The sequence below is a fragment of the Lissotriton helveticus genome, chromosome 8 (assembly GCF_964261635.1).
Source record: "Lissotriton helveticus chromosome 8, aLisHel1.1, whole genome shotgun sequence".
NCBI classification, from domain to species: Eukaryota; Metazoa; Chordata; class Amphibia; order Caudata; family Salamandridae; genus Lissotriton; species Lissotriton helveticus.
The window spans coordinates 656,177,874-656,249,962 of NC_136069.1; positions in this window are offsets into that span (position 1 = coordinate 656,177,874).

Below are 72,089 nucleotides of genomic sequence, written 5' to 3' on the forward strand. Positions count from 1 at the left end.
GCAGGGGCTCCCTTTGACTTAGTCATGAACGGGTTCACACTGTTGATAGTAGCAATTTGACTTCACCACCAGCCGTCCCCTTCCTTAAGGTCTCCAAAAATTCAGTCACAGGCTATATATCCATTCGTAGGAACACTCTCATAAGAGACCCAAGTACCTCCAACCTGCGGCGTGTAACGGGGATGGCTGGATCTACACCACCGCTATGGCCTGCTGATAACTCAAAAGGAATGCAGGAACTCAACAAGACCAATGTAGCTCCCCGCCTCGAGCATCAATGAGTGCTGCAGCCCCCTGTTATCCAGTTCTCATGGGTGCCACAAGGAAGGAATCCCTCTAATTAGTACTCAGAGCATCTGTTGTTTAAACTCCCAGTCACTGCTCGCTCTAGACCCACCTGGACAACAGGTCAGTCCACTGTCAGGATGTTAAACAGCAGAGGGGTGTGCACGATGCAGCACCAAACAGCATGTCCAGGTGTACCACATTGCTCAGGTACAGCGCCCCCTCCGCTTGCTATTAATGATGTAGGCCCCACTGTAGCAGCACTTCATCCCTCTGCTAATATTGCAGGCAAATCTTTGGTGGGCCGGGGCCCTGGGCCAGCGCTGTCGTAGGTTACAGTCTGTAGATTCTCCTGCACACACCTTGAGGCCGACTAGGGAGACCTCTTCTGCCGAAACCTTTGCTCTCGGACTCTCCTCCCAAGGCCGCACTGGCCTGCCTCTCTGATCGCATACAGGCTCATTTACTTGTTGTCAAAGCAGCCTCCACAGGCTCCTGGGAGCGCTCCGATGACGGCCCCCGGTAGGCACGGCCCTTTCGGACCAGCAACCCAGGATCATTGTCGAGCGCCGACTACCAGCCTAGTGCTGTGGATCTCAATTTCTGTGATCCTGAGCCATGCGATCCTCGTACAGGCCTTGTGGTTGCTTATCTCCACCCCACGTCACCTTCGCTCTTGTCACCATTCAGGAAGCAGGCCTTCCCCGTCACACATAAATTGCTGCTTTGTCGATGGATGAAAACACACCCCCAGCCCCGGGACATTGCCACAGGAACAAAGCAGGTAATTTCAGACCTCCAGCTGCTAGAGCATGTACAGATATTTCAGTCTTTGTTCAGGGCCCGTGAGGAGCACACAGACTATGCCCCCATCTTGGCTGATGCCAAGCCACACCCCCTTTTCTTTAGATTTTAGGAAACTGTTGATGTAGACAGGGAGAAAAATGAGGCAGTAGGTGCTCTAGTTAATGGTGTACCAACAAAGGGTTTGAGAGTGTTAATAAACTTCAAAAGGCTACATTATATCTGGTACATAATAATATTTATTATAAGAATGTAAATGTTGATGAACAGGTAATATGCTACACGATGAAACAGAAAGTTCAAGTGGCCAAATAGAAAAAGAGGATAAGTCCAGGAGTGAAGAGATTTATGAACATTACACTAAACATCCTCTACATTTAAAAGAAGTGATAGGAAACCGTATTGAATTATTTCAAATGAAGAAAGCAAAGGAAACTCCCATGAGTGTATGGGAAAAAAGTTTAGAAGCTCGTTGTTTTCCGCAGGTACTCCCCACTGGAGAAGGTGGGCAATATGATGAGCGAGCTGTACAGATTCCAGCTTCAGAATATTGCTTGACAAGATTGTACTCTGAAGATCCAAGATTTTGACAGGAGCTCATTTTCCACATGTTTCTGCAAAGGAATTCATGGACAAAGTTCAACAAAGACATGAACATTTGGAATCTCAGGGGCACAAACATCAAGCTAGGCTTTTGCGATTCCTGAATTGCGATTATTAAGGAATCAAAATTAAGGATTCGTAAATGCGACTTATACAAAGTCGCATTTAAGAATCGCCTCCGTGCACTGGACTTGATTCCCAAAAATATGTTTAACAATAATATACAATTATTCCACTTACAAATATAGTAAATTTGCAAATTTCAATGTAAATCTCTTTGTATATTATATATTATTAAGGTATATATATATATTTTTTTAGAACTAAATATTTTGCACTGAATGTGCGCACCTATCGTGTACCTAGAAATACATGCGTGAGGGTACACAAGATCGACATGGCTCCCATAACTTCATTCTAAGAACTCAAATATTCAAAATATTTATGTTAATATCATTTGTATAACTCTTTCAATAAAGCATATATGATTGATTTAAAAAATATATAGTTAACACGAATCCTGCGCACACATATATAGTCATTAATCCAATGAGTACATTTCTGGGGAAAAATAGGACAATCCAGGCGGTAAAATTTTTGTTCTTATCTTGTCTCTTTTTTAATCGTGTATCAGGTATAGTTGTACAAACAGCCAGCCGACACGTGTTTCGTTGCGGAAAACAGTGTTCAACAACTCTTCAGGGCTGGGAAACAGAGAAAGATAATCTCAAAAAAGGACAATGACACTCCAAGTCCTCCAAAAATCATAAAAGCAGATTTCAGAAAGTGTAAAAAGTAATCCCCGCATTTAGGGGCTCATTAGGATGGCGGACGGAAGGCCGTCCGCCGTCCTGGAGTAGGCGGAAAAAGCCCTTTTCCGACCGCCTGCCGCGGACAGTCCGACCGCCATATTAGGATGGGAAAAACTGTGAAAACTCCGTACGCGGCGGAAGAGAACGCACCGCCGCGGAACTACACCCGACCCCGCGGCGGACGTAACCAATCCAGAGACACCGCCGTACGGAATTACGTCTCCGACCGTGCCCCAAATCACGATGGCGGAAAACACACATAAAACCGCTGCGGAAAAACAACCTGCCTGAACACGGCGGATTCCCCACAGCGAAGATACAACACATTGCAGAGATACCCACCACAAGCGGCTCGCCTACATATACCCAGCGCTACACGCTTTTCCGATACTCTTCGCGATCCTCCACCAGCAAGTCATGGACCATCATCGACGACGACGCAGGTACGCTACACACCATTTACTTCCGGAAGGGGAGAACCTGGCAGGGCTGTGACGTTGGGAGGGGGAGTGTCATGTCACAGGAAATACATTGACGAACGCACCAAAATATACACAATTGAAGTACACAACCAGGAATGACAGCGACAAACCACAAAACATGATTCATTAGCTTTATTCAACATAATAGGTGCATAATATCAGAAAATCCAACAGCATGGGCATTGTGCCCAACAGAGCAGGTACATCATTGGCAGCACGTGAGAGGGCAGAATGCAGTATCAGAACAGCAACAGGGCATTGTGGACAACAGAGCAGGTACATCATTGGCAACACGTCAGAGGGCACAATGCAGTATCAGAACAGCAACAGGGCATTGTGGACAACAGAGCAGGTACATCATTGGCAGCACGTCAGAGGGCACAATGCAGTATCAGAACAGCAACAGGGCATTGTGCCAAACAGAGCAGGTACATCATTGGCAGCACGTCAGAGGGCACAATGCAGTATCAGAACAGCAACAGGGCATTGTGGACAACAGAGCAGGTACATCAGAGGCAGCACGTCAGAGGGCAGAATGCAGTATCAGAACAGCAACAGGGCATTGTGGACAACAGAGCAGGTACATCATTGGCAGCACGTGAGAGGGAAGAATGCAGTATCAGAACAGTAACAGGGCATTGTGGAAAACAGAGCAGGTACATCATTGGCAGCACGTGAGAGGGGCTAAGTGCATCAACAGTCCATTGCACTGGACAGGTCCATCAGAGGCAGCACGTGAGAGGGGCTAAGTGCATCAACAGTCCATTGCACTGGACAGGTCCATCAGAGGCAGCACGTGAGAGGGGCTAAGTGCATCAACAGTCCATTGCACTGGACAGGTCCAGAGGCAGCACGTGAGAGGGCAGAATGCAGTATCAGAACAGCAACAGGGCATTGTGGACAACAGAGCAGGTACATCATTGGCAGCACGTGAGAGGGGCTACGTGCATCAACAGTCCATTGCACTGGACAGGTCCATCAGAGGCAGCACGTGAGAGAGGCTAAGTGCATCAACAGTCCATTGTACTGGACAGGTCCATCAGAGGCAGCACGTGAGAGGGGCTAAGTGCATCAACAGTCCATTGCACTGGACAGGTCCATCAGAGGCAGCACGTGAGAGGGCAGAATGCAGTATCAGAACAGCAACAGGGCATTGTGCCCAACAGAGCAGGTACATCATTGGCAGCACGTGAGAGGGCAGAATGCAGTATCAGAACAGCAACAGGGCATTGTGGACAACAGAGCAGGTACATCATTGGCAGCAAGTCAGAGGGCAGAATGCAGTATCAGAACAGCAACAGGGCATTGTGGACAACAGAGCAGGTACATCATTGGCAGCACGTCAGAGGGCACAATGCAGTATCAAAACAGCAACAGGGCATTGTGCCAAACAGAGCAGGTACATCAGAGCCAGTAAACGAGAGGGCAGAATGCAGTATCAAAACAGCAACAGGGCATTGTGCCCAACAGAGCAGGTACATCATTGGCAGCACGTGAGAGGGCAGAATGCAGTATCAGAACAGCAACAGGGCATTGTGGACAACAGAGCAGGTACATCATTGGCAGCACGTGAGAGGGCAGAATGCAGTATCAGAACAGCAACAGGGCATTGTGCCCAACAGAGCAGGTACATCATTGGCAGCACGTGAGAGGGCAGAATGCAGTATCAGAACAGCAACAGGGCATTGTGCCAAACAGAGCAGGTACATCATTGGCAGCACGTGAGAGGGCAGAATGCAGTATCAGAACAGCAACAGGGCATTGTGCCCAACAGAGCAGGTACATCATTGGCAGCACTTCAGAGGGCAGAATGCAGTATCAGAACAGCAACAGGGCATTGTGGACAACAGAGCAGGTACATCATTGGCAGGACGTCAGAGGGCAGAATGCAGTATCAGAACAGCAACAGGGCATTGTCGACAACAGAGCAGGTACATCATTGGCAGCACGTCAGAGGGCACAATGCAGTATCAGAACAGCAATAGGGCATTGTGCCAAACAGAGCAGGTACATCAGAGCCAGTAAACGAGAGGGCAGAATGCAGTATCAGAACAGCAACAGGGCATTGTGCCCAACAGAGCAGGTACATCATTGGCAGCACGTGAGAGGGCAGAATGCAGTATCAGAACAGCAACAGGGCATTGTGGACAACAGAGCAGGTACATCATTGGCAGCACGTGAGAGGGCAGAATGCAGTATCAGAACAGCAACAGGGCATTGTGCCCAACAGAGCAGGTACATCATTGGCAGCACGTGAGAGGGCAGAATGCAGTATCAGAACAGCAACAGGGCATTGTGGACAACAGAGCAGGTACATCATTGGCAGCACGTGAGAGGGCAGAATGCAGTATCAGAACAGCAACAGGGCATTGTAGACAACAGAGCAGGTACATCATTGGCAGCACGTCAGAGGGCAGAATGCAGTATCAGAACAGCAACAGGGCATTGTGGACAACAGAGCAGGTACATCATTGGCAGCACGTGAGAGGGCAGAATGCAGTATCAGAACAGCAACAGGGCATTGTAGACAACAGAGCAGGTACATCATTGGCAGCACGTCAGAGGGCAGAATGCAGTATCAGAACAGCAACAGGGCATTGTGGACAAAAAAGCAGGTACATCATTGGCAGCACGTCAGAGGGCACAATGCAGTATCAGAACAGCAACAGGGCATTGTGGACAACAGAGCAGGTACATCATTGGCAGCACGTCAGAGGGCACAATGCAGTATCAGAACAGCAACAGGGCATTGTGCCAAATAGAGCAGGTACATCAGAGCCAGTAAACGAGAGTGCAGAATGCAGTATCAGAACAGCAACAGGGCATTGTGCCCAACAGAGCAGGTACATCATTGGCAGCACGTGATAGGGCAGAATGCAGTATCAGAACAGCAACAGGGCATTGTGGACAACAGAGCAGGTACATCATTGGCAGCACGTGAGAGGGCAGAATGCAGTATCAGAACAGCAACAGGGCATTGTGCCCAACAGAGCAGGTACATCATTGGCAGCACGTGAGAGGGCAGAATGCAGTATCAGAACAGCAACAGGGCATTGTGCCAAACAGAGCAGGTACATCATTGGCAGCACGTGAGAGGGCAGAATGCAGTATCAGAACAGCAACAGGGCATTGTGCCCAACAGAGCAGGTACATCATTGGCAGCACTTCAGAGGGCAGAATGCAGTATCAGAACAGCAACAGGGCATTGTGGACAACAGAGCAGGTACATCATTGGCAGGACGTCAGAGGGCAGAATGCAGTATCAGAACAGCAACAGGGCATTGTCGACAACAGAGCAGGTACATCATTGGCAGCACGTCAGAGGGCACAATGCAGTATCAGAACAGCAATAGGGCATTGTGCCAAACAGAGCAGGTACATCAGAGCCAGTAAACGAGAGGGCAGAATGCAGTATCAGAACAGCAACAGGGCATTGTGCCCAACAGAGCAGGTACATCATTGGCAGCACGTGAGAGGGCAGAATGCAGTATCAGAACAGCAACAGGGCATTGTGGACAACAGAGCAGGTACATCATTGGCAGCACGTGAGAGGGCAGAATGCAGTATCAGAACAGCAACAGGGCATTGTGCCCAACAGAGCAGGTACATCATTGGCAGCACGTGAGAGGGCAGAATGCAGTATCAGAACAGCAACAGGGCATTGTGGACAACAGAGCAGGTACATCATTGGCAGCACGTGAGAGGGCAGAATGCAGTATCAGAACAGCAACAGGGCATTGTAGACAACAGAGCAGGTACATCATTGGCAGCACGTCAGAGGGCAGAATGCAGTATCAGAACAGCAACAGGGCATTGTGGACAAAAAAGCAGGTACATCATTGGCAGCACGTCAGAGGGCACAATGCAGTATCAGAACAGCAACAGGGCATTGTGGACAACAGAGCAGGTACATCATTGGCAGCACGTCAGAGGGCACAATGCAGTATCAGAACAGCAACAGGGCATTGTGCCAAATAGAGCAGGTACATCAGAGCCAGTAAACGAGAGTGCAGAATGCAGTATCAGAACAGCAACAGGGCATTGTGCCCAACAGAGCAGGTACATCATTGGCAGCACGTGATAGGGCAGAATGCAGTATCAGAACAGCAACAGGGCATTGTGGACAACAGAGCAGGTACATCATTGGCAGCACGTGAGAGGGCAGAATGCAGTATCAGAACAGCAACAGGGCATTGTGGACAACAGAGCAGGTACATCATTGGCAGCACGTGAGAGGGGCTTAGTGCATCAACAGTCCATTGCACTGGACAGGTCCATCAGAGGCAGCACGTGAGAGGGGCTAAGTGCATCAACAGTCCATTGCACTGGACAGGTCCATCAGAGGCAGCACGTGAGAGGGCAGAATGCAGTATCAGAACAGCAACAGGGCATTGTGCCCAACAGAGCAGGTACATCATTGGCAGCACGTGAGAGGGGCTAAGTGCATCAACAGTCCATTGCACTGGACAGGTCCATCAGAGGCAGCACATGAGAGGGGCTAAGTGCATCAACAGTCCATTGCACTGGACAGGTCCATCAGAGGCAGCACGTGAGAGGGGCTAAGTGCATCAACAGTCCATTGCACTGGACAGGTCCATCAGAGGCAGCACGTGAGAGGGCAGAATGCAGTATCAGAACAGCAACAGGGCATTGTGCCCAACAGAGCAGGTACATCATTGGCAGCACGTGAGAGGGCAGAATGCAGTATCAGAACAGCAGCAGGGCATTGTGGACAACAGAGCAGGTACATCATTGGCAGCATGTCAGAGGGCACAATGCAGTATCAGAACAGCAACAGGGCATTGTGGACAACAGAGCAGGTACATCATTGGCAGCACGTCAGAGGGCACAATGCAGTATCAGAACAGCAACAGGGCATTGTGGACAACAGAGCAGGTACATCATTGGCTAGCCAAGAACGTGTGTCAAGCGACCCGTCACAAGGAGATTAACAAAACATAGGTGGGTACATTCGTCAATCTACACACAAACTTAAATGACATGTGACTGATGGCAACTAGACCTCACACCACAGAATCTGGTGGACTGCTTGAACAACTCGCCTCGGACACACCGCCAGCAGCAGCAGTGTGAGACACAGCCACAGATCTACTGACTGACACATGTGCCATTGACTCAGACACACCGCCAGCACCAGAAACAGGAGTGTGAGACACAGCCACCGATCTACTCACTGACACATGTACCATAGACCCAGACACACCGCCAGCACCAGCACCAGGAGTGTGAGACACAGCCACCGATCTACTGACTGACACATGTGCCATAGACCCAGACACACCGCCAGCACTAGAAACATGAGTGTGAGACACAGCCACAGCTGTGGTGACTGATACATGTGCCATAGACCCAGACACACCGCCAGCACCAGAAACAGGAGTGTGAGACACAGCCACCGATCTACTCACTGACACATGTGCCATAGACCCAGACACACCGCCAGCACCAGAAACAGGAGTGTGAGACACAGCCACCGATCTACTCACTGACACATGTGTCATAGACCCAGACACACCGCCAGCACCAGCACCAGGAGTGTGAGACACAGCCACCGATCTACTGACTGACACATGTGGCATAGACCCAGACACACCGCCAGCACCAGCACCAGGAGTGTGAGACACAGCCACCGATCTACTCACTGACACATGAGCCCTAGACCCAGACACACTTGCCGGACATGTCCCTGTACACTGACCAACAAATACCATACCTGCACCTGACACATGTGAGTGAACGTTATAAAAAAAGGGGTGGTCGATTACAAAACAGTTAAACATATCATTACTTAAACATAAAGGTACATCCACCAAGTAAGTGTCATTTAAATTGCATTTAATCCAACTATTCGCAATAATTTGCTGCAGTTACGCATATACTATATTTCATATTCATACAATACATGGTAAATTACGTATAATTCTTCAATTAGTGCTCGGTGATTGTCAGATAAGAAAGGGATTTTAAAGGAGGGTAGGGTGTGTTTGGAAAAGAATGAGGGACAAAGAAAAGGAATTGTGTCCTATAAACAATTCTGTCTTATTCACAGAACATTTCCAGTCATGTTACAGATCACAGTTGTTCCCAAGAGATACACTATACACAGGAGCTGAGTTTAGCAAGTTTTCGGTAGGGCGTGTATGTGTTGATGATGTTGTCGACGTTTCGACCCCCAAGTTAAGGGCGGGTGAGTCCTCAGTTTGGGGTCTTCCTCAGGACAATTAAAAACAGTGACATTGAGCACCTAGGAAAACAGAAATGTGTATCACTAGATGGAATCAATTAAAATCTAAAAAACAGGGCAAAATTCAAGGTGTACCTACATGTGCAGGCGTTCGAGTGGTATCCCTTCTGAGTTGGGACTCGCGCCTGTGGAGTTGTTCTCTGGAGGAAATAGATTACGATTAGGAAGGATAATGTGGGCAGGTCATGGTAAGTTAGACCAAGCAAGAAAAACATGACTTACTGAGTTCGCCCGTTCTTTGAAAAGCAATTGGTCTCTTGCAAACGTCGTGGATGACGATACTGGGACCGGTCTATCCGTGGGTGAGGCAAGCGTCCTACATCCAACGGGCGGTAGAGTTCAACGTGTAGATAAGTTACACCATCTGGAAGAACACAGAGATACTGTATTCCTTCGCATATCAACTCTTCGTTGTAGACAAAATTCAATAGGGGTGTGATGGAGGTTCTCGGTCCGTCCATAATATGGGGGGACCAGAAACCCTACCGGTCGATCTCATGACCACATCAGACTATGGAGGACAAAGGAAGAACCGCTAACCCTTGTGATTTCTAACAAAACAATTCGGAGCTTATGGCAAACAATCATCCATAATTAAAACGGTGGTGGTCGACATCCGACTATGGAGGACAAACGGGGAGCCCAATCTCTAAAAGGCGTGCTGTCCCATGCTTATTGAAAGAAACGGCGATTTGGGAGGTTATGGCAACATTTCTTACATAACTAGAAGAGTCGCGCTGCCTGAGTTAGCCAGGACCGTAAGCGCTTCTCCTCGGTATCTGGTTAATCTGACCTAGTAATTTCGCAAAACAGCGCGGAGCGAGCATACCTGCGTGACTGCTGCCGAATCGTTCACAGTGACAGCTCGCAGGCGCACGTCAACCCATACAAGTAACAGGCGTGTTTAGGCGTCTCTAAGGGGCGTGTCCCGGCACCTCGCGGTGCTGCCGCTGGCTGCTGCGCGGCTGGAGGACTGCGTGGGGCGCATGCGCCGGGCTTGAGACACTGTTACCCCTCCGGACTCGGGAGGTCTATCTGAAATACTATATTATACCAAAGACTATCTAAAGACCAAGATCGTTACGAGCGTTATTAATCTACTCTTTTCACATCGGTGTCTTGGCCAACAGATGGCAGAAACGGAAATGCTGACAAAATGCTCCTATGGTGAGAGACAAAGTTATGGTTCCGGACGGAATACCTCTTGCCACATCTGTGTGTGTACAAACGGAACCACGGACATTGGCTAAACGCAGTCAATGGGCCGGTGGTAGAGATTAATGTGTCGGTATCATCGCATGCAACGGGGCTCAATGGGCATGGGTACTGAGGAGCAAGATGGCATTTGCACATGTATTTAGGGACCCATGATGATGTTATACCATATAGTAGTGTTAGTGCACATGTCCATGTCAAACCTCAACAAGGGAGATATTAATTGGAAGATCTAACACAATATTCTCTAAGTATAGATCGCTCATATATTTACACATCCAGCATCGCTTTAACGTCAACATATTGATACAAATGTGCAGTTCAAAACAGAGTCCCTGTCCTGGATATTACACACATTATGTTTTAACATCTTACTGGTCGGGTACAAGTCCAGCTAATTGCGAGTAAGTCGCATCAAGTTCATTCAGGCCATTGTCAACAGTGTCCAAAGTGTACATCCATTTACACTCCCTAACGTTTAGTAGTGAATTCAAATTGCCGCCCCTGGGTCCCACCGTGATTTTTTCAATCACCAGCCATTTGAAGGATTCAGGGGTGTGTGATTTAGACATGAAGTGTTCAACCAAAGGGGAGCCCGGTGTTTGGCACCTTATCCTGCTGCAATGTTGTAAGATCCGCTTTTTGACATGTTGTTTGGTTTGTCCGATGTATACCAGATCACAAGGACATATGATGGCGTAGATAACGTCACTTGTGTTGCAGTTAGTCATTGTTTTTAAAGTAACTGTATTGTTACGATAGTTCCAAACCTTGGTTTCCATTGCCTGTGGGCACGCTTTGCACTTCGTACATTTGAAATGTCCGACCACTTGGGGAAGGTTCCATATGCTTTGCAGAGTGGGGGGGGCCGGGGTTCCTAGGTAGGAAGAGACCACTTTGTCCCTGATGTTTTTAGCTTTCTTGAACGCATGCATCGGCAGTTGTTCATGGTTGATCACATCCGATACCATAGTCCAGTGTTTGTTTACCGTCTTCTTAATCAGGTTACTCTTCGTGCAGAAAGTGGTAACGCAGATAATCCTTTCGGGGTCCACGAGACGCTCTCTGGGCTTCAGCAGGTCCTCCCTCGGGCTGTACCAAGCTCTCTTTCTTGCTCTTGTAACCAGTCGTCTTGGGTAACCTCTTTCCATTAGTCTCCTGATCAAGAGATCCGATTCTAGGAAGTAGTCTTCTTTGAGTGAACAGTTCCTCCTTATCCGGAGAAACTGGCCAAACGGTAGATTGTCCCGTAGGCTTCTTGTATGGTGACTCGTGTATCGTAGAAGGCTGTTCCGTTCGGTGGGTTTTCGAAAGAGGGTGGTGTGGAGGTGACCATTCTGGACCTTGATGCTGATGTCTAAGAAGTCAATGGAGGTCTTACTCATGCTCATACAATATTGTGTTAGATCTTCCAATTAATATCTCCCTTGTTGAGGTTTGACATGGACATGTGCACTAACACTACTATATGGTATAACATCATCATGGGTCCCTAAATACATGTGCAAATGCCATCTTGCTCCTCAGTACCCATGCCCATTGAGCCCCGTTGCATGCGATGATACCGACACATTAATCTCTACCACCGGCCCATTGACTGCGTTTAGCCAATGTCCGTGGTTCCGTTTGTACACACACAGATGTGGCAAGAGGTATTCCGTCCGGAACCATAACTTTGTCTCTCACCATAGGAGCATTTTGTCAGCATTTCCGTTTCTGCCATCTGTTGGCCAAGACACCGATGTGAAAAGAGTAGATTAATAACGCTCGTAACGATCTTGGTCTTTAGATAGTCTTTGGTATAATATAGTATTTCAGATAGACCTCCCGAGTCCGGAGGGGTAACAGTGTCTCAAGCCCGGCGCATGCGCCCCACGCAGTCCTCCAGCCGCGCAGCAGCCAGCGGCAGCACCGCGAGGTGCCGGGACACGCCCCTTAGAGACGCCTAAACACGCCTGTTACTTGTATGGGTTGACGTGCGCCTGCGAGCTGTCACTGTGAACGATTCGGCAGCAGTCACGCAGGTATGCTCGCTCCGCGCTGTTTTGCGAAATTACTAGGTCAGATTAACCAGATACCGAGGAGAAGCGCTTACGGTCCTGGCTAACTCAGGCAGCGCGACTCTTCTAGTTATGTAAGAAATGTTGCCATAACCTCCCAAATCGCCGTTTCTTTCAATAAGCATGGGACAGCACGCCTTTTAGAGATTGGGCTCCCCGTTTGTCCTCCATAGTCGGATGTCGACCACCACCGTTTTAATTATGGATGATTGTTTGCCATAAGCTCCGAATTGTTTTGTTAGAAATCACAAGGGTTAGCGGTTCTTCCTTTGTCCTCCATAGTCTGATGTGGTCATGAGATCGACCGGTAGGGTTTCTGGTCCCCCCATATTATGGACGGACCGAGAACCTCCATCACACCCCTATTGAATTTTGTCTACAACGAAGAGTTGATATGCGAAGGAATACAGTATCTCTGTGTTCTTCCAGATGGTGTAACTTATCTACACGTTGAACTCTACCGCCCGTTGGATGTAGGACGCTTGCCTCACCCACGGATAGACCGGTCCCAGTATCGTCATCCACGACGTTTGCAAGAGACCAATTGCTTTTCAAAGAACGGGCGAACTCAGTAAGTCATGTTTTTCTTGCTTGGTCTAACTTACCATGACCTGCCCACATTATCCTTCCTAATCGTAATCTATTTCCTCCAGAGAACAACTCCACAGGCGCGAGTCCCAACTCAGAAGGGATACCACTCGAACGCCTGCACATGTAGGTACACCTTGAATTTTGCCCTGTTTTTTAGATTTTAATTGATTCCATCTAGTGATACACATTTCTGTTTTCCTAGGTGCTCAATGTCACTGTTTTTAATTGTCCTGAGGAAGACCCCAAACTGAGGACTCACCCGCCCTTAACTTGGGGGTCGAAACGTCGACAACATCATCAACACATACACGCCCTACCGAAAACTTGCTAAACTCAGCTCCTGTGTATAGTGTATCTCTTGGGAACAACTGTGATCTGTAACATGACTGGAAATGTTCTGTGAATAAGACAGAATTGTTTATAGGACACAATTCCTTTTCTTTGTCCCTCATTCTTTTCCAAACACACCCTACCCTCCTTTAAAATCCCTTTCTTATCTGACAATCACCGAGCACTAATTGAAGAATTATACGTAATTTACCATGTATTGTATGAATATGAAATATAGTATATGCGTAACTGCAGCAAATTATTGCGAATAGTTGGATTAAATGCAATTTAAATGACACTTACTTGGTGGATGTACCTTTATGTTTAAGTAATGATATGTTTAACTGTTTTGTAATCGACCACCCCTTTTTTTATAACATTGTACTGACCCAGGTCGATGAGGTAAGGGTTTACCCCATTATTACCTACCACATGTGAGTGAACAGCAGCAGAGCCACTAGGACCACTGAAATGGTGAGCCACAGGGCTGTATGGGCCAGGAGGCAGGGTGGCTCTGGGAACTGGGGACAGCTGTACTGGAGCGACATTGGGGTGTTCAGGTCTCACTGGTGTGTGTCTCCATTTCTTTGTGAAACGTAGGCGTACCCCGGACATGCCTGGACTGGTAAGTGGAGTGGCATCACCAGACATCAAAGGTGTATCATGTGCTTGTGGTGGTCTGCTCTCTGGGAACGTGCTGGACCCTGCCTGCCGTTTGCTGTGGGCCTGCCTTCTGCCCTCTGCATCATGTGTAATGGGTGATGCAACAACAGTGTACTCCTTCCTCTGCTTTAGTGGGCCGTGGATGGGAGTAGAGGTATGGGGGGACTCGACCGCTGATACATGTGTTGTACGTTCCTTAAACATCATCCTCAGTGCAGCCAGGGGTGAAATATGCCTGTCCTTGATGGTGCTCGTGTCCATGGGAGAACCCTTGGCCATGGGATGTGCCTTGGACGTCGGAGGTGTCCTGTCCCTGGAATGGCCCTGATCCCTTTCCGGTGCCCTGTCCCTGGGAGCAGACATGTCCATTGTAGTGTCCCTCTCCTTTGAAGCTACCCTGCTCTTGGGAGGTGCCCTCACCTTGGTACTGTCCTTGTCCTTGGGAGTGTCCCTGCTCTTGGGAGGTGGCCTTTCCTTGGTACTGTCCTTGTCCCTGGGAGTGTCCCTGCTCTTGGGAGGTGGCCTTTCCTTGGTACTGTCCTTGTCCCTGGGAGTGTCCCTGCTCTTGGGAGGTGGCCTTTCCTTGGTACTGTCCTTGTCCTTGGGAGTGTCCCTGCTCTTGGGAGGTGGCCTTTCCTTGGTACTGTCCTTGTCCCTGGGAGTGTCCCTGCTCTTGGGAGGTGGCCTTTCTTTGGTACTGTCCTTGTCCTTGGGAGTGTCCCTGCTCTTGGGAGGTGGCCTTTCCTTGGTACTGTCCTTGTCCCTGGGAGTGTCCCTGCTCTTGGGAGGTGGCCTTTCCTTGGTACTGTCCTTGTCCCTGCTCTTGGGAGGTGGCCTTTCCTTGGTACTGTTCTTGTCCCAGCCGAGTGTCCCTGCTCTTGGGAGGTGGCCTTGGCTTGGGAGTGAAGTTGGTGGGGGATGGCGGTGTAGCATGTGAATCCATTTCCATACGCACCCCTCCATGATCATGTCTGTCAACTCCAGTGTTGGACACGTCGTCTTCGGATAAAGAGATCACAGGCTCATGGGATGGTGTCTGTGCCCTCCGTGCCCTGCCTTGCTGCCTGTGGCTGCTCCTAGTGTAATAACCAGAATAAGAGGCCTGGTCTGAAGACTCACTCTCCCCTGTAACATCATGTGGTGTGGATGGTTGTACAGAAGTAGCACCCTGTCTATGCGACTGTACAATGGCTGAGGACACAGTGTTTGCCAATGACTGAACTGTTCTGTGGAGACCAGCAACATTGCCATGCATCCCCTCCATGAATGCCACCACCTGCCCCAACTTCCTATCGTGGTCTTGGAATGCATTGATCATGTTGGTCTGCCCTACACACAGCTGTCGCAGCAGATCAACAGCCTCTGCACAAAGTGCACTTTGTGTCACTGGGGCAGGGGCGGCGGTTCCAGCACCGAAGGCAACTCTGCTCCCCCTCCTCTGGCGAGCACGAGCAGTACATGTTGCAGTGGGTGGCAGTGTGGGCCCTGTGTGCTGTGTCCCGACTGAAGGTGTCGATTGCCCACTCCCTGTCTGTGACAACAGTGCAGACTCACCAACACTTTCTGAGGATGAGGGCGATGGTGTTTCCATATGCGAGTCCTCAGGGACGGTCCTGTCCCCCTCTCCGGGGCTGCCCTCTTCAGTGTCAGTCTGCGTGTGTGCTACCTCTGATTCGGAAGCATTGCCACCACTCATCTCCGTCGTCTGCGGGTCAGTGCCCTCTGCCAAAGCTGAAATAGAGTGAAACGCGGTGTGAGTAAGTGCCACACACACGTACTGAAGGACAACAGATCTAGGATTCAATTACATACATTGTACATGTAGCACACATCCTGCACACGTCCTACCCCTACTATCTGCACACATGTCATGCCATGGGACCACAGACCTCAACGGCATGTCCTGGAACCCTCAACTACCAAGCAAGTGGGCTGTCCACCTGGCGGACATGGATGCCAACGCCTACTCCGCTAATGGCACCAGCATGGTATTTCAGCTAAACATACGCACCACGGAAGCCACTACTGTGTCCGAGCAGCAATACATGCATTGCAGGCCCAAGTAACATACACATACAATCTGCTTACCGCTACTTTGCTGTGGTTCCCCACTCAGCTGGGCGGACAGGTCAGGATGCGTCACAGCAATGATACGGTGCATAAGAGGGGTCATGGTGCGGCGGGCCAGACATTTAGATCTTGGAATCATCCCCAGTGTCATCTCCGCCACATTCTTGCTAAGCCTGGAGATGTCGTCCCAGCGCTTGTGGCAGTGTGTGTGTCGTCTATTGAACCCCTCCACTGCCCGTACATCACGTGCTATCGTCCTCCACACGGCCTTGCGAACGTGCAGCTTTACCTGCCATGATGGGAGACAAGAGGGTAACGTAAGTGGACAGTATGACATGCACAAACATCGCAGGAACACGATTCAACATGCAGCCATGCTCAGCACTACACATGTAAAGGTCCCACAGCACACCGGCAGGCCTGCAGAGGACAGGAGCCACTGAACACCTCATGACCAACAACATGTACACCACTGTACTTACCACCTGTCCGGGTGCACCGTAGAGCCGTTGGTAGTGGCTGAGCACACCGTCCACAAGGACATCCAGCTCCGCTGCGGTGAAGGGACGCGACCGGCTCTCTCGCACTCCCTCCATGGCAAGGTCCTGGACTGTGGCACAACAGCAGCAGCCGTAGGTCAGCTCAGCAGCAGCAGGTCGAGGTGATGGTCACAGGCAGCAGCCGTTGGTCAGCTCAGCAGCAGCAGGTCGAGGTGATGGTCACAGGCAGCAGCCGTTGGTCAGCTCGGCAGCTGCAGGTCGAGGTGATGGTCACAGGCAGCAGCCGTTGGTCAGCTCAGCAGCAGTAGGTCGAGGTGATGGTCACAGGCAGCACTGGATCGAAGCAGTGAATGTATGCTTCTGAAAGTCGCACATATATAGGGACCAGAGCCCATGTCAGTGGCACACGTGGCCAGCTATTGGTTCCCCCTGGATGCCTCTTTCGAAAAGGCCCAATGACAGGCCCTGGTGTGGCGGTGCACTGTTTCCGCCATTGTCGATGGCGCATACGCGCCCCACGTGACCCCTTCCCATTGGCTTCCTGTGCACGTGCCGTCACGGACACACATCGGCAACCGCAAGTGCGCACTTCCGCGACGGTTGCATCTTTTGCAACAATGTTCAATTAGTGGCGCCACCATGGCGGTGCACGCCTTCCACGGGGGAGGTGCAGGCCAACACATCCTTCTGATGATGTCAATGGAGATGGCTGTTCATGACCCCCCTCACAGTCACGTTGCATCATCCACCGTACACCGTCCCTGCCAGGCATGTCACCCACTGCCGGGCCGGCCCGGTCAGCCACCGCCGGGTCGGCCCGGTGTTGTAAATAGCGTTATCCATTCCGTCTGTTTACTCTGTTTCTTATGTGGAACTTTAGTGTGTTCCTAAAGTCATGATTCTACTTAGGAATTGTTATGCTGTCAGTTGGTGCCTGGCCAGATGGTGATCTGCTTGTTTATTTCTGTGCTGCGAATGAACCTAACATGTACAAGTTCCACCTGCGTGATTCATCTATACAAGTTAACTACACCCGGTCACCCACCGCCGTGCCAGGCCCGGTGCACAACCGCCGGGCCGGCCCGGTCACCCACGGTGGGTGACCGGGCCGGCCCTGCGGTGGGTGACCGGGCCGGCCCTGCAGTGGGTGACCGGGCCGGCCCGGCGGTGGGTGACCGGCATGGCCCGGCGGTGGGTGACCGGCCTAGCAGGCGGTGGGTGACCGGGCCGGCCCTGCGGTGGGTGACCGGGCCGGCACGGTGGTGGGTGACCGGGCCAGCCACCGTCCGTACCAGGCCGGTCACCCACCGCCGGGCCGACCCGGTCACCCACCGCTGTGCCGGCCCAGTCACCCACCGCCGTGCCAGGCCGGTCACCCACCGCCGGGCCGGCCCTGCGGTGGGTGACCGGGCCGGCATGGCGGTGGGCCCAGCCTGGCGGTGGGTGACCGGCCTGGCACGGACGGTGTACGGTGGATGATGCAACGTGACTGTAAGGGGGGGTCATGAACTGACATCTCCATTGACATCATCAGAAGGATGTGTTGGCCGGCACCTCCCCCGCGGAAGGCGTGCGCAACCATGGTGGCGCCACTGATTGAACATTGCAAGAGAAGCATCCGTCCCGGAAGCTTGCACATGCGGTTGACGATGTGTGACCATGACGGTCCGTGCACAGGCAGCCAATGAGAAGAGGGAACGCGGGGCGCGTATGCCCATTTGGAAATCGCGGAAGCTGTGCACCGCCATGGCGGCGCCAATGTTGTTATTATTTGGACCGCTGCACCGTGCTGTATAGTCCGCTCTTGCGTTATGAGGGTTGTGACCGTGCTGGCAAAACTGCATATGTCATACACTATGTCATGTGTGTTCATACTATGCCCATTGATGTGCACACAATGTGCTACACATGTGCATGTCGACGTGTTGACGTCTTGTATTTCCCTACACACGTTTCAAATACTTCACATCTACACAGTACATCAGGCCTGTCTCGCCACATTCTGAATCTGTTGTCAGTGTGTAGTTAATGTGTGCTAATAACAATGGTGGGGGTCCACATGCATTCTGTGTATGCGTATGTGTGTTGCCTATTTGACCATGCATGTAATGAGCGGATGCTCACCATTGTCTGTGTTGTCATTGGTGCATTATGACATGGAGTGTGTGTAGCATTATTGTGTTGTGTTTGCACGTGCATGTGTGTCTGTGATGTGGCTTCTACAAAATTGGGTCCTAACACATGTCTTCTTGGCAGTAATGTTGACATGAGACTAAGTGGCATTGTACAAGTTGACGCACTTCATGTTGCTAGTGGCAGCACATTGTTCATAGGGCACTCCGTATTGTCGTAACTTTCTGACATGTCACACATATGACTATTGTCCACAACATTTATCTTCTTGCTAGTGTTGGCTTACATGTGATGGAGTTGCACAGCCATGCGTTGTTTGTAAGTTGACTTATATCACGTCTACTCCCATACAGGAGGGCTCCAAATGTCCATCGCCCATACACTGTGCTGGAGGATATGGTTGACGAGGAGGTGATCAGGAAATTCCGGCTAGATCGACGTAGATTGATGGAGCTTGTAGACCAATTGTCTCCTCATCTGCAGCCACGGAGGTCGTATCCTTGTTCCATTACACCCACAGCTAAGGTGATGGCGGCACTACACTTTTTTGCTACTGGCACCTTTCAGTACACAGTTGGACATGCCGGCGGGATGTCACAGTCCATGTTCAGCATGGTACTTCGGGATGTTCTAAAAGCCATGATGCTGTACAAGGATGACTACATCCATTTCCCACGGCCGGCAGAGTTGGCAGCAGTCAAAGCAAACTTCTATGCACTGGGCCAGATACCACACGTAGTGGGTTCCATTGATGGCACACATATCGCTCTGATTCCACTTCGGGCACGTGAGCCGGTATATAGGAATAGGAAGCACTTTCATTCGCTCAACGTACAGGTGGTGTGCCTGGCCGACAACATCATCTCCCATGTGTGTGTAAGATTCCCAGGCTCCGCACATGACTCCCACATCATGCGGAGCAGCATTGTCCCCCAACTGATGGCTAATCTGCGTCCAGGACACGCGTGGCTTGTTGGTGAGTATGCTATGGGGACATTTGTGATTTCTGTGTGGCATGGGGTACCCACCAATTCTGGTTGTGATATTTGTGTCTGTCATCCCCCTACATAGGCGACTCGGCGTACCCAAACCGGCCCTGGCTCCTGAGTCCCATACGTAATCCTACTACAGCGGGTGAAATGCGCTACAATGATGCCCATGGAAGGACACGTGGAGTGGTGGAACGTACTTTTGGACTGCTAAAGTCCAGGTTTCGGTGCCTGGATAAGACCGGAGGGGCCCTGCCTTACTCACCAGGCAAAGTATGCAGGATCGCGATTGCCTGCTGCATGCTCCACAACCTGGCAGTGCGCAATAACATTGAACTGATCTTGGACCCTGAAGACCAAGAAGTTCCTCTGCCTCCCATCCCACCCATGTCGACTGATGAGGATAGTGCTGAGGAGGAAAGTGTGGACCAGGGGCATCAGCTCATTGATCGCTATTTCCCTTGAATGTGAGTGACTACCTCATGTGCTGGTTGACAATGCGTTTTGTATGTTTGCTGGTGGTGTGTGGATGTGGTGTTCATCAGCTGCCTGTTCTGGTATGTTATGTTTGCATGTGTGTGTGTTTATTTCTCTGGACATGCAGGTCTCCATGATGTGTGTCCTCTCATCCACTGATTTTGTGATGGGTGTGATTTGTGGAATTTTACACTGCTGTGTGCTGTGATGGTTGTGATTCACTTACCTGACGTGTGTTTGCTGTCTCTGATTTTCCCTAGGTCACTCCCACAGCGGCAGGATTCTGTACGACATGGTTCCCTGCACCTTGTCAGGTCTGTTTCTGAGACAATCATGTGAATAAACATGGAGTCAACACATCATTGAGTGTGTGAGTGAAATTTATTTACAGGTTGTGCATTGGTGCTGGTGGATATATACAAGTAAGGGTTGGGTGGGGGGGAGTGTGAGTTGAAGGTCATGGTAGATGAAATGTCCGTGCTGACACCACATTGCGTGATGTCCGGCTAGTCCAGCAGACCTGTGCCAAAACTTGGCGTGGTGGGACAGGATAGTTTGTGGGTGGATGGCAGCCTCAGGCAGTGTTAGAGTCATTGTCGGCCCCTCTTTGAGCGTGTAGATGGAGCATCCCCACTGCTCTCCCCTCCATCCAGCCTCGGACGGCCCCTCCGTCTTGGAGGCGGTGCGTAGTCAGCTTGTGGGGCAGGTTGCTCAGGGGCCACATCCGTCTCCAGGGGCACAGGTGGCGGTGGCGGTGGTGTTGCTGACCGTGGCGGCTGGACACTTGGTTGAGGGGGGATGTTGCGTTCTAACCATACCCTCCACAGTGATGTGTGCTGGGCCACGAGGTCCACTAATTGGCCAATGCGGCTGTCAATTGACCGCAACACATTGGTGTTATCAACCATGTCCTGGTGTGCACGATCAGCATTTCCCTGCCCACGCTCATAGGAAGCCTGGACTCTGCCTAGGGCTTCCAGTGTCTCAGCGGCAGGATGGGGTGGGTGTCCTTCCCCAGCTCGCCGGTGTGAGGTACTCCTGCTTGGGGGATGTTGCCTCGGCTCTCTCCTTTCCCGTCCACTCTCCCTGCTTGGCTGGGATGTTGATGGCCCTGCGTCTAGCGGTGGGTCAGGCAGGGTGGCACAGGCAGGAGTGGTGGTAATGGTGGTGGTGGTGGTTCTATAGCTCACTGTGGCAGGTGTTGCAGAAGTGACACAGGCCACGGTTGTTGAGGCAGGGATTTCCAGTGTGCCAGATGGCCCTGGTAGTGTGCATTGGCCCGCTTCCTCCTTCGCACCGGAGCTGGCTATGGCATCGTCCCCAGAGAGTCCTGGATGTGAGTGAGGAGATTATGGCGGTGGGTTGCTGGTTCACCCTGTCAAATTGAGATCACCTGTGGGGAAAAAGTTTTGATGATCAATACTTTGGACATGACATGTTTTGATTGGCATACATTACTTTTCAGTGTCCTCTCTCACACACCCCACCCTCCACCACCCCCCCTGTGGACATGGGGGCCTGTTGGGAGTTGTAGTGCTGGTCTAACACACACCCCACCCACCTCTCACACACACCCGAGCCACCATCACCCTCCCTGTGGACAAGGGGGCCTGTTGGGAGTTGCAGTTGTGACCTCTCTCTCACACACCCCACCCACCTCTCACACACACCCGACCCACCACCACCCGCCCTGTGGACATGGGGGCCTGTTGGGAGTTGTAGTGCTGGTCTCTCACACACCCCACACCCCTCCACCCTCCCTGTGGACATGGGGGCCTGTTTGGAGTTGCAGTTGTGACCTCTCACACACACCCGACCCACCACCACCCTCCCTGTGGACATGGGGGCCTGTTGGGAGTTGCAGTTCTGACCTCTCTCTCACACACCCCACACCCCACCACCCTCCCTGTGGACATGGGGGCCTGTTGGGAGTTGTAGTGCTGGTTTCTCACACACCCCACAAACCTCTCACACACACCCGACCCACCACCACCCTCCCTGTGGACATGGGGGCCTGTTGGGAGTTGTAGTGCTGGTCTCTCACACACCCCACACCCCTCCACCCTCCCTGTGAACATGGGGGTCTGTTTGGAGTTGCAGTTGTGACCTCTCACACACTCCCGACCCACCACCACCCTCCCTGTGGACATGGGGGCCTGTTTGGAGTTGCAGTTGTGACCTGCCTCACACACCCCACACCCCACCACCCTCCCTGTGGACATGGGGGCCTGTTGGGAGTTGTAGTGCTGGTCTCTCACACACCCCACCCACCTCTCACACACCCCCGACCCACCACCACCTTCCCTGTGGACATGGGGGCCTGTTGGGAGTTGTAGTGCTGGTCTCTCACACACCCCACCCACCTCTCACACACACCGACCCACCACCACCCCCCCTGTGGACATGGGGGCCTGTTGGGAGTTGTAGTGCTGGTCTCTCACACACCCCACACCCCACCACCCTCCCTGTGGACATGGGGGCCTGTTGGGAGTTGTAGTGCTGGTCTCTCACACACCCCACCTACCTCTCACACACACCAGCCCATCCACCACCCTCCCTGTGGACATGGGGGCCTGTTGGGAGTTGTAGTGCTGGTCTCTCACACACCCCGCCCACCTCTCACACACACCCGACCCACCACCACCCTCCCTGTGGACATGGGGGCCTGTTGGGAGTTGCAGTTGTGACCTCTCTCTCACACACCCCACACCCCACCACCCTCCCTGTGGACATGGGGGCCTGTTGGGAGTTGTAGTGCTGGTCTCTCACACACCCCCCCACCTCTCACACACACCCGACCTACCACCACCCTCCCTGTGGACATGGGGGCCTGTTGGGAGTTGTAGTGCTGGTCTCTCACACACCGCACACCCCTCCACCCTCCCTGTGGACATGGGGGCCTGTTTGGAGTTGCAGTTGTGACCTCTCTCACACACCCCACACCCCACCACCCTCCCTGTGGACATGGGGGCCTGTTGGGAGTTGTTGTGCTGGTCTCTCACACACCCCACACCCCTCCACCCTACTTGTGGACATGGGGGCCTGTTGGGAGTTGTAGTGCTGGTCTCTCACACACCGCACACCCCACCACCCTCCCTGTGGACATGGGGGCCTGTTGGGAGTTGTAGTGCTGGTCTCTCACACACCCCACCCACCTCTCACACACACCTGACCCACCACCACCATCCCTGTGGACATGGGGGCCTGTTGGGAGTTGTAGTGCTGGTCTCTCACACACCCCACCCACCTCTCACACACACCCGACCCACCACCACCCTCCCTGTGGACATGGGGGCCTGTTGGGAGTTGCAGTTGTGACCTCTCTCTCACACACCCCACACCCCACCACCCTCCCTGTGGACATGGGGGCCTGTTGGGAGTTGTAGTGCTGGTCTCTCACACACCCCACCCACCTCTCACACACACCTGACCCACCACCACCCTCCCTGTGGACATGGGGGCCTGTTGGGAGTTGTAGTGCTGGTCTCTCACACACCCCACACCCCTCCACCCTCCCTGTGGACATGGGGGCCAGTTTGGAGTTGCAGTTGTGACCTCTCTCACACACCCCACACCCCACCACCCTCCCTGTGGACATGGGGGCCTGTTGGGAGTTGTAGTGCTGGTCTCTCACACACCCCACACCGCTCCACCCTCCCTGTGGACATGGGGGCCTGTTTGGAGTTGCAGTTGTGACCTCTCACACACACCCGACCCACCACCACCCTCCCTGTGGACATGGGGGCCTGTTGGGAGTTGTAGTGCTGGTCTCTCACACACCCCACACCCCTCCACCCTCCCTGTGGACATGGGGGCCTGTTTGGAGTTGCAGTTGTGACCTCTCACACACACCCGACTCACCACCACCCTCCCTGTGGACATGGGGGCCTGTTGGGAGTTGTAGTGCTGGTCTCTCACACACCCCACACCCCACCACCCTCCCTGTGGACATGGGGGCCTGTTGGGAGTTGCAGTTGTGACCTCTCTCACACACCCGACCCTCCACCACCCTCCCTGTGGACATGGGGGCCTGTTGGGAGTCGTTTACATTTTGGTGAGTATGTAGCCCACATGCATAGGTTAGGGCCTGGGAGCTTTTTCTTCTCAGTTGTGTGAGGCAGGCCATGTCTATGTGCTTGTGGTGCTTGGTTTTTACTTACCAGCCTCTTCTCCTTCTTCAATTCCTTCCAGGCTCTCTGGGCACAGTATGCCCAGCACCCTTTCCTCCCAATCAGTATAGGGTATGGGCTCCGGGGGTGTGCCGCTGCCAGTGTGATTTGCTCGCAGATGGTTTTTGGCACGGATGCCTTTGACCCTGGTTTTTAGGTCATGCCACCGCCTCTGGATCTCGTGCTTTGTCCTTGGCACGGTCCCTGACGCATTCACCCGAGTTACTATCCTGTCCCACATGTGATTTTTCTGGGCCACGGTGGTCTGCTGGACTAGTGTCCCGAATAAGTGGGGTTCAACACGGATGATTTCATCCACCATGACCTTCAACTCTGTCTCTGTGAATTTGTTTTTTTTTTTGGGTGCCATGGTGTGTGGTGCTCAAGGTGTGGGTTGATTGTTATGGGAGGTGCAGGTGTGTGGTGTGTAGGAATGGTGTGGTGAGTGTTTGTATGGTGGGTGTGTTTGGGTGGTGGTTGTATGTGTGCAATTTGTCTCTGCTGTTCGTCGTCTCGGGCCTCTTGCTAGCAGCTATGCTGTGATGCAAAGGACTGTGGTAGTGGGTGGGAGTAATTTTATAGTCTGTGTCGTGGTTGTGTCCCAATGGTTGATGGCAGTCAGGTGCTAGGTGGGTGTGTTGACTTGAGTGGATTAGTAGGTGCTTGGGGGGTTGTCATTGTGGCTTGTGATTGGGGTGGGTGTTTCAGGTGGGTGGGTGTCCTGTTTAGTGTGTTTTGTATTTACTTCCGTCAGACATTTGTGAATTGGTTTGACGGTAGGGATGGTGTCCGTGTAGTCCTTCCGCTGGGATGCTAGATTTCTTGTAGCATTGTTTCCACAGCGGTCGTGGATTGGGGTGAGTTCCGTGGGACTGCGGCGTTATCCTAATCGCGGGAACGAAGCATCCGCAGGTATTGCGGTGGCTGTGCCTGTTCCCGCGGTCATGTTTGTCCGCGGCGGACGGAGTTTCTTGGGTTCCGTATGCTTGCGGCGGTCTCAGGTGTACTCCGTCCGCCGCGGACGGGGTTTGCTGTACTCCGTCCGCCGCGGACGGAGTTTAATGGCATTTTTATCCTAATCGCAACGGCGGGTTCTCCGCGGCGCGGTCGGGAGTATCTTGGCCGCGTCCGTGGCGGACGGATCCCATTTCCGTCCACCATCATAATCAACCCCTATGTGTCAAGTTAAAAAATACACAAAACACCCAGCACGCGTGGAGACCAACAGAGAAAAAAAACATAACGGCGGAAAGCGCACAGTGTGAGATAATTACGAGTACAAAACAGTCATTAATTACACATTACCATAATTGGTAAATATAGTAAGACCTCCGTAATTACTCTTTTATCACCCTATTTAAAATCAATGAACAATATAGCGATAGTAGGTGGAAGACTAAACCACCTATATAGGGAAACTCAATGTCCCCATTTATAAACCATGTATTTCATTAAATCAATACCTCAAAGGCTGGATCCAAAATTGTAGAGCTACAAGAATGAAGAGAGAAAGGAAAGTAACAGAGGAAAAAAAGGAAAAGAAGAAAAAGGGGTGTTTTAATATCTCCTCTTACGTAGAAGTAGCTAAGGGTTCAAATTTAAGTGTAGTATATATCACTAAAACTACCAATACAAGAAGGTTAGATTCTTCGATACGTCATACACTAGTTCAGACAGTGAACCAGAAATTCAGAGTGATAATAGAAGCAATGCAAAGGAGAATGACTCCTCAAAATGCTCAAATGCAAACTCCCTGTCTTTTTTAGAACAACGACAACAGAGAGGAAGGGGGAGAGGCAGAGGGAGGGGCAAATTTACGCCTCAACCTCAATATCAACAAAGACCCTACACCCGGAGTCAGAAGACCTGGGACATATAAAAAAAAGCCTCTGTTATTAATCTTTCAGATACCGAATTGACTTCTGTAGAAACAAAACTATTAGAGAAAGGGTTAGGATATGCAATAGCTTCCCCTGTCAACAGATACAGTCTGGAAAGAGATCTCCAAGATTTTTTTAGAAAAGTCAGATTAATGTCATTTTTTGAAGACAAAGATAAACCCCCATCCTTTAACAAATCAGGTCTAAAACCGAAATCCACATGGACTCCACATGCTAGTCAAGTCAATAAACAAATTGAAGCTTTTGAAATAGCGGTCACCAAAAGTGTCTCAGATGTATTAGTCAAAAAAGGTTGGGTACCATTCAATTTAAATAAAGAGGAAAAGGATGCCCTTACTAAACTAGAAAATAATCATCATTTGACAATAAAACCGGCCGATAAGGGCGGGAGCATTGTAGTGATGTCCACTACACACTACAATGATAAAATGAAACTGCTCTTAAACAATAAAGAACATTATCAGAAATCGGACAAGAAAGAATGGTCCGAGTTAGAGAGCAAGATCAAAAGTATGTTAGACTTTGCGAAAGAAGATGAAATAATATGTAATGAAGAGTACAGCTTTTTGCTTAATAAGAAACCTACAATACCTGCTTTATATGGACTGCCAAAGGTCCACAAAAATCTTAATGATCCCCCAATGCGACCAATTGTATCTAGCATAGGCTCCCTTACTGAGCCCCTTAGCAAATATGCAGATATTTTTTTACAAACGCATGTTATTAAACAAAAAGCTTACATCAAGGACACAGCTGCAATAATCAAAAAAGTAGAAAATCTTCCCTTCAACCCAGACACACAATATCTAGTCACATTAGATATAGAAGCGCTATATACAAATATACCGCAGGACAGTACAATAGATATGATTAAAGCTCTTCTGAACCCAAATGATCAAGATCCGACTCCCCATGAATCTTTCATTGTTGACTGTGTTATTACAGTATTGAAAAATAACATCTTTTTATTCGATAAGGAGTTGTATAAACAAACGAAGGGTACCAGTATGGGAGCCACCTGTGCTCCTAGCCTGGCATGGCTATATGTGGCACAATTTGAAGACACACATATTTTTAACACTATTGCCCCCTTCTTCGAAAACATTACGGCCTGGTCCCGCTATATAGATGACATTTTCTTTATATGGACGGGCCCGGTACAAAATCTTGAGGAGTTCATCTGTTGGTTAAACCTGGGTGATAAAAATTTGAAATTCACTAGCCACTATAATCAAGAAAGATGCGAATTTCTAGATTTAATCATCAAACATGAGGCAGGCCATTTGCAAGTAGAATTATTTACCAAAGAAACAGATAGAAATACCATGCTCCACTATCAAAGCTGCCACCCTCCATGTCAAAAGAATAACATCCCTTTTGGCCAATTTTTAAGATTAAAGAGGAACTGCTCCCAGATTAAAGATTTTGTAAAACATGCTGAAATACTGACGACAAAACTTATAAACAGGGGATACCCAAAACGGATGGTGAGACAAGCTTTCAAAAGAGCGAGATATTTTAACAGAGATAACCTACTACAAGAAAAAGTCAAAGAGAAATCAACGAACAATAGGTTAGTGTTTGTGAGCAACTATAGTGGTGAGAGCAATAAAATAAAGAATATCATCAATCGCAATTGGAACTTGGTTACAAAGAAGAATAAAGAAATAATCCCAAAACCTCTTTTTGCATTTAGACGGAATAGGACCATTAGGAACAGCTTAGTCCATACTTATAGAGAAACTAACAATAAGATCCAATCGAGTATAGACAACAATCCATTACCCACGGGAACATTCCCGTGCAGTAATTGTCAAAACTGTGAGGGTATAATCAAGGGTGATTGTGTAGAACACAAGGGCACCAAACATAAAATTAAATCATTTATGAATTGTAGATCCAAAAATATGGTATACATGATTAAGTGCCCTTGTGACCTTATATATATAGGGGAAACATCTCGTGAAATAAGACTAAGGCTAAACGAACATAGATCAGCCATACGCTGTAACAAAACAGGCGCCCCCCTAACAGAACATTGGGGTACGGCAGGTCACACTATTACTGATTTACGCTGGTGCGGCCTCGAATTAACGATCAAAAACAGCAGAGGAGGTGACACAGATACCAAACGGAAAAAACGAGAACAATTTTTTATGTCCCGGTTCAACTCGGTGAGAGAGGGATTGAACACTAGGGAGGATTGGGAACGAATTCTTTAAGGCAACTAATAAAGTATTCCAAAACAAGAACTAGAATAGGATTACTAAATTTGTCATGTAACAATAAGGATATAAATGACTTAAATGGAGTGCGCTATATCCTAAATCAAATAATAAACATGTTTCTGCATCAGCCGGGACTCGAACCCCGCTCCTAACGAATTCCGCGTCATGAAGAATAAACTACAATTGTAGTTTTTTAGAAAAAGACGCGTGGCAATGACGCAGATATTGCGAGACTAGGCCACGTATGATCACGTAAATCTGAAAAACCGCGCCATAATGTGTAAATAAAAGCCCAGCAGCCGCGGAAAAACATAAACACACTGACAAAGGAATGCGAGGAGCCGTGAGGGGTGCAGGGAGGCCGATTAAAGAAACTAAGGTAAGAGGCACTTCAGATAGAACAGTCTACGCGCTCCGCTAGATTAATGCCAGACCGGCGGTAGCTGCAACCAGTCTTAATGAATCTAAGCCCAAATGCGAGGGTTTCAACAATAGCGAAAACGCTGAGCTAACCACTGATGTATGCGTAGCGCGCTCCAGACTTTTTTAAGTCGTAGTACTGGGAATGGATAGTAGCACGATTAAAACTATACTGTGCCACTTACTAACAAGTGAAATCCGTTTAAAATAGTGCCTGTACGTGGGTAGTGCGGCATAGAGGGTTAGTTTGACACTTATGCTTTACCGGCAAGCAGCGGTGCAAATGGCCTTGCTGTATGCTGGGGTACCAACTACAAATTAATCGTCTTTAGATGGTATAAAGATTAAAAAAATATATAGGGAAATCCTTAAGTATACAAAGCATTTAGCACCCTAATAAACCGCGAGATCAGCATATTTTTACTGTTCATAACTAAGGAGGACTGTTAAGATAAATAACCAAACCAATGAATACTATCCTCTGCAGGTCAAAATTGAATAAGACCAAACTTAAGAAATCTGCGCGCTGGTAACAATTGAAGGAGTCCAGCCACGCTACACTGAGTGCGACATTGCCCCGAACTAAGGGTGAGTGTTTCTTGGTCCTTATTAAACAGGAACAACATCAGTGCCCCTTGCCAAATTTATATAATGGCCATATTTAATAAAATCTCTTTCTCAGTGGGGGGTCAAATCTATCCAAAAAATCAAACCCCTACGGATTAAACAATATTATGCACATATGACACTATATGCAGGAAATTAGATTTCCACCTAGATACTCTTTTTATATACATCATTTCCATATGTTTTCCCACAGTGAGACTCTGGTTTAGAATACAGTGGCCCCCCTCCGGCGTGGTCCTCACCACTAAGTACCTGATAATTACAGGTAATTACAACAAGCAACATGATTAATTTCATGTAGCCCTTTCCCATAACCAATAAGTGGATAGGGTAAATTAATTAATACATGTCTTTTCCTCTATGAATAGGAGTTTCAGACAAGGTGTAGAAATTGAATACTACCAATTTTTTGAGCTGCTATCAAATTCAAATTCAAATTCAAAGATAGCTTTATTCGGTATTTAACAAACACCATAAAAGCAAACAATACAAAATACAGTCAAAAACGCAACATTAAAAACGTGATGGTTTAAAAAATCAGTGCAGCAAATACACTTCATTACACTTATCAATCAATTGATCTAATCTTGAAAACCATAAAATCTTTTCATAAAATTCATTTGGTAGGAAGATAAATTCATTAGGTTAAAAAAGGGGTTGAGGTAAATATAACATATTTATGTATTATATGGTGTTATTAGGCACAGGATAATACTCATACAAACCCTCAGCCTTCTAATCATTACTCATGGTTCCTCTACATTTTATGATAAACGACAAAAATGTTATCACCACTACAATAGTAAGCTCATCTTGAAGCAGATACAATCTATGGAGGGCAGGTTTACACCTTCTCACACCCCACAACTTTAATAGTGGTAGCAGGTGTTTTTTCCTCCCCCACTGATAATACTGGCAAAAAAGGATACAGTGTATATTAGACTGAGTGGCTACTCCATCACACGGGCATTTTATCAACTTCCCAGACCAGTCATTTGGAACAGGGAACGTTATTAGCCTAAAAAAAGATTCCGTCCTCATTCGTGCTAAAAGCATTCTATGATAACATGAAAAATTTGGCGCCAGATAAGGATGAAGGCCATGATCATGGAGGATCTGGTGATGGGCTACGATGGTAGACTTATTCCCATCTAGGTAATATCTCCTCTCCTCCAATAGACCAAGGCATGTCTCTTTTAATGCTTTTTTTGTCATTTGGGCACATGAGGTTGGGTTTGAAAAGAACTCTGGTTGGCCGATGGAGTTCAAAAATTTCTTAACATAAGCCAGCCATGGCTGCTTAGAGCCCTCGGCTTGCTGCAGGCAATCATAAATTACTTCCCTGTTGAAGGTCGTGTCCTCGCATGTCCAAATCTTGTACCACAGCATGACTGGCGCTATCTTTATCAGATCACTAATATGGGATCTGTCCAGTTCGTTGTGGCATATGGTAGTGGATGTGGAACGCGGGACTCCTAGAAGATACCTCAGGAAAGCATTTTCCACCCTTTGAATTTGAGAGCTATCTGCAAGTCCCCAGATCCCAGCCCCATAAACAGCTGTAGACACACATTTTGCTGCATAAATCTTAAGTAGTGTGTCTACCGGTTTCCCGCCGAGTCTTTTAGCAAATTGCTTGACCGCCCCTATTGAGCGGGCAAAGGCCAAGTTCCGGGAGGTGATCGCTGAGGACCATGTCCCCCTATTGTTAAAAATAATACCCAAGTAAGAAAACGTTTTAGACATAGCTATCTTTGAATCATTGACAAAGGTTTTGCAGTCAGGAACTTTTTTACTGGTGGTACATGACATCGTAAAAGTTTTCCCCACATTTTTTTTTAGGCCTCTAGAACTCATAAAGGTTGCAAAACCCATTATCGCCTTTTGGAGTCCCCGCTGTGTGCGGGCCATGATCACCGCATCATCGGCGTATAACAATAGTGGGACTGCGAGACCATTTATCTTAGGGTAGTCCACCTCCAGATCATTCAAAAAAACTGCTACCTCGTTAATATACAAGTTGAATAGAAAAGGCGCAAGTATGCAGCCTTGGCGGACACCCTTGGCTATGGGAAATTTTCTAGTTTGCTCGCCATTTTTGCCAAATCTCACCGTGGCGCCTGCATCTCTATACAACTCCTGGATAAAACTTAAAATATTTTTATCTATCCCCATTGTGGTCAGGGTTTTCCACAGCATTTCATGATCCAAACAATCGAACGCCGAAGTTAAATCAACGAATGTTAGGAACAGATTCCCTTTTTTTGCTCCAATATATTTATTCATTATAAGGGACAGGTTTAGACCCTGCTCTATGGTTCCCAAGCCCGACTTAAAACCATATTGGAATTTTGAGAGTATCCCATTGCTCTTAGACCAGGTTTGTAATTTGGTTAACAACACCCTGCCTGCTACTTTCATTAGGTTGTCTAGCAGGGAGATGGGGCGGTAACATTTTGGGTCTTGTCTGTCCCCTTTTTTAAATATTGGGATGACAATTGCTTCATGCCATGTATTGGGAAAACCTAGTGTGGTGTAAGCATTCAATACATTTGCTAGTAAGGGGGCCAAAAGATCTACGTTCCCCTTAAACAGGTCAATGGGGACTCCATCAGGTCCAGGGGCCTTTAAACTAGCACTCTGACAAATTGCTTGTTCCATGTCAACAGGGGTAAACATTACTTTTAGTGGGCAATTTCCCTGAAACGGTGGAAGAACCCCTCGCCCCGCATCCGTCTCATCTTGTGGGATCGAAGCAAGTGATTCTTTCTTATAGAGGGAGGTAAAATAATTAACCCAAACATCTTCTGATATGCCTATTTCCAAGGAGTCTACCTTCCTATCCGAAAAGAAGGGGGCATTAATTTCTTTCCAGAACGACGTGTTGTCCCTTAGAGCGCTTGCCTTTATCAGGGCATCCCAGGCTGCGTTTTTAAGTTCTTTCTGTCTAGTTCGTAGGATCTGCTTATAAGCTTGTCTAGCCTCCTTAACTCGGCCGCTATCCCTAGGGTCGGTCTTTAAGGCCTGTAAAAGGGCTTTGTGTGCTTTAGTACAGGCTCGATTGAACCAGCCATGTAATCTTGTGTCTTCCCCTAACTTTTGTTTTTTGATTAACTTGGCGTTTATTGTGGCTTTAATCCCTTCATACGCCTGTATTATTAGCTCGGGGTTGGTACTTGATTCCAAGCAGGTGGCAAATTGTCTCGTTTCTTTCCGTACCAGATCTTTCAGGAAGTTTGTGGGTTCAATTTTTGCCCATTTAATGGAGTAGCCATTTTTTCTGGCCAACGCCACTGAGCGACCATGAAGTATATTCATAGTACTTGTTTTTTGGATCCCCATTTTCCCTAGACTGAGGGAAGTGCTGATAGGAAAATGGTCGCTTATTGCTAGATCCTCAGTATTAAAACCCCCCCACCCAGCCTTGATTCCTGTTAGAGACTAAAATAAAGTCAATTACAGTGCCTGCCCCACGGCCAAAAAAGGTTGTCTGAAACGCTACGGGTGGCTCACAAAGTTCATTGGCGAAGGCCAAATCCCACTCATGCATGAGTTGATTTAGCAGGTTGCCCCCTATGGAATGTTCAAAATGCGTAGTAGGATCCCCTCTTAAGTCAAAAATGCCACAATTTTTTGTTTGACTATAGGGGCATAAGTGGCAATTAAAAAAATCCCCTGCTATAAGTAAGCAGTCTGCCCCCTGCCCACCTCTCTTTAGCAGTGAGTCCAACTCCGCTATTAAGGTTTTGACCTCAACTTTTGGTGCGTTGTTATAGATGTTGATCAGGAAAAAGGATCGCCCGTTTGATTTAATAAACAGACCTTGTAATAGGCTCCCTGCACCTACTTTCGGTCCGCTTGCCTCATACATACTCTGTTCTATATTACAGAGGTTAGAGGTGAAGATACACAATCCCCCGGAGCCTCTGCCTCGGTTGCCCTGTGTTGAGGGAACATAAAAAGTGCTAAAACCCTCGATGTGGGTCTCCTCTAAGTCCCAGCACTCCTGAAGGCAGATTATGTCCTGCCTTTCCATAAACGTTAGGAATAACTGGTCCCGCACTTTTTTAGCCAGCCCAGCGATATTCCATAATGTTATTTTTAACGAACAATTCCCCTCATTGCGTTGGCTGTATTCTTCCTGACTAGTTAGTGGGGCACTGCCCGCGTGCAGGACTCCAAACTCATTATGAGTTTGACTCTTAATCTTATCTACTATGGTTGGGTGTGAATGCATACAGATGGTTTCAGCTGTGGACTCAAGTCCACTCTCCTTCAATGGCTTATTAGGTTGTTCTGCTAAATGCTGGCCTGACAATTTTACACCACCCGAATCATAATCTGATGTACTCTCTGTCACCACGGGATTAGTGCTTTCTACCTGGGGAAAGACGTCATGGATCTTAAGTGGGGGGGCTAAGGTTACTGATACCCCTGTAGTGACCTTTGTTGGTCAATCGACCATATCTAAGCAGTCGTATCTGTTCCTTGTAGGAGCCCCCCTCCAATAGTCAGGATTTGGTTTTCCTCTATTATGGTACCAGGGGCGAGAATCCCAGCCTCTGTTCCAATAATTTTTGCTGATCCTGTTTCTACTTCTATTAGTGTGCCCCACCTGCGTCCAAGGCCAGTCTTGGACTTCATCCCAACCAGTTGTATCACCATAATTGGGGATGTTTAAAGGTGGATAGAAGAAGGAAAGACGCTGTACGTCAATCCCCCCCCTTTTTTCGAGCGCTGGCCAAGAAGAAATATAGTCAACCATGGCAGGATCGTCGCAGTTGACTATAACACAGTCACCCTGTGAGCTGCTATCAATTGAAACGAGGCGCAAACGATTAAACACTTGCAGGTATGCATATTGAACTATTGATTGCTTGCTACCTCTAAAGAGACCCCTGGTCTTAGTTTCTAATGGATCCGAATGGATAGCCCTATGCATGTTGATTAGCTGACCACTATGTTAAACTGAACACAATGTATACTATAGTAAACAAGAAAATGTTTGTGCCTCGTTAAAAAAAAGAAGAAACAAAAGTTTTTTTGAATCTGTAAATGTTTTCTAATTGTATGTTCCTTTTTATATAGAATTGTTTTGTCCTGAAGAAGGTGGTATTAATAATACCGAAACGCTGCGTCGACAACTGTAACAACCCTGCTTATTTGCACTTTTTATTGTACTGTATGGCTTTTAACTGATGTTATTTTAACAAAAAATTTTGTGTGGCACCGTATTGATGTTTCATTGATTAATTTTAATAATCAGTAATAAATTGTTGAATTTTAATACTGTATCTTGTTTTTAATCTTTTGCAAAATGTGTTTGATACTGTGTAGTAGTGTACATTCATCTAAATTTCGTGTTCTGACTTGCTAAGGCTATTCATTGTAGGATCCTTTCAAGAGTTGGATTCTTTGGGACTCCCCAAGTTTCTTTATCTCTACTCTCCGTGTCCCGAATTGTACACATAAGGAGACCTCCCTTCCCTATTTTACTTATATCACTAAAACTACACTTACCCCACATCTGGTGATAATTCCAACCCGGCAGGGTAACAAAAAAACTCTTGAGTAGAAGTGTTTGAAGAGAGGGGTACAAGCTAAAAAACACCAGGTCACAGGGAGAAACTTGTTTTTTGATTCATTTTTATATTCTTTTTGGACTGCATATGAGCACTCAATTGTTTCATTGTTTTGTTAGCTATGTATGTTTCTAGCTGTTATCATTTCAGAGAACCTGTATGGACTTGAAATAATGTTTTTTTTAACATTATTAGCTTAAAGAAGCTAAAGTTAGATTATATATTTGTGTGATTTTAAACTATTTAAATGTTGATAAAAGGTCTCCCTCATTCCCCATCTCTCACTTTCCCTTACTCCCCTTTTCTCATCCTCATACCCCTTCCCTCACCATCACTCCACTTCTCTTACCTTCACTCCCTTTACTCTGCTCTACTTCTCCCTCTCCATCTCTTACTCCCCTTCCCTGTCTCTGTTCCATGCTCCCCTCATTCTCACTCCTCCTCCCTCACTTTCCTTTCCTTGCTGCCCTTCCCTTACTCTTTCTCTCCCCTTACCTCACTCCCCTACCCTCAGTCCCCTTGTTTCAGTCACTCTTTGACTCCCCTTTCCTCACTCACCATACTACCCTTTCCTCACTCATTCCATCAATCCTTTTCTCTCCCCTTACCTCACTCACCTACCCTTAGTCCCCCTGTTTCAGTCACTCTTTGACTCCCCTTTCCTCACTCACCATACTACCCTTTCCTCCCTCATTACATCAATCCTTTCCTCCTTTTCACTCAGTCATTTTAGTCATTCATTTATACACTACACATTCATTCAAAAAACTTATGACAAAGTATTTAAGAGATATAGCTCTTCTTGGAGAAGTGAAGTTAGTTCTGAAAATAACTGTTTTTTTGTCTTTTTTGTTTTGCATTTTATTTGGTAGTTTTTTAACAATTTTATATTTTTTGGTGGATTTTTTAGAACAAAAATAAAAAACAGGTAACGAAAAACTGCTCAACAGGAACAAACAAAATAAAATAAAAAAATTATCTGCGGGAGCATGTGTGCTGCTGAATTTTCATCTCGATCAAGTTCACACTCTGCTCTCCATAGCAGAGGATCTCGTAGCAGAAGTTGCATTTTATATGTACATTAGCCAAAAGTGGCCGGACATCTAAACTCGATGTCGATGGAGATGCTCCTGCTGTAGAGGTCCTGGGGAGAGCAGCTGGAGGATTAGTATCAACGGCTCTTGTTGAAGCACGTGCAAAGTTATAAGGATGCACATTCTTTATGTGACGGATCATGGTGTGGATGCTGAAAGAGTAGTGTTTGTTAGGATTTCCTCTAGACAGCACACTTCCACAGATGTTACAGGTGACCTTCAGGGCATTAACTTTTTTTCTGCCCCTCTGGATAGCTGAAAAACTTCCAGATGAAGGACTCCTTGGTCCTCTTAGCACATGGCTGCTCTTCAACATACTCCACATCTGAGTCAGATGATGATGTATACTGTGGCTGCTGTTGCTCTGCCATTTGCCAAAAAAAGCTAGAACAAACTCCAAAGATCCTTCTCCCATCAAAGTTAAAGAGATAGTGAGGGAAGTGGGTGGGGTGTTTGAAGATTCTGGAAAAGAAACTAGTGTAAACCAATCAAAAGTGTTGTTTTCTAGTCACATGACTTTACGTGCGCGCACGGGCGCGCGCATGTTGCGCGACCGTTGCATATGAATGACGTTTTACCCGATTTTCGAAAATACTTTTAAAAACGTCAAAAGTAGGCAGGGTAGAGACCCCCTGACCCCCTAGGCCTTCTCAGGGGGTCCCTGAAGGACCCCGAAGGGCAAAAAAAGATTTTTTTTTATTTAAAAAAAAATAGCGAGGTGCGCGCACGTTGCGCGCACGTTAGAAAAAAACTAACAAAAAAAGTTAATTAACAAATTTGAGTTATTATATGTTGATTGAAGATGTAGACTATACTGTTCAACTGTATCCAAATCATAAAAAGTAGCTGTGCCGTTGTGTATTACAGGATACAGTCAATGTTTTACAACATACAAAGGCAGTTTGTGGAAAAATAAATATATAAAAAGTATAAAAATTGATACAGAAATTAGCATTTTAAAAACCTTTGAAATTCACTTAAAAAACCATAGGTTTCACTCACGTCATAGTTAGGAATTAGCAATTAAAGAACCTTGCAAATTCACTGAAAAAAACATAGGTTTTACACTCGTCATATTTAGGAATTAGTATTTAAAAAACTTTGTAAAATCACTGAAAAAACATACATTTCACACACGAATAGTTAGGAATTAGCATTTCAAAAACCTTGCAAATTCACTGAAAAAACCATAGATTTCACACACGTTATAGTTAGGAATTAGCATTTAAAAAACCTTGCAAATTCACTGAAAAAAACCATAGGTTTCACAGATGTTATAGTTAGCTAGACATTTCACTCATAAAAAACCTTTGAAATTCCCCCGTTATAGTTAGTTCAGCTAACTATAACTCGCGCAACCGCAATGCACTGCTGATGATGTCACATATTACAACACTCATGACATGGTCAGTGACATCACTCATGACATCACTGATGACATGTCAAATGACATCACTGATGACATCACTATAACGGGGGAATTTCAATGGTTTTGTATGACTGAAATGTCATGCTAACTATAACGTGTGAAACCTATGTTTTTTCAGTGAATTTCTAAGGTTTTTTAAATGCTAATTCCTAACTATAACGTGTGTGAAACCTATGTTTTTTTCAGTGAATTTCAAAGCTTTTGTAAATGATAATTGTTAAATGTAGTAATTTTTAAATTTGTTTCTTTTTAAACTTTTTTTCTTCATTTTTATAATAAATGTTTACATTTTCTTTTTTTAAATGTATTTTTCTTATTTTAATGTAAACTAATAACAAAACTAAATACCCCAACATTTAAAAAAAAAAAAAAAAAATGTAATTCTATATAATTCCTTTTTTTTTTTAAATAATCGCACCCTACGCGTACGGTGAACGCACAGCCCTTTGTATGGTAAGGGGTACGCGGGCATACGTCATGAATACATATTTATGTTACGCCGCGCATCAGCCCTTCCGTGTGACGTCATTTGCGTGTGTACGACACACCGTGCGCGTACCTCGCGAACGTTTTATAATGTTTAAAACAATATATCTATGTATTTATTGTAAAGTTTAAAGGTAGACATTATCTGGGATAATGAAGAAAATAGTTTATTTGAACTTTTAATAAGCGTATATTACTTTTCAAAGCATTACGCACATCGCGACGGTACGTCATACGTACATGCACCGTAAGAGCTCCTTAAGCGCACCGTAAGAGTACGCACAGTCATGTGACTTTAAAAGAGGAGATTTCATTGGTTCATAATACTTCTTACTCCAACTGTTGAAAGACCTCTCCCATTTTGATCATTCTACTTGGACTTTCTGAGGAGCAGGATCTTTTCTTTGGAGCTGAAGTCAGGTAGAACAATTTTCATCAATATGGCTGGTCTGTCTCAAACACCCTCTGACCATTCATCATATGAAAATGAATTTTTAAATGAGCCTCCTCCTCAGAAGAAAAAGAAGCCTTTATATGGAAATGTGGGAAAAAAAGGCGAATGCACCTAAGGTCACGTGCAAGATCTGTGACGTGACACTATCGAGAGGTGACCCAACAAAAAAGTACTCTATCGGTACTGCGAGTATGGACCGCCATGTTTGGAACTTGCATCAGCACAACTATGCAAGGAAGGTAACACGCAGCCTACAGAACAATCCACCACCTGCAGTGGCTAGCACCTCCAGTGCACCACCACCTCCTGGAAGCAGTCCAACCCCTATTATTGTTCCCCAGTTTGCTAACATAACATTCCACTGCAAACATTGCAATCAATTGCTTTGTTATGGGGAGCAATCTGAGGACCTGATTGTCAAGAGGCAGGAGCGGCACCATTGCCCGAAGAAATAATTTTTTAAAAAACTTTTTTGTTCGAGGTCCACAGTTATTTTGTTTCAAACGTTCAATTTTTCAGTTTTTTTTCTCAAAAACAAAAAACAAAAAAATTGTTGAAAAAACTACAAAAAAATAAAACAAAAAAGACAAAACAAACAGTTCTTTTTAGAACTACCTCTACTGGTCAAAAAAAACTATTTTTCTATGTTAGTCTGTAAAGGTTTGTCAGAAAGAATGTGTAGTTCAGAAATGAATGAATACATTAGTAGTGTATGGTGAATGTGAAAGTGCATAACTATAAGGATGTGCTACAGCATAAATCTATAAGGTGTTTACCTATAGTATACTGTAGTACCTCCAAAGCACTTGAATGTAACATATGCATATAAATATGTTACAAGTCTATGCTTGAATTTGCACTATTAGTGAAACTGCCTGGATGAATTTGTATGTATTAAGGCCGGTTTTAAAACCCCCTTGTGCCTCATTTAGACAACTGTTGCATCACATTTGTGATGCAGTGGTGGTGCAAAAGATGTGCCATAATGTATGGTATTTACAATGTGACGTAATTGGAAGGTGCGTCACATTGTAAAGCCCTGCTCCAGAAGGAGGCTTTCCTGCGCAGGTGGGGGGTGTTCTTGCGCAGGAACGCCTCCTAAAAGTAACTAAGTGAAATCTAAAAGATTTGATTCAGTCACTTTTCGGCTTATACTGCGTCAAAACCCTGCACCTGTTTGAAGCAGGTGTAAGGATTGACACAGCATTATGAGCATAGGGCCCAAAGAGCATTCCTGGACTTGCATTGCGCTTCTAATGCAAGTGAAGCAATGCACCATCTTCACAGCACAGATACATCACATATCTGTGCCATTTTTGCCTCATAGTGCACCACATTGTAAATACGATGCTTCCATGGTGGTGATGTCACAGTGCACAACAACTGTCATATCTCTAGGTATATACCACTTATTGTACAACTACGAATTACTGTTTTAATGTAGTGAATGCCTCACTACACACTAATCAATGAGTCACTAGAAAACTATACCAAGAGTAGCAGAGTGTTTGGTGGAAGTGAAAAGATAGAAGCTGCGAAATTCAACATAAATAAAACAAATATGCAGGTACATAGAACAGTGTATGCACAGTCTGTAGGAGTTTGAAACACTCTACACCCTAAGGCCCACTTTGTACCATGAATACTTGACTACTGACATAGGCCTTATTTATGAGATATTGCTGTAGACAAGTGCAGCAGGCCTGCCTACTATGCTTCCCTATGGCAAAAAAAAGGCAGGAATGCGCCATATCTATAAGATACAGCGCATTCCTATTCTTTTCCCTTGCACCAGCGCACACTGGTCTGCCTGCATCAACGCAGTAACCTTTGCACAATGGTGCAAGGCTGCCTGCGTTGCAAGGATGATTATTTTTGTACAGGTAGGGAAACCTTTCTGTAGAAAAATAATCACAGGAGACTTTTCCTTTTTCTATGTGTGCTGCAGAAAGCAGCACACATAGAAAACTAAAAAAATGAAGAGAAATAAAACTATTTTTCCCAATTGCACCTTCCTTACGCCTCTCCTGGGGAGGCATACGTTTTTGGCAGTGCCTCAGATTTTCGATTGTTCATAAATGTGCGGCAGTGTAAAAAGGCCATGGGTGTTGCTGTGAACACCCTCAGCAACACCCATTGCACACCCCTTTAACGCAGAACACTGCATTAAAGGGGCTGATATTTATCAGTCAACAGTACACCAAAAAAAGTGCCTTAGTGCAGCTTGATAAATATCATGCTGACAACTGTGCCACGGAACATCACAAAAAGTGACGTTTTAATGGCGCAAGAAGTCTCATAAATGAGGCCGTGAATGATTACAATTCTGCAAGGAGAGTGTTTAGGTGAAAGAGTGTTTGCTGCATGTGTAAGGAGAGAGACTAGGGAATTGAACGTATAAAACACAAATTTGCTTGTACAAAGAACACTGCATGCATAGTCAAAAGGAGTTTGAAACAGTACATACCCTAAGCCCACTTTACCTCATAAACACTTTTATAGACACTTTTGGGCTTATGCTGCATCAAAACCCTGCAGCTGCTTGAAGCAGGTGTAAGGATTGACACAGCATTAGGAGCATAGGGCCCCAATAACATTGCTGGAGCTACGTTGCACTTGTAACGCAAGTCAAGCAATGCACTACCTTCACAACACAAATACATCACATATCTGTGTCGTTTTTGCTCCATAATATTCGACATTGTAAATACGGTCCATCCATTGTGGTGGTGTCACAGTGCAAAATAACTGACATACCTCTGGGGATGTACCACTTATTGTACATCTGCTGATTACTGTTTGAATCTAGTGAATGGATTACGGCACATGCCTCTCCTTTTCCCCTCCACCAAAACTCAATGGTGTGCCTGTCCCAACCTGTGAAGTGTAGCAGTGCTAACAGCTCTGATCTCCAGGCTAGACAAAGGGAAACGCCGCCTGTCTATCAGCTACAAAGAAAAGCACACTAAAGGCTTTCGGTGTTAATCGGGGCTCTGCAATTCCTTTTGTGGAAATTTCTTCGGTGTCTCGAACTTGCTGCACAAAGCCTTAACCTTGGCCTTGGCTGCCTGGGCACAGCGAAGCCAGTGAAGCCTCTTGCAGAGAAGCTGGATGTACAATATGCATGCCAAGTTAAAAATGTGTGTGCATGCGTTCATAGTTTATCTTCACGTTTGGTGCACGCCAGAGCTATTCTGCATAGCACCATTAGAGAGACGTTCCATGGCTGCTCTCAGAAAATTCAACGGTACAAAAGGGGGTGGTGATGGACGGAGCATCTGAATCAATCAAACACTCACACCCAGTCAAAAGATCTGGGTTTAATCCATCACCGTTCTTTAGCCCACTCTGCCACCCCAGTTCATACATGGCTATATGCAAATCAGTCTGACCCTGTGCCTCATGGGAACAGTCCAGCCTGAACTGCCAAGCCATGTCTTCCCTGGACAGAAGCTTCCGAGGACCGGTTTCTGGCTTTCCAGCCGTCTTCAGCCCGGCTTGCTTGAATCCAGTGGCAAAGTGAGCAAGGGACTCACATCTGAGCATACACTGCCACACTTATGACGGCCAAAAGCGGTACAAAAGGGGGTGGTGATGGACGGAGCATCTGAATTAATCAAACACTCACACCCAGTCAAAAGATCTGGGTTTAATCCATCACCGTTCTTTAGCCCACTCTGCCACCCCAGTTCAGACATGGCTATATGCAAATCAGTCTGACCCTGTGCCTCATGGGAACAGTCCGGCCCGAGCTGCCAAGCCATCTCTTCCCTGGACCGGAAACAAGCTTCCGAGGACCGGTTTCTGGCATTCCAGCCGTCTTCAGCCTGGCTTGCTTGAATCCAGTGGCAAAGTGAGCAAGGGACTCACGTCTGAGCATACCGTGCCACACTTATGGCGGCCAAAAGCGGTGCAAAAGGGGGTGGTGATGGACGGAGCATCTGAATCAATCAAACACTCACACCCAGTCAAAAGATCTGGGTTTAATCCATCAATGTTCTTTAGCCCACTCTCACAGGGTCAGAGCTGATTTGCATATAGCCAGTGTCTAACCCAGGGTGGTGTGGAGTGCAAAAAAAACGATGGATTTAGACCCAGATCCTTGTACTGGGGTGAATGTATGACATTGTTCTACATTCTGTCCATCAACTGTGTTTTTTGCAATTTTTACCCCGAGTGGGCTGGGTATGTTCAGACATGAGTCCCAGGCTCTACACACCACTGGAATCAAGCTATCCAGACTGATGAAGGCTGATAGCCAGAAACCAGTCCTTGGATGCTTGATTCCGGTCTGGGAAAGACATGGCTTGGTAGTTCGGACTGGACTGTTCCCATGGGGCACAGGGTCAGAGCTGATTTGCATATAGCCAGTGTCTAACCCAGGGTGGTGTGGAGTGCAAAAAAATGATGGATTTAGGCCCAGATCCTTGTACTGGGGTGAATATATGACATTGTTCTACATTCTGTCCATCAACTGTGTTTTTTGCAATTTTCACCCCGAGTGGGCTGGGCATGCTCAGACGTGAGTCCCAGGCTCTCCACACCACTGGAGTCAAGCTATCCAGGCTGATGAAGGCTGATAGCCAGAAACCGGTCCTTGGATGCTTTATTCCAGTCTGGGAAAGACATGGCTTGGTAGTTCGGACTGAACTGTTCCCATGAGGCACAGGGTCAGAGCTGATTTGCATATAGCCAGTGTCTAACCCAGGGTGGTGTGGAGTGCAAAAAAACAATGGATTTAGGCCCAGATCCTTGTACTGGGGTGAATGTATGACATTGTTCTACATTCTGTCCATCAACTGTGTTTTTTGCAATTTTCACCCCGAGTGGGCTGGGTATGCTCAGACGTGAGTCCCAGGCTCTCCACACCACTGGAGTCAAGCTATCCAGGCTGATGAAGGCTGATAGCCAGAAACCGGTCCTTGGATGCTTGATTCCGGTCTGGGAAAGACATGGCTTTGTAGTTCGGACTGGACTGTTCCCATGAGAACCCAGGGTGGTGTGGAGTGCAATAAACCGATGGATTTAGTCCCAGATCCTTGTACTGAGGTGAATGTATGACATTGTTCTACATTCTGTCCATCAACTGTGTTTTTTGCAATTTTCACCCCGAGTGGGCTTGTGATGTATTCCTATAGGTTCTGAATCGATCCCCCTATTCCTGACCCTATTCTGGTTAACAAACCAACAAGTTAACTAGCAGTCAGCCCATGAGGCAGCAAACCCCCATGATGCAGATACCGTTATCTGACGAAGCCACACTACGGCACAGGAACGTGTTATCTGATTAGGTCATAACGCTTGCGATCTAATTAGACAAGCGATATTCCTCCAGCCCCTGATAAGGCATACGGAGTTCTCATAACAAATCAAACCTATGACAGACCTGGGAAAAACCCTGCGGCCATTGTTTTGATTTCACCGAGAACTTCAGCAAAAGAATGTGCTAACGACCTGGTCGTATGACATCCTTATTGATGCGCCAATGGATGCAGAAACATTGTTGAGTCCAATCAAGGCTCACGCTTTGTGCTGCCCTCAAAGGCTACCAATCCTGATGACGGCATTCGTGGAAGCTTCACCACTACGATTAAGGGGTAGTGAAGTACAAGATGAAAGCAGCATCGATCAGGTACGACCTTCTGTCAGCAATCCAAATCAGAATGTCAATGGAGACAATCATGCACACGAATGCATGGTTACACCTATTTCCGAATTAGTGGAACTCTCCCAGGAAGCTGTTGACAACTTTTTCGAGAGTCTAAATGATATGATGTTCTCACCAGAGCAGAAATAGAGACTTTTGAGCAAGCTCGCACACGGCGTTCCCTGAATTTGGCCTTCAACTTTAATAATAGAGTCACATGAACAAATTTCGCTCCAGTTCACGGACAGCAATTTTTTCAGCAACCCCAAAATATTTTTGCATATTTTTCGGGACACTATCTTCTGCTTAAAGTAAGAACTATTCTTAGAGAACTAAGATTTCTAAACTTAGATAGCTTATAGACTTTAACTGCCCGCTGGCGTGTTCATGAATATTTTATTCTGTGATGAAATGGTCTCGAACTTTTTTTCTGTATTAAGAGCCATTTCGTGTGTAAATTCTCATATACCGAATAGCAATTATGTATACAAATGCGTGATTACTTTAGCATTATTCTACAGCTTGAGTGCATACAATACATGTAACTGTTTTTTTTCCGTATATTTGTAAATTTCAAAATGCATTTATGTATTTTGGGGTGGTAAGGTATACACACTACTCTATAGTATGTTGTACTATGTTTTACTATGCATAGATTAGTAAATATGACCATAGTTAGCGTGGAGTGGGTGTGATGTATTCCTATAGGTTCTGAATCGATCCCCCTATTCCTGACCCTATTCTGGTTAGCAAACCAACAAGTTAACTAGCAGTCAGCCCATGAGGCAGCAAACCCCCATGATGCAGATACCGTTATCTGACAAAGCCACACTACGGCACAGGAACGTGTTATCTGATTAGGTCATAACGCTTGCGATCTAATTAGACAAGCGATATTCCTCCAGCCCCTGATAAGGCATACGGAGTTCTCATAACAAATCAAACCTATGACAGACCTGGGAAAAACCCTGCGGCCATTGTTTTGATTTCACCGAGAACTTCAGCAAAAGAATGTGCTAACGACCTGGTCGTATGACATCCTTATTGACGTATCTATGTCCATCCTTACGTCAATCTCGGCACCTTAAAGGTATAAATATTACCGATATTGCCCTATGCAAACACACGCGGTGGTGACGAGAACGGAGCAGCCAGACTTGCCGAAGCCCAGAGCAGAGCAGACCCCGCTGGCGCAGCCCCGCCTTCTTGACGCGCTGAGAGCAGCTGCTTTCTCCTGCCGAGAAATCCAGCACCGGCGTTTCCGGGTAGCCCTCGCAGGCAGCCTAGAATATCGAGACCAGAGACGAGAGATACCATCACTCATTCATCCTAACTTCCAGGTACAGAACTGAATAACCCCTCGCAGAGAATTCTTTAGTCAGTCACTTGGCAAAAACAAACTTAACTTAAACTGTAACTTTCTATTCCCGCCCACGTATTAGGCTTAGGTCAGGTACACGGGGTAGGCGTATCTAGAAACACCAGTTGAGTACGTTTAGTCAAATGTATATGTGTATGTAATATATTTTATTCATTTTAAACCTTCATATGGCTTAGAAACCATATCAATGTTTTTACAGTATTATTTTATACTTCTGCTTTTAATGTATGCACTTTACTTAACTATAAGTATTGCAATAATATCGATCCATTTCTCTTGTACGAGAAAAGAGACTGATCAATAAATAACATATTTTATTGAACACGCCCGTCTCTTCCTTTTCTCTACATTCTGATGAGACTAAGAATGCACGTACTGACTGAGTAAAATAAATTGCCTTTTGTTCACACGACTCTCGAGATACACTCTTGATTAGGGGAGAGCAAAGTTGTCATGTTCTATGGTTGTCAGAAACTAAATCCCTTCTTGTCTAATCAGGGAAGTTCATTCCTTCCTGAACATTCGAGAAAGTTTCTAGTGAACTCTGAGCTAGCTGGCAAACCCAAAACTTTAAGTCTAATATCGACAGTAGTAGACCTAGTTAACGTCTGGTCTAGGCCTATACTATTGATGGTATTATTCCAATGCGCAGAGCCTATTGGGATAATAGGAACTACACTACATGGCGCCCAACGCGTTTGGAAAGGGCGATAAAACTAACGTAAGACATTTAGAGTAACTCAGTCGTGCTTTCTCACTCAGACCCCTTTTCCCCATAATACTCCAAAGACGTCTGGAGTGGGTGAAAGGTAATATCCGCCAAACCTCGCAGGAGGAAACTCCTATGTATGGTACTTGGTTTAGTCAACGTTGAAGGATACACAGTTCCAAAATATTGTGCATCTAATCTTTGTTTCCATAAGAAACCTGACCTGCAAACAAAAGAAATAACCATCCTGTCAGTAAAATGGCAGACATTGATGAAGAAAGAGAGGCAGTTAGATTAGCAGCTGACATAGCAGAAGCTGATACTGCACTACAAAATGCAGACCCGGAGATAATACTCATCCCGGTCATCAAAAGGAAATCTATAACCTTAAAACTTATAGAAAATGGACTGACACCTAGAGGTGGTACAGTCATATTCGTAATTGAGGCACACGAATATCGGCAGACAGAGGTATACTATTCATGGATACATTTTCCAGCAGCAAATGCTGTAACAAAGTACTTCCACTGTTACAAAATAGAGGAACCTCCTGAAACGTACACTCCTTTCGAGGAGGTGGAAGTACCACTCAAATTTCAAGAGCACCTGCTCTTATTTGATGGCGCCCTAAAACATAATAATCACATCACCAGGCTCGGTCCTTTAGGTAGACCAGGAGCAACGTGGCCGGTCCTAGCCGGATACACACCACATCCAGACATCGATGGGATGTCTGTAGCAAACCTTTTAACACAGCTAAAACAACTAATAAAAATACACAGACAATTAGTCCAGTATGTGATGCGGACTTCAACAATTCAACCAGCGATTAAAATTCCACAGCTGACCCCTCACCAGGGGAACACAAATAAAATTACACCACAGAACATACAGTCCTGCCTAGGTAAAGTACCGGCTAAACGGAAAGAAATACCATTCTGGTTGGCACAGAAAATCACCCAAATAGAGGCGGTGTTTCCTGACACCACCCCATTAGAAAAACACAGGATTCTGACTATCTGTCTTCCAATGGGAATCGCACCACACATTGAGGACTGTGACACTTGGGGTACAGTCTTTGCTTCCATCTACACAAAAACGCACGGTGTTCCATCCATTTCGGTAATACCAGATGTGCTAAAACAAATTCAAGACGAATATGGTCCAGAACCCGCTTTAACTCTTGGTATGAAATTACTAAAAGACTTCAAGCAGGTCTCAGCTATATTATTAGCCAACATAAAGGGAGAAGCAGCAAACGTGGCGATCCGCCAGAGGTTAAAGGAGACAGATATAGCAGACCAACCAGCTGAAATTGCCAGAATCATAGAAAAATCCTATGAGGAACTAGGTAGAGATAGTTTAGGTGGAATACCAGTAAAACCACAACTGATTGAAAGTCCTGAAAAAATATTTTTTAATAATAATTCAACATCACAGAAAAAGAGCTGGGATGGAAACAAACAATCCAATCCTAAAGAAAAGAAATTCCAGTCCAGAGGAAGGTCTCCTAGGCGAAGAGAAAAATCTCCGAACCAAAGACACAGGTCACCCCAGAGTGACCCCTCTGGGAAAAGATATAACCTTAGAAATAGGGATAATATAAAAAAGCCTGATAGATATCAAGACATTGATACACGTCCCTCTCAATCTTTTCAGACTTCCTCGCAGAAATCGGAAAGAAGAGGACGATCAGAACAAAGAGAAGAGCACGCCAAGTCCAAAGACAAGGAACCTGCTCAGCTAAAAAAGAAATTACAATTTCCAAGAAAGAAGGTAGCCAGTATCAAGGTAGTTAACAATGCCGAGAATACTGAGGACACAACTGAAAAACGGAGAATGGGCTCAGACAATGCTAGACAGCGCAGCAGAAGTGAGCATAGCTCGCAAAGTCCTTATGAATCATCTGGAGACAGTGGACACGAATGAATATCTTCAAGTGGAAACTGCAGACACCAGAGTTAGCAAACCTCACAAAATATACGAAATAACATTACGTATAGAGGGGGATAAGACTAGAAAAATAAGGGGACTATTTTGGGATAATCTCTCCAAGGGCTATGACATCCTTCTAGCTGAAAAAGACTGGCCACCAGAGTTTGTCAGGGAGTGCCCTCATGGCGAAGAAATAATTATGCCTGCCTTCTCAAATCACATCCCAATTCATAAAAAATACACACTTGCTAGAAAGTGGGCAGTAGCTCTAGCTCCTGCTTTATATAAAAATCACGTAGGATGGGATGAGGACTCTCCTCCTCACAAAATCCAGTTAAAATCACAACCTACTGCACAAAGGCAGTACCCAATTAAGCAAGAAGCTAAAAAACAGGTAAAAGAAATACTAGATCAACTAGAATACCAGGGGGTGATTGAAACTTGCACCTCACAAATGAACAACCCTTTGTTTCCGGTCTCCAAACCAGGCAATTCATATCGTCTAGTTTTGGATTACCGACACCTTAACTCATGTTGCAGAACTTTTGCAGTGCAAAATTCGCATAGTGCTGCACTAATGAATAACATAGTGCGCAAAAAATACAAAACAACATTAGACATCTCTAATGGATTCTTTTGTCAAAATATAGCACCAGAGAGCAGATATTTGTCTGCGTTCTCAATAAATGGGACTCAAAAACAATTCTGTCGGTTAGCCCAGGGGTACAAGAACAGCCCGGGAGTATTCTCAGCGAGAGTAACAGAATTACTACAAATATATGACGACGAAGCATTATCATATGTCGACGACATATACTTAACAGATGATGACTTGGAGACTCACTTGAAGAGAGTGAACACCATAATACTTGGTTCGCAGCAGAGGGTTACAAATTCAACTTTAAAAAATTCAGAATTGCCCACAGTCCTGTTCCTAGGATATGAATTATCAAGTGAAGGCAAAAGCCTGGCAGACAATTTTCTAGAAAAATGTGCGGTACTCCAAGCACCTAGAACACTAAAAAATCTACAGTCAATTCTAGGCTTCCTAAATTTCGGAAGAACTTACATTGCAAATTACGCAGAAAGAGTCAAACCCCTTTATGATCTAATTAAACATGATTTTAAAAGAACCAATTGGACTCAAATACATACAGAAATTTTGAGATCCTTACAAACAGACATGCTAATTAAAACAAAATTAGAAACACGTGACAACACACGCAATCTTGTGATTCGAGTCATCCCAGGAAGATGCGGATTCACATACCTGACCTCTAACGAGGGAGAAAAGGTACCAATTGCATTCAAATCACACTTGTACACAGAAGCTGAAAAGAAATTCAGCATTAAAGAAAAAATTGTTCATGCAGTTCAAACCGCAATAGCTAGAGAAAAAGATCAAGCTGACGGTAGACACATCACAGTCAGAACAGCAGAATCAGCCTTTGAGGCATTAACAACACCGTGTAATTTACCAACAACAACATTCAATCCGGAATGGATACAATGGGTGAATTCCATTACAACGGACAAAGTATACTACTACTTTGATCCAGAAGTAGAGGAATTAAAAAATCTAGAATATGAAAGAACATTCCCTCTGCCAATCGACATTCTGCCCTTACGACAATACGCTTGTGTAATCTATACAGACGGACATGCTCAACCCTCCGTTTGGGGGAACAAGCATACAACCCCACATGTGAGATTACAAAAGAAGTGTGGCGCGGAGGTAAACTAAGACCTCTATTAACAAAAACACACTCAGTAGAAACTAATTCAGAACAACACACTGAAATAATAGCATTGAAAATGGCGCTAGATAATGCGGATCGCGAATTCCCGACACTTATAGTGTCCGATTCATATTACTGCGTCAAATCATATAACAACGATTTGCAGACATGGATTCAAAACGGTTACAAAGATGACACAGATGCAACAATAAAGCAAAAACTGCTTTGGGAACAAATAGCTCTTTTACAAAAAGAACTACCAAAGACTCACGTGACACACTCACTGAGTCATCAGCGTGATGGCGTTCACGTTGCAGGGAATTCATTGGCTGAGACAGCCACAGCGGTAGCAACTAAATCGGCTTCCGTAGTTTGAAAAAAGCGTACATTAAAATACATTGACGGTGAAACAGTGCTGGCGGTGAAAACGTCATTAAAAGGCGACTGCTCAGCGCTACCGATCAACTATCCACTCAATTATACATACATAATCGATGCAAACTCCGTCCCTTTTGCTCGAATCCCTGGAGTGGGGTATAGAGTGATTCCAAACATGGACAGGAGAAACTTGTTAATCGCAGACGCACATATGGGTGAGGGTCTCAGACACCTCAAACTAAAAGATTCTCTGGAAGAATTACAATCAAGGTACTGGTGGCCAGGCATGAGCCTGCATCATACCATGTTTGTGAAAAACTGCCCAAACTGCAACAGAATCGCAGTGGGGAGAGAAACAGTGTAATACCTCGTCGTTTCACTCCAGAAAAAATCAAGAGTAAAAAGCAAGGCTTGCGATTAACATATACAGGCTAGTTTCCACTTATAATGTAGATCACCAGCACTCGGCTGACGTCTGGACTGTTATACAAAGATTTGCGAGTCTAAATGGCATATACGCTAAGAGCATGCTACGTTTGACCATTGTTTTCACTCTAGCCCTCCAGCCTGATGGGAAACATGGCCAAATGAGCATAGCACAGCGGGAATCTTCTCACTTCCTTCCTGAGGGATACGGGATGGTGTAAAGAAAAAACCAAGGCATAAAGCAATCTATAACGGAAAGGATATTAGGTTCGGGAGCTGGGTGGGTCAAACATCTAATAAGTGTCCAACGTAGTCTAAATAACTTGCCAAGAAATTCTCTGAAGGGATTCAGTCCGTACCAATTATTATTTGGAACTAGGATGCTAATCTCTGATCTTGACAGTCAAACTTCAGTGGTGAAGGAAAAAAGCTTTGATATCAAAGACCGTTTGGCTATTTTGCAGGACTTAAATGAAACAAGAAAAGACCTGAGCAACATAAAGTTGAAACAACAGCCAACAACCACTGAAGAACCACCACCTGTCCCAGCAAGACCTGTCTGGATTCCAAAAGTCGGGAATCTAGTCAGAAAAAAGATCGCGGTAAAGAAGGAATTTGGGCCTTCTTACAGAAAAGCAGTTCCTGTCTTGTCTGTCAAAGGGACAAGATCAGTTGTACTACCGCCACTTGCTGGTAAAAAGGAGAACCGAGTTGTATCCATCGACCTGGTAAAACCACAATCATGTGGCCGATAACAAATAGTAGGCCAAGTGGACTCCCCATAAGTAGCAGAACACCAAGGTTTGCTACCAGTACAGAGGTTCTAACAAAGAGGTTAATCACTTTCGAAACACCTACAGAAGAACAACAAGGACTATGCAACAATGCAATGGAACTTAGACCTCTGAAAACCCAAATAAAAACATTTAGCAGAGACACACCAATCTACAATGAAGTACCAAATGATAATGCAAGAAACATTAATCCTGAAGCAATTGGAACTATTGACAGAACTGCATCCGGCTACTTCATAACCTTCGATGATTCCTCTGAAGGCTTCACTGAATCAAAGACACAGCCATCATCAAGAACCTTTAAAGATAAAGCTAAAGAACTTTTGAAACAACTGAAAGAAACATATCTGATTTCTCCATGGATCGAATTTTGGGTGGGTTTTGGTGCATTTATCCTCATACTTTGGCTCATCATGGTACTAACTTTGGGACGCTTCATTGAGGGGAAATATGCTAAAATGGACACAGCAAGTCAGAAAATCAACTTGATCCTCAAACCACACACATCTTCACACGTCGAGAAAAGAGAACTTTCTTCAGCCAACTTCACAGCCAATCCTATACCGGGTGGGGTAGCATGGGAAAACACTGACTATGAAATTTATGGTCCGGTCGAAATCCTGAAATATCCACACCAAATTAAGATCTCTTTGAGTGACTTTGTAAAACCAAGCTCATTTGCTGATGATTGGGACTTCGAAAGCATTAATAATATGATGTCTGACTTAGTAATGTCTGCTAAATTTACCAAACATGATTATTTGCAGGGTTCTACAAATTATGATAGTATGTACTGTTATAACCACTATGGTAACCATTTTCTACATAGATCTGCACAACCTAGAAATGTTTTAAATTACAATCAATGGGAACATTGTGCAACCCCTCCAAAAGGAAGCTCAAGAACCGTTTACGACAAATATTCATACTTTTCAGGTTTTAACATAAGTAATGCTGAAACATTTTATTTCAAATTGTCAAATAAGACAAGGATGAAGACCATGATAACAAACACTAAATTGATATATTCGGACTCATTTTTTGAACAAATGAATACTTTTGGTTTTGATTATTGGGACAAAAATGTTGAATTGAAAAGTGTTTGGGGCACAAAAGAATGGCAAGTATAGGGTATAGAATCTTTGTTTAGAGCCTGCATGATCCCAGAACAAATTATATTTTTAAATGACACTGTTCAACAAACTACCTGTCTTGGCCTAGCCAAAATCAAAGACTTAAATAAACCGTCTATTCCAAAACCAACAATGTACAGCAATACCTCTACAGATGAGGAGATAGACGTAAATTATGTATTAAACCAAAACAGAACACATCCTGATTGGAAACAGTGGTTGATCTGGCCCACAGATACTAATAACTGTCAAGACAGATTCCTGAACAAAACACAGGGGTTCAAAATGACCAGGCCAGACCCTAGATATCCTCAAAGACATCACCCAGGGATAATAACCACCTACAGTGTGGGCAAATTATGCCTTCAATGGCTACAAACTTCCACACTGGCAGAAATTAAGCAACACCTAACTTTACTTACTGATGGTGCTGACTTGCGTGATTTCACTATGGGACCACGCAAACAGCGTCAAAAGCGTTTCATAGCAGCCTCTGTATATGCAGCATACAATGAGGCCTGGAAGGTTACTCAAATTGAAACAGCAGAGAGAATACGGGAAATTGACCGTATTAATTTGGAAAAATCACTTTCTGTAGTGGACAATGGGTTAATGACTCTGTCCTCCAGAATTTTTTCTTTGGACAGCATTGTGTCTTCAGCAATCGACATATTATCGCAGGACTTACTGTTATTACAACACGGTCAGTCTCAATTGCGTTCTATTGTACAGCTTGGCTGGACGTTACAAAATCTGTGTTCAGGCTATGTGCCTTGGCGTTTAATCAACACAACGTCACTATTCCATATCTTTAACCTTACTGATAGACAAATCAGTATGGCCCAAAAGGGAGCTGATTATACAATCCTGAGCATTGAGAAACTTGAGAGATTACCAGTGACAATGTCAGAACGACCTGTCAGTGAATGGATAATACATGGAATAATAAATATTCCAATATCAACCTTCAGGTTTCAATACTGCCAAAAATATATACAGGCTGGCATGTACGAGAAATTGGGAAAAGGGTACATAAAAACAACATGGAACCTGCCCTATTCACATGCATGTGTCAGTAATAAAGGACAGAAAGTGTTTCTTAGTGGCAATAATTGTGCAATGTCACTAAGCGGTACACTTCTGTGTAACGGAATTAGTTTGCATGGAGCCTGTGAAGGGAACTCAAATAACCTTTCATGTCACCAGCAAGGCACACCAGCAACAGAGATTGAACCATTCTTTCAAAGACTCTATAATGGGAGTTACATTCTAATTGTAGATCGCAGATGTTGTAGTCTTATGCCCGGGACTCCTTATCTCGTAACTACGACTGCGAAGGTCAAGTGCTGTGGACGCTTATTGTTCCCCAGCTCCTTTCCAGACAGGGAGGCAAGGGCATGGCCCAACTTGAAAATTACTTCTATTCGAATAGATACTTTAAGCAGAATGAAAACAGTGCTTCTTCAGACGCCGACAAGGCTCACGTCATCAAAAGAAACGTATGATCTCCAAGTCGCAAGGACGACTGCAGAGATACATTCATTGTTATCAACTAATTCCCCCATACATTTCGCAGAAATCCTGAATGAAATCTTAAATATTTCTGATACCAGTGGAGTCTCAAAAGTATTTAAGACAGTATTTTCGATGGCATTAACACCATTCAAAGCCATACTGGGTATTTTTCCAGATTTCGTCCATTCGATTTTTGGCGGACTTACCCTCATTTTAGGACTGATTGCAGGAATCCTATTCCTAGTCCTTATATTTCGTTATGGCAAACCATGTCACAGACAGAACACCTGCGACAAGGGAAAAAACAATCCTAGCCATTGGATACCGGGACCGGATATCAAAAATCCTGGGACTATCCCGGCTTAGAGACCTGAACATGACTTGGTTTCTATCATTTCGACCAATGTGGCAACGATGTGTTTTACCTGTATTAAGGTGCCTGCTATGCAGAGAAGAATGCGTGCTAGACACCTGTCTGACGCTACAATCGGATGCGCCAATGGATGCAGAAACATTGTTGAGTCCAATCAAGGCTCACGCTTTGTGCTGCCCTCAAAGGCTACCAATCCTGATGACGGCATTCGTGGAAGCTTCACCACTACGATTAAGGGGTAGTGAAGTACAAGATGAAAGCAGCATCGATCAGGTACGACCTTCTGTCAGCAATCCAAATCAGAATGTCAATGGAGACAATCATGCACACGAATGCATGGTTACACCTATTTCCGAATTAGTGGAACTCTCCCAGGAAGCTGTTGACAACTTTTTCGAGAGTCTAAATGATATGATGTTCTCACCAGAGCAGAAATAGAGACTTTTGAGCAAGCTCGCACACGGCGTTCCCTGAATTTGGCCTTCAACTTTAATAATAGAGTCACATGAACAAATTTCGCTCCAGTTCACGGACAGCAATTTTTTCAGCAGCCCCAAAATATTTTTGCATATTTTTCGGGACACTATCTTCTGCTTAAAGTAAGAACTATTCTTAGAGAACTCAGATTTCTAAACTTAGATAGCTTATAGACTTTAACTGCCCGCTGGCGTGTTCATGAATATTTTATTCTGTGATGAAATGGTCTTGAACTTTTTTTCTGTATTAAGAGCCATTTCATGTGTAAATTCTCATATACCGAATAGCAATTATGTATACAAATGCGTGATTACTTTAGCATTATTCTACAGCTTGAGTGCATACAATACATGTAACTGTTTTTTTTCCGTATATTTGTAAATTTCAAAATGCATTTATGTATTTTGGGGTGGTAAGGTATACACACTACTCTATAGTATGTTGTACTATGTTTTACTAGGCATAGATTAGTAAATATGACCATAGTTAGCGTGGAGTGGGTGTGATGTATTCCTATAGGTTCTGAATCGATCCCCCTATTCCTGACCCTATTCTGGTTAACAAACCAACAAGTTAACTAGCAGTCAGCCCATGAGGCAGCAAACCCCCATGATGCAGATACCGTTATCTGACGAAGCCACACTACGGCACAGGAACGTGTTATCTGATTAGGTCATAACGCTTGCGATCTAATTAGACAAGCGATATTCCTCCAGCCCCTGATAAGGCATACGGAGTTCTCATAACAAATCAAACCTATGACAGACCTGGGAAAAAAACCTGCGGCCATTGTTTTGATTTCACCGAGAACTTCAGCAAAAGAATGTGCTAACGACCTGGTCGTATGACATCCTTATTGACGTATCTATGTCCATCCTTACGTCAATCTCGGCACCTTAAAGGTATAAATATTACCGATATTGCCCTATGCAAACACACGCGGTGGTGACGAGAACGGAGCAGCCAGACTTGCCGAAGCCCAGAGCAGAGCAGACCCCGCTGGCGCAGCCCCGCCTTCTTGACGCGCTGAGAGCAGCTGCTTTCTCCTGCCGAGAAATCCAGCACCGGCGTTTCCGGGTAGCCCTCGCAGGCAGCCTAGAATATCGAGACCAGAGACGAGAGATACCATCACTCATTCATCCTAACTTCCAGGTACAGAACTGAATAACCCCTCGCAGAGAATTCTTTAGTCAGTCACTTGGCAAAAACAAACTTAACTTAAACTGTAACTTTCTATTCCCGCCCACGTATTAGGCTTAGGTCAGGTACAGGGGGTAGGCGTATCTAGAAACACCAGTTGAGTACGTTTAGTCAAATGTATATGTGTATGTAATATATTTTATTCATTTTAAACCTTCATATGGCTTAGAAACCATATCAATGTTTTTACAGTATTATTTTATACTTCTGCTTTTAATGTATGCACTTTACTTAACTATAAGTATTGCAATAATATCGATCCATTTCTCTTGTACGAGAAAAGAGACTGATCAATAAATAACATCTTTTATTGAACACGCCCGTCTCTTCCTTTTCTCTACATTCTTATGAGACTAAGAATGCACGTACTGACTGAGTAAAATAAATTGCCTTTTGTTCACACGACTCTCGAGATACACTCTTGATTAGGGGAGAGCAAAGTTGTCATGTTCTATGGTTGTCAGAAACTAAATCCCTTCTTGTCTAATCAGGGAAGTTCATTCCTTCCTGAACATTCGAGAAAGTTTCTAGTGAACTCTGAGCTAGCTGGCAAACCCAAAACTTTAAGTCTAATATCGACAGTAGTAGACCTAGTTAACGTCTGGTCTAGGCCTATACTATTGAAGGTATTATTCCAATGCGCAGAGCCTATTGGGATAATAGGAACTACACTACAGGCTGGGTATGCTCAGACGTGAGTCCCGGGCTCTCCACACCACTGGAGTCAAGCTATCCAGGCTGATGAAGGCTGATAGCCAGAAACCGGTCCTTGGATGCTTGATTCCGGTCTGGGAAAGACATGGCTTGGTAGTTCGGACTGGACTGTTCCCATGAGGCACAGGGTCAGAGCTGATTTGCATATAGCCAGTGTCTAACCCAGGGTGGTGGGGAGTGCAAAAAAACGATGCATTTAGGCCCAGATCCTTGTACTGGGGTGAATGTATGACATTGTTCTACATTCTGTCCATCAACTGTGTTTTTTGCTCTGAAAATTCAAGGCACGTTCTCTCTGTTTGCTCTCTCATTTATTGATGATAGAATATTCATGATGTGTTATAAGCTAAAACTGCACAATATAGCAAGAGTAAACCCTATTGAAGAAGTGCTCTGTGTATGGATCAAGGCTTGGCTTTTCTTGTGTTAGTGGTCTCTACACAGCAGACATCTCCTCTTGCAAAGGGCTCTAGTCAACCCCTTTCAGAGTAGAAACCAGTATAGAACTCAACTTCAGTTGGGTGTAAGGGAGGGTTTCCTGCTGGAAGAAAATTGCAAAACGTGCTGGCTTCCCCCTCTGCGGTCTTGTAGCAACAGAGAGAGAGGGAAACAGACAGAGTGAGTGACACAGACAAAGAAAGAGTAATAGAGAGCTATAGAGCAAGCAAGAGGAAGGTAAACAGAGAGAGAAAGATGAAGGGAGAGAGAAAAAGACAGAGAGACAGGGAGATAGAGAAAGAGAGAGAGAGAGAGAGAGGGGGGGGTGAAAGAGATAATGACAGAGACATACAGAGATAGATTCAGGGGCAGAGAGATAGAGGCAGAGACAGACAGATAGAGAGACAGAGAGGGAGAGGGAGGGAGGAAGACAGGGACAGATAGAGATGAACAGATAGGGTGACAGACAGAAGGAGGGAAACAGAGAGAGGGAGGGAGACAGAGAATGAAGAGAACTATGGGAGACTAACAGAAAGGGAGAATGAGGGAGACAGAGGGAGGGAGACAGAGGAATATAGACCTGGAAATAAAAGCTATAAAACACAACTTTGCTAGTGCATAGAAAAGTGCATACATAATCAATAGAAGTTTGAAGCAGTACATGTCCTAAGGTTCACTTTCCACCATGGGTACTTAGATACTAGATGAATGATTACAATTCTACAAGAAGAGTCTCTCAAACCATTTTTAATTTTAAATCATACATTTATTGCTGTAAAATTTCATAATTTATTAGAGTTTCTAACATCATTTCGTCTGAAATTTCATTTTCTGGATGATCAATTTCGAAAGTCATTTCATGAAACTCGATGTAATCTAATGCTTGAACAAAATCATCATCCAATGTTTTGTCTAAAAAATCGCAGGTGACATCTCCAGCAGCAATACCTTCATCTTCCTTCTCGCTCCCCATGAAAGGTATATTTAGCTCCTCAATCAAAGTGTTACTAATTTCAAAACTAATTTCCGTATTGATCTGTTCTTCCATAGTGAATTTTTTAATGTTATTTCTTGTAGAAAAACATAAACACTTAATTTTATCATTTTTCCTAATACATAATACAAAATTAGGTTTATCAACTATTTTGTCATTTAAAAAATATGCAAAAACCATTCTCAACTACTTTATATGATTATATCAATTAAATTGCTTATATGAATTTTTAGTTTTACATTTTTCTTACATTTTCAAACCAGTCACTTTTTATCAATATAGAAAAAAACTAGGGCTATTATAATAAAATGCAGTACTAAAAAAAGTACAAAATATCTATTCACCTTACCAGTTTCAAAGTAGTTGATGTGTTGTAGTTAAATGCATTTTTAATTTCTTGAAAAATGTTTAAAAGATACAAACCATCTTTACAAACTTACGTACACCATGGACATTCTCTTACTTCAGCTCTGTAGAAGTACATCCCATCGATCATTTTTAAAAGTTAGTTATGCTTACCTTCAAAATAATAAATAAAAAATATATATATATTATACATTTAGCATCTGTAGAAGACAAAAAAATAATATTACAATTCATCTTTTACAACACAAAATCATTTGTAAAGCATTTCAGATGCCTTTTTTGCTGTTCTCAGAATATATTGAAATTCACTAGAAACAGTGAGTTCAATAGTACTCATCACATAACAGCGGGCAAAAATGAGACAACCAAGGAGATTATCTAAAAATAAACGCAATCTCAATAACAATCTTAAATATTTTTTCAAAGACACATTTCTTACGTAACTATGAGATATGGCAAACAATCTTAAAAAAACAAAACACCATCATTAATTCTCTTCCATTATACACAATATTACTTACAAATATATGCAGTCAAAATTTACAACAAAAAGTCATTAAGAGTTTCACAAACTTTTCCCCATGGCCAAATAGTATGTGTGAAATTCTTAGCTTAAAAGTTGTTCAATAGAAACTTTGAGCGTCTGCCTCCCAGCGTTCAGATCCAAAACCACTGACATCATTTGCACCGTCTTCCACTGCTCATTCTTCAGTCCAACGCTATTCAACATCTACATGGCCACCCTTACACAAATGGCCCACCAGCTGAACCACAACATTATCTCCTACATCGACAACACCCAGCTCATCCTCTTCCTCACCAAGGAGCCACATACCATGAAAAACAACTTCCACGACACAGTTAAGCACGTCACTAAGCGGATAAGGAGCAGCTCTTTAAACGCTCTGGTTCATCACTAGCACCCTCTGGTTCATCACTGCCACCCTCTGGTTCATCACTGCCACCCTTTGGTTCACCACTGTCACCCACTGGTTCACCACTGCCACCCTCTGGTTCACCACTGCCACCCTCTGGTTCACCACTGCCACCCTCTGGTTCACCACTGCCATCCTCTGGTTCATCACAGCACCCTCTGGTTCACCACTGTAGATTATGGGGAGAAAGCACACCTGTCCAGCCTCAACCGAGACAAATTAATTTGGGGCTGGTTAATGTGTTACTGAATTTGAGCTTCAAGTCCAGCACCTGCTTCCTTATCTGTAAGTGCTTCCTGTTGCGGTTTAATTATTGTGACAGGAGCATTGTGCCATACTTGTAACTATTCTCTGACCCTGCTTCGAGGGTCAGAGCAAGGTCAGAGAATAGTTGCAAGTAGGCAACAAACTCTGGAGGCGCCGCTCAGGAAGCACTTACAGGGTTACAGCAGGTGCCCAAATTGAAGTTAATTTCTTTGTAACCATTTTGTAAATGGTTACAAAGAAATTAGCTTCAACTTGGGCACCTGCTGTAACCCTGTAAGTGCTTCATGTACTTCAGTTTTGCAAACTCCGTTCCGCTCGCGATTTCGCGGATTTTTCAGCATTTTTGCGAGATTTGCGGATCGCGAAATTGCAGAAATCTGCAAATTCCGCAAGCGGAATGAATTTTCCGCCAATACTTACCAAACACCTATAATGACTACAACCAATCCAAAGCACCTCCACCTGATTGATCTTCAATGTCTCCTGCTACAGCCACATCACCCACGACATGATACACTTACTCTGCCTCAACATCAACAAGAGGATTACCTTCAAGCTCCTCACCCTCACTTACAAACTACTGTACAACACCAGACAAATCTACCTAAACAGCAGTAATCCTGAAAGGCCAAATTTTGATCTTAAAATTTTGGCTTTAAAAATATTAGGTAAGAATTTGGAAACTCTTTAGGCAAACGTTGCTTAAAAACTAATTGAGTATCATTACAATGTATCCAACCTTTCAGACATTTTAAATAAACAGTGTAATGTCCTGATATTGAAACTTGACCAGCTACAACATTTTTTATTAAAGTTTCCAATGTTCTTCCATCAGCTCTACAATGTTGCAGCATTAAAATAACATACTGTCCAAATCTTTGTATAAATAATGTTGCTGACATATATGATTTACATTGGCTACACTCAATGTTTTGACTTGCTCCTCTAACTAGATTGTTAAAGGACACTGATTCACAGTCTGGTAAAGTCAAATATATGAATCTTTCAGTGTCTATGTTAGTGTTATATGTAAACAAACAATTTTGACAGTCATGTTGCCATTTATAAGAAAGGCCAAAAAGAATTTCAATATCTATACCTTCATCTTCCAGTACACTAAGCATAAACATTAAAAATTCCTGACAATCTTGTTGAATATTCTGCATAAATTGAGTAGAACCAGAACACATTTCCAAAACATTTCGAATATCAGAAACACTTTGTATTTTACTTTTATCACTACTACATTTCCCATAAACAGAATACAACAATGAGCAGAATCTTTCGTCCCGATTTTCAAAAATTTGCTGTTCCAAACTTTCAAGAAATAAAACAACATTAACTACTACATTAGCATAGCAGTTGACACCACAACTATTTTCAAAGCGATAACCAACATTCTCTTCAACACTGTCCTTTTTCTTTTTGCTTGCAGGCGCAACTTCATCTTGTTTTTTTTCTTTCTCTACAATTTCACTACAGATATTCTCAAATCTTTTTCTACCTACCACACGCTTTTCAAATACTGGATATTGACCTAAATTGGGAGCATATTCTCTTCTTAACCTATTATACTCTTTCACACAATTTGCATCTGCACTAACCTTTGTCTCATCAAAATCAATCAAGTACAATCCAGACAAAGTTCTGACTCGGGACAAAGCAACATATGCCATTCCCTCTTTGAACATGGTACTTCCAATATTCACTAAAGCACTATCTACACTTAAACCTTGAGATTTATGAATGGTCACCTCATATGCCAAACAAATAGGAAACTGTTTTCTGCATACATACAAATCTTTTACAAGCAAGAACCAAGGTGAGCAATGACTAAATTGTTGTATTTCAGGAATTTCATCAAATTTGATCTTCAAAAATTCAATCCCATCTCTATTTACATAATTAACAAAATCAACAATTTTACCCATTGCTCCATTTACTAATTCTTTTTCTACATTCAAATTATGGCGTAAAATTACCCTACAGTTTACACATGCATATAAATTATTTTCTAAACTAGCAGTTTTACTTATCGACTTCTCCAAAGAATACAATTTCCTCTTCAACTTTTCAGTCAAAATTATAGTGATTCCTTCATGCTCTATTTTATCAATAGATTCCAATTTTATGATTTCTTCATTTTCAAACTAACATTTCTTCATTGAATACAGAACATTCACACAGTGTTGTCATTAAGCAGATTACAGACTTGTTTTTTGCAATGTTCATATATATTTTCTCTGGATCAATATGTTCATTTGATAACAAATTGGGAAGTAATCGTCTCAGTAAAGCTTGTTTGCCATGTTCTGTCACTTTTCCAATTCTTACATCTTGACGAATTAATCCATAATCTGCATCATTTACCTGACGCATATTTGTAATAAGTTCCTTATACTCAAAATATGACCAAATATTAACATTTCCAATGCTCCCCAAAGACTTTCTGGTATCTTCATGTTTCAGTGTTTTAAACACTGGTTTTCCTTTTACAGGAGTAAGTTGTAGTAGATCTCCAAAAACGATGACGTGTTTTCCTCCAAATAAGACATCATAGTCTGTTTTAAGAATTTGCTGTATTCTTAAATGCACAAAGGCAAGCATTATGTTTGATACCATGCTTACCTCATCAATAATGAGAACTTTAATTTTCTTCAAGACTCTTGCAACTTCAAAACAAGCTTCTCCAGATAGCTTGTAGTATTCTAATTTGTTTTCATGCTCTACTGGTGGCATTAATAAACAATGTAAATTAAATCCTTTAATATTGTGTGCCGCCAACCCAGTTGGAGCAGTGACAACACAAGACAAATACGAGTCAGTTGTTTTGTGTAAATAAGTTGAAATTACTTTAATTAAAACACTTTTTCCTGTTCCAGCTTGTCCACTCACATACAATCGGATAGGTTGAAATAATGAGCAAGAGCACTCTTTATTTTCATGAAGTAATCCATGGGTAATCTGTTCTCTCCAAATTTCCTAAATGTCTTACATCTTCTTGAGCTTGATACATTGTTGTTTCCACCTCTTACATAGCACTTGCTGCTTCATTTTGAATAATTGGTTCTCCTAATGGATCCTGACTTAACGGAGCAGAAGTTTGACTGTCTTCAGAACTCTCTCTAGCAATCTCAGATGCAATTGTAGCTTCTTGTTCAACTTCATCGTTCAACATTTTCACATAATTAGCAAAAACAGGACATTCTATACTAACATTTAGTTGCATTGAAAGAATCTCCATAGCTGTCAAAATCTCCAAGTAATTCTAATTCTGAACGCCATGGTTTGAAACGTTGCAAAAGAGCAAAATAGTAAAATTCCCTTTTGTCAGGTGTTTCGCAACTCAGATTAATCAAATGTCCTTTTCTTTGTTTCACCAGACATCCTTCAGAACCAATCACGGCATACACACCATTATTGATGTTTTCTGTAATATTCCGTTTAAAATATAGTTTTGCAGCACTTCATAGAGACAAATGTTCTCCAGATGGTGACTTCTGTTTGGATAATATGTATCCAACATATTTATTTTCACAATATCTGTACTTTCTGGCTCCTTTTCAGGTAAATATTCAATTTCTTGTACAGATTTAAGTACTCGGTTTCGTGTTGCAGCAAGACCTAGAGTCACCCAAATGATTCGTCTAGATTTGGAGTATAGACTTGCAGATGATTCGTGATACGAGCATTCATACGCTCCAATTTCTCGATGAGATAACATCTTCAAACTGTAAGTATATAATTTCTTACTTAGACTCTTCTCGTGGGAAATCTCTTCCCACATTTCCTTCAATTCCGTCTTTTTTGGATTTCGTTATGTACGATGTCACATATCGAGCAACATCAATGGAATTGCCTGTAACATATTGAATATCCATGTTAGCATTCCACATAGACAAAATGACTGGGTTGTAGTCATTTATATATTTTGAGTCTTCATTTCTTCTTAAATTGTAGGTATTTTTAGGAGACTTTCTTGGGATAGTATGTCGCAAAGATGACATAAAAATGTTCACTTTTCCTTTTGATATTACTGGACGTGGAAATCCAAAACGGCATTTGGTGTAGAATTTGTCTTTAGATTTGTACTTTTGACGACAGTATTTCCCACAACGATTGCTTTGGAATCGTGAGACCTGTTGTCCTAAGTCCTTATCCTGTGTACTTTTGGGTATATCACATGTAGCGTATTCTTCAATAAAAGACATCACAGTATCATCTGACTCTGTTCCAAATTTGGGAGCATCTTTGATCCATAGTAGCATGTGTATGTGAGGAGCACCTCTTGCTTGATACTTCTTTCCCCAAAAGAAGTCCACAACCTCTCCAAGAGGAGGATTTTTTTTATTGGTGATAAAAGACATCATAGCTTCAAATATATTATTGAAATACCTGCATACATTAACTGGATCCAAAGAGCACAATTCTCCAGGTGTCTTGTATTCAATATTTATTATATTTGGATTTGCCTCTCGAAGAAATTGAAGTAAATCATCCCAAGCATATTCAGCACAGCTTAGAGTAAGGAACCATGTAGTAGTTCCTAAGTTCCATAACATACATTTAAGTTCTCCATGACAACAGTACCAGTACTCATTAGTACCACGCTGACATGCCATGAGATTAATTAGCTGAGATTCCAAAACATTATCTTTCTGGTGTACTTTATCCATAAATTCCTTTGCCGAAACATTTTGCAGATGTACACCTGTTTTCAATATGTGTTTTACTGCATAAGAAAGTCAAGACAAATCACTCTCAAACAAAAGATGAAACAAATACGGAATACATTGTCGAAATCTTGGATCTTTTGCATACAATCTTAATGTCCAGTATTCAGATGCAGGAATCTGCACAGGTCGGTCATCATGTCGTCCTCCTTTTCCTGTAGGAAACAAATGAGGGAAACAATGAGCTTCAAAGCTTTTTTCCCATACACTAATAGGACTTCCCTCTGCTTCTTTCATATGGAATAACTCTATAGTATTACCCATCACTTCTTTGGAATGCAGTGGATGAACACTGTAATGTTCGTATATTTCTTCAGTTCTAGACACATGCACATTTTCAATTTGTCAAGATGGCAAGTCACTATCTTCTTCTGCAGTTATTTCTTCTTCACACATAAACACGTCTTTATAATATTGATAATTTTTTATCAGATACAATGTTGCCTTTTTCACTTTCCTAACATCCACTAATTCCTGCCAGATTTTCTTACTCTTAGTAGGAACGCCATTACAAGAAATACTAAAGGTTTATCTTCTACATTTTCTACACCAACAGTTTCAATATTTTTCTTTAAATCTAATGGCAAATACACAACTCTTCCTTTTAATCCTCTCTGTAAATTTGAAGGAGGCATTTTCCCTATCTTAGGCTCCATACAAACAATAGCCTAAAAAAGGATGCACACATTGAATAAGAATAGATTCATAAGTATTTAAATCCACCAGTTCACAAGGAATTTTTACCAAATCAAAATTATTATGCACAGCTCTAGCAGGCATTTTATTCTTGTCTAATTTGTTATAACAATATTTACAAATACGCTGATCACAACCCAAATCAAAAGAATTCTCTACAAACAAATAAGTTACAAATTCCATCCACTCCTTATTATTTTCCTTTTCACATTTTAAATAAAATCAACAGTCCTAGTCTGATTTTTATAATGAGTACGTCAACAACAAATACAAGAATAATTTGGTGTTTCACCTGAAATCACCTTGAACTTTGTAATCTCTTGCTCAAATTTTTCTATACTGCAATGTTGTACATTCTCTTCTACATTTCCTTCTACTAACGTATCAATTTCTGCACTATCTTCTTCTGCACCAAAGTAACTAACCTGAATTTCATCACAAACGTTCTTCACATCTGACACAGATCCATGCAAAAGAGCACTGTTCAAATTCTTTAACATTAGAGCTGGACTTTTTGCATAATACAACATTCTGACTAATTTCCTCATTTCAGTATGATGTACTGCCAACATACTTTTTTTGAAAGGGGGCAGGGTATAAACACCCTGACCCTCTAGGCCTGCTCAGGGGGTCCCACAAGAACCCCCAATTCTTTTTTTTTAAACATATGAATGCGCGGTGGGTGCACAAATCCAGATGAAAAATGGTAAGAAAATTTAACGGGGGCTCGGTCACTTCATTTAAATCAGCCCCCAGGTTTGGCCAGGTCCCGGGCCAATTGTATAATTATACCGTCACCTTCTCGGGGCTATATAAATTAGGTGCGAGAGGGCACTCGGCCCTGCCACAGACCCGGGGACAACCACCACCCCGGGGCTTTGAAAATAGAGGGATGGGGCCCTGGTTTGCTTCGTTGAAGCAAGCAGGGCCGGACAGGCTACTGGGCATTTTGGCATGCTGCCAAGCTGGGGGCTGATTTCATTGATGGGGACCTGCATGTGCTGAAGGAACTTTGTTTTGCTTTTGTTTATTTCAAAGCACACGCAGGTCTCAATCAACAAAATTAGCCCCCACCACAGTGACACCAGCCTCCAGCTCAGCAGCATGCCAAAACAGCCGGTAGCCAGTCTGGCCCTGGAAGCGAGAGGAGGATAACCTCCTCTCGCTTCAATAAAGGAATGGAGAATTGCTTTTGGGCAAGGGATGCTGCATGTTAGTAGCTCCCGTGCCCAAAAGGAATGCCGGCTCCTGCAGGATGTGGGGTGCCAGTGGGACCATGGGGGCATTAGGGCTCCCCCTCAGGGTCCCCAACAGAGAGGCCAGGCCCCGGGAGATTGGGTTACTGGGGCCAGAAATGGTATGGGAGGAGGGCCCCCTTCGCTTTGAAAAAAATAAATATGTAGATGTGGGAATGCATTGGGAGATGGGATCCCGAGGTGAATGTAAATTAATGAAAGTGAACACTTTGGATTTTTTTTTCCCAAAAAGTTTGGAGTCGCGACCCTAGAGCGGCTCCCTAGTGTGAACATGAATGGTGCAAGGCTCTCAGCTTGGGCCCCTAGTGTGAACGCACTGGGTGCACATCTCTCAGTGTGGCACTCGAGTACTTCTCAGGTCTTTAAAACATTAAGGGGAATCTTCTCAAGGACACATCACCGAGTTAACGGCACTTTATCACAGCCAAAATGGTGATGAATTGAACGCACCATTCACAAGCTGGTGCAAATAGCCCATATCACCGTTTACCAGCTATAGCAGCCTCAAAAAACATTGTCACGGATGACCCCAGCAAATATCGCTTATGAGATGCAGAGTAGGCGTACCCGTGCAAAAAGCAGGAAACACACCACTTTGCAACTTTCTCAACCACCAGCAAGACCAGCGAAGAGAATCCTAAACAGATGATAAGGTGCGCTAGCACCGGGAAGTTTACACCTGCTCTGACCTGGTGTAAAGTCAAACTACAACCTGCAACATGAAAGGGAGCCCAGCCCACAGCCACACTTTAATGACAACAGATCCAACGGAGCCAATGATCATGCAGCTTGGACACCCAACAGTGCCCTGACACCCCCCGCCACCACCCCCTTGTCCGCCATCCCCCCTGACCCTCCCCTGACAAACAAATGTGACAGCAAGCTTCCGAAGACTGGAACATAACAAATCGGCTGATGTCGCACAATTATAACAAACAAGATGCATGTGAGGTTAGACAAATGAGAATCACAGTCATCTATGGATTTACATATAAAACATTTTATTTAAACAAAACAACAAAATAAAAGTAGGTACAGCATGGCGTGTCATCCCTCGACAATCTGTGAATCACAGCCTGCAAGACAAAAAGCAAGATAAGATTGTGCGTCATGCGCCCATTAAAGGAGAGAGAGAAAGAGTGAGAGAGAGAGAGGAAGAGAGAGAGAATGAAAGAAAGAGTGAGAGAGATAGCGAGAGAGAGAGGAAGACAGAGAAAGAGAGAATGACTGAGAGAGAGAGGAAGAGAGAAAGAAATAGAGAAAGAGTGGGAGAGAGGAAGAGAGAGAAAGAGAGAAACAGTGTGAGAGAGAGGAAGAGAGAGTGAAAAAGTGAGAGAGAGGAAGAGAGAGAAAGAGTGTGAGAGAGAGAAAGGAAGAGATGGAGAGGGAGAGTGCATGGGTGTGATGTGGGTATAAACCACCCATGAGGGAGTGGCTGTGGCATGCTGACAACCAGACCTGTGATCCACAGATCACTACAGGGAAGACCTGGGACATGTAGTGTTGTCGTTCCTTTCTCTAAGCATAAGCGGAGTGGGCTGGCCTGGCACATGCCAGTCCTGTGTGAGGCTGTGATCAATGACTCCGGAACTCTGGGTGTGGATCCGTCCTGGGCTGTATAAGGAATTAACTGATGTGGGTGTCTCTGTTGAAGTGTTGCTGCCACCAGGGCCGCGAGCGCCAGTGTGTCACCCTGTGACCCAAGTCCCACAACATGGCTAACATGGAAGGTAGGGAGAATCACAGACCCTAAATTCATCCATACTTCCACACATGAAAGATTGTGTACATGACATATCAATGTGGATATGAATGTTTAATGCACATTCCGTGGACTGTAGCAATACAGGGCCATGCAAATCCCAACTTTCAGTTTTCTGCACATGAGGGCAGTCAATTAGAGCCAAGCTTGTGCTCGGGGATTAGGCTCCGCTAACATATGTACTTATGCAATCACTCTGCCAATCCCCAAGCACTTATAAATTCACTATGCACTCTCCTTACAGTACTCTTATGATCCAGTCTCTACCAATGTACTTATGCAATGACCCAGACAAAGTTACATAACCAAAGTCTTCCTCACTGCCAGAGGTAACATGGTTGTGTGCACTGTCCACAACACCATGTAATGTGATAGGGCCCAGGGGCAGCATCAAGCATACATAATGAGCACACAGACACAGTTAGATAGACAGTGGAACTGGGTACGGGCACATGCGCTTGGCCCCTTTTTATTACCAGGGTCACATGTCCAGTGACGTCTGTGCTGGATGCCTGCGGGGTGAGTGTAAGCCAGCCCTCAGGGAATGGTTAGTGCTGGCAACAAGTACAACAGTAGTTATTGGAGCACACACAGATATTCAATCATAAAGGATCTATGACTTGTGCTGCACTAAGGTAGGGGCACCAGTTGTGAAATAATACACAAAATATTCTATCGTAAAAGGTCCATGACTTGTGGTGCACTGAGCTAGGGGCAGCAGATCTGAAATCATACTCAAAATATTCTATCATAAAGGGTCCATGAGATTTGGTGCATTGAGGTGGGGGCATCAGAAGCATTCAGCGTGTGCACAGCCAGTGATGTTGCGTGGTTGGGGAGGGCCGCACTGGTAGCAATGTTTGTTGCCTACTGGATTGCATCATCTGCAATTTGCGACTCGATCTAAATTGTAAAGGCAGTAGTCTGTACAGACATTACTCTGTGGTGCTGTGCCACTGGGTTCGCAGGGGGCCTGTGTTGAGGAGGCCGGCGGTCACAGTGGCAGCCTCGTGGCAGGGTAAAGGCCGCCGCACTGGCAGACGCGTTTGCCTTGCCAGAAGTGAACCACACAATTTATTCACACTCCCACGCTGGAGTGGCGTACGTTGGACTAGCCCACTCCACTTCCACTTACAGGGGGGATGACACAGCTACATGACCGAGGTCTTCCCCACTGTCTGAGGTAACATGGTTGCGTTCACTGTCCTAAACTCAAAAAGCACCAGTAGTATATGTACACATGGAGAGATCTGTGCTCTGCATAGTGAGGTCTGTCAAACACATCACCGCTACACGTGGCCTTGTGTGCATTGTTAATTGATGGGTGACTTGCATCCTTCACACATACTTGGTTGCCACATCTCCCAACATTCAGCTATTGTGTGACTGGGGGGCATGCTGTTTTGGGAAGGTCCGCTGTCCTGTTCCAAGCTGCTGCTGTGGTAGTAGGGGGGGTGGTCGGGGAGGAGGTCCTGTGGGTGGTGGTTATGGGTGTTGTGGTCTTCTTGGGTGTCGGAGCTCCATGATCAGTAGCTCTATGACATGTGTTGGTCTTCAGATGTTGTTCTGGCTGGGCTCCCTTTAATACTTTAGGTAGTCGTCCTGCTTTACACCAGTAAAAGGCAGATGTTAAATTCTTACTGCTAACACAGCTTTTCACCTGTCTTTGAATCGCATCGCAGATTTGGCTGGTCGTTGGTGTTTTTGTGTTATTTTTGCATGGGAATGCCTACCCTGCATATCATTAGCGTTAGTTGTCATTCATTTGTGGAGATGTTTTTTGCGGAAGCTATCGCTGGAAAACTGGCAATATCTGCATTTTCCACCATGTTGAGAATGGCATGACAATATAAATTACTGAAAAAAACATAAGTTTAATGATCATTATAGTAAGAAAGTAGCATTTAAAAAACCTTTGAAATACACAAAAGAAAACATAGGTTTCAGGGGCGTTAGAAATTAGCATTTAAAAATCCTTAGAAATTCACTGAAAAAAACATAGGTTTTAGGGATGTTAGTTAGAAATTAGCATTTAAAAAAACATAAAAATGCACTGAAAAAAACATAGGTTTGAGGGACATTATAGTTAGTTGGACATTTCACTCATACAAAACCAGAGAAATTCAGACATTATAGTTAGTAGAGCTTACTATTACTCGCATACCCACAATGCACTGCTGATGATGTCACATATTACATCACTCATGACATGGTCAGTGACATCACTGATGCCATCACTGATGACATCTCAAATGGCATCACTGATGACATCATCCATGTGATAATTGTATGCACCTCCTCACACCCTAATGTAAGCTTTGATACACCCACTCTAAAATACAGACATCCATTTTTGAAACCATAGACAAACCAATAGCAGTTACTACATACCAACCAATTCCGAGGTATCCATCAATCAGTTGATCAATCAATCAGAACCATTTGTAAAGTGCACTACTTACCCGTGAGGGTCTCACTGCGCGGGTGGGTGCTGCTACTGCCTGAATTTCCCAGTCGTGAGGAGTTTTCTGAAGGTTAGCAGGTCCTGGGTCTGCCGTACAGGGATGGGGAGGTTGTTCCAGGTCTTGGCAGCGCGATAGAAGAAAGATCTGCCAACGCAGTCTGCTCTATGGATGTGGGGGAGTGTTGCGAGGGCAAGATCAGCAGAGCGGAGTTGGCGGTTGGGGGTGTAGAAGCTGAGTCGTCTGTTGAGGTATGCTGGTCCAGTGTTGTAAAGTGCCTTGTGTGTGTGGAGCTTGAAGGTGATCTTGTCAACGGGGAGCCAGTGTAGGTCTCGCAGGTGGGGTGTGATGTGGCGTCGTCGAGGGATGTCAAGGATCAGGCATGCAGAGGCGTTTTGAATGCTTTGGCTTCATTTCAGGAGTTTGGCCGAGGCTCCTGCATAGAGGGCGTTTCCATTGTCCAACCTGCTGCTGACGAGGGCCTGGGTGACTGTTCTTCTTGTCTCGGAGGGGATCCACCTGTAGATCTTGCGGAGCATGCAATGGGTGTTGAAGCATGAGGGAGAGAAGGCGTTGACCTGTTTTGTCCTGGAGAGGGTAGAGTCGAGGATAAACCCAAGGTTGCTTGCATGGTCAGTAGGTGTTGGGGCTGTTCCCAGTGCAGTCGGCCACCAGGAGGATGAGGACTTCCGTCTTGTCCGAGTTTAGCTTCAGATGGCTGTTCTTCATCCACTCGAAGACGGCTTTCATTCCTTCGTGGAGGTTGGTTTCAGCGATGAGGGGGCTCTCTGTGAGGGAGAGGATCAGCTGGGTGTCGTCGGCGTAGGAGATGATGTTGAGATCATGCTGTCGGGCAACGTGGGCTAGCGGTGCCATGTAGATGTTGAACAATGTTGGGCTGAGGGATGATCCCTTGGGGACGCCGCAGATGATATTGGGGGCTTCCGAGCGGAACGGGGGAGGCGTACGCTCTGAGTTCTGCCGGAGAGGAAGGAGGTGGTCCAGTCCTGAGCCTTGTCTTGGATTCCAGCGTTGCGGAGGTCTGTGCGTAGGGTGCGGTGGCAGATAGTGTCGAAGGTGGCTGAAAGGT